This window comes from Dioscorea cayenensis, unplaced genomic scaffold, assembly GCF_009730915.1.
Source record: "Dioscorea cayenensis subsp. rotundata cultivar TDr96_F1 unplaced genomic scaffold, TDr96_F1_v2_PseudoChromosome.rev07_lg8_w22 25.fasta BLBR01001796.1, whole genome shotgun sequence".
In the NCBI taxonomy this organism is placed as follows: Eukaryota; Viridiplantae; Streptophyta; class Magnoliopsida; order Dioscoreales; family Dioscoreaceae; genus Dioscorea; species Dioscorea cayenensis.
Window position 1 is genome coordinate 1 of NW_024088187.1, and position 72,089 is coordinate 72,089.

The 72,089-nt window shown below is 33.6% G+C and overlaps 3 protein-coding genes, 1 long non-coding RNA gene and 4 pseudogenes across 4 annotated transcripts; 2 read left to right on the forward strand and 6 right to left on the reverse strand.

Moving 5' to 3' along the window:
- Nucleotides 1–815: 815 nt before the first annotated feature.
- Nucleotides 816–2,337, reverse strand: LOC120257011. The gene is made up of 3 exons (XR_005535479.1): nucleotides 2,303–2,337; nucleotides 1,297–1,527; nucleotides 816–906 (listed from the first exon to the last, which is right to left on the reverse strand). It is a non-coding gene; the product is annotated as an uncharacterized LOC120257011 (long non-coding RNA).
- Nucleotides 2,338–4,088: 1,751 nt separating this feature from the next.
- On the forward strand, nucleotides 4,089–7,646 carry LOC120257004 (annotated as a pseudogene).
- Nucleotides 7,647–9,913: 2,267 nt separating this feature from the next.
- On the reverse strand, nucleotides 9,914–13,968 carry LOC120257006. Its single transcript, XM_039264642.1, has 11 exons — nucleotides 13,913–13,968; nucleotides 12,898–13,160; nucleotides 12,247–12,456; nucleotides 11,970–12,050; nucleotides 11,792–11,878; nucleotides 11,589–11,684; nucleotides 11,443–11,496; nucleotides 10,507–11,366; nucleotides 10,389–10,437; nucleotides 10,272–10,311; nucleotides 9,914–10,197 (listed from the first exon to the last, which is right to left on the reverse strand). Exons 2-11 carry the CDS (start codon nucleotides 13,129–13,131, stop codon nucleotides 10,049–10,051), a joined length of 1,860 nt encoding a protein of 619 aa, XP_039120576.1. The 5' UTR covers nucleotides 13,132–13,160; nucleotides 13,913–13,968; the 3' UTR covers nucleotides 9,914–10,048.
- A 7,021-nt stretch (nucleotides 13,969–20,989) lies between these two features.
- Nucleotides 20,990–24,618, forward strand: LOC120257005 (annotated as a pseudogene).
- Nucleotides 24,619–27,407: 2,789 nt separating this feature from the next.
- LOC120257003 lies at nucleotides 27,408–32,248 on the reverse strand (annotated as a pseudogene).
- A 1,956-nt stretch (nucleotides 32,249–34,204) lies between these two features.
- LOC120257007 (aspartyl protease family protein At5g10770-like) lies at nucleotides 34,205–35,206 on the reverse strand. The gene has a single exon (XM_039264643.1). It carries the CDS (start codon nucleotides 35,204–35,206, stop codon nucleotides 34,205–34,207), a length of 1,002 nt encoding a protein of 333 aa, XP_039120577.1.
- Nucleotides 35,207–49,944: 14,738 nt separating this feature from the next.
- LOC120257008 lies at nucleotides 49,945–53,584 on the reverse strand (annotated as a pseudogene).
- A 14,467-nt stretch (nucleotides 53,585–68,051) lies between these two features.
- Nucleotides 68,052–71,817, reverse strand: LOC120257010 (aspartyl protease family protein At5g10770-like). The gene is made up of 2 exons (XM_039264644.1): nucleotides 71,694–71,817; nucleotides 68,052–69,462 (listed from the first exon to the last, which is right to left on the reverse strand). The coding sequence occupies exons 1-2, from the start codon at nucleotides 71,815–71,817 to the stop codon at nucleotides 68,216–68,218; spliced, it is 1,371 nt and encodes a 456-aa protein (XP_039120578.1). The 3' UTR covers nucleotides 68,052–68,215.
- Between the last annotated feature and the right edge of the window lie 272 nt (nucleotides 71,818–72,089).

The window sequence follows — 72,089 nt, forward strand, 5'->3', positions numbered from 1 at the left end:
TTTATGTGAGCCTGAAAAAAACAGAAAAAAAAGAAGATAAATTATGAGAAATAATTCAATATTAGAAAGTAAGCCAACAATACTCAGTTTGAAAATGCATACAAAGTTCATGTAAGAGAGTCTTCTTATGCTTTCTATATTTCCTGAATTGAGAATCCTCCTTATGTCTGAAGGCAGCAAAGGATATCCTCCTCTTCAGAAAACAAAAACCACGATATTCAATCCCTCTCTCTATCTCTACTAGTCACCCATCCATCTCTAGTTCTCATTTTACATATAGAACAAGAATACTTTTAAGGGCCGATGCCAACATGTATCCTTCAGGTGCCATTTTCTGTCACCCAGTTCCACCCTCAATGGTGCTGATAAAACAAAGTGAAAATTAACATGGAGCAAAAGGATTCTGGGATAGACATTATGGACATTCTCATTACCTTGGTGTGATGTTGTTCACAGATAACAGGCAACATGTGCATTCTTTTCAAGCTTCTGGTGGTGGATTCAGCTGAAGAGAAACCAAGAATTAAATAACACATGGGGATGTTAGAGAGAGCAAGTCCTTTTTTTTTTGGTTAACCATTTTTATGGTTCTCTGGTAGAGCTACTCACAAAGAAACTGAGAGCTTCTGCATCTAAAATATATCAACAACAATAGATATGTGATATCAGAATTAGAAAACCAACAACTGACCTCTCCAATCCCCTGTGGATATCAAGTGTCCGAAAGTGCCAAAAGATGTATGGCCCTAGCCAGGTAATTTTTCAGAAAAACTATAGGTCTACCGATTCATTGTCTCATTCGAATTCTCCTCCTCCAAAACCAGCTATTCTTTAATCAGGCTTTGAACTATTTTCTGATACCTTAATTTCATTGTCAAACATACCCATCATTCTTATGGGTTTACCCTACAACAGAATGAAAAATAAACCAGATAATCATTTCAACATGTTTGGAACTTTCGACATAAAATAAGCACCATATATAAGGTATCTATCACATCCAATAAGAATCAATACGTAAATATGACCTGGTTGTATAGTAGATGAATATGGGAAAAGTACATACTTGCTTCTGAACTCCAAACACACCAAACAAAAAACCTCATTGGTTAAGACAAAATACATCTTCAAATAAAACAAAGACATTTACTGCAGATATTTATGAAAAAGAAAAATAACATTTGGTCTCATAAATTATTGTGTTAAGATGATTCAAGGGTTGATTGTCAAAAACCCATTCTTAACTCAACAAGTCATAATGTAGTTTTGAACCGAAAGGAGTAGCTAGATTAATACCTCCAGAATAGGAAATCCCTTGCAAGGTTGAATTTGAATGGCTGTCAGAGAAAGGAATAATCATTTTTGAAGTCTTCAATTGTGGAACAAGAAGACGCAGAGTATCAGCTTTTCTGTTAGTCAGCTTCTGTAGCATCAGACCAAAATCTTTTAACATTAGAGTCAGCATCAACCTCCACATTCAGCTGTCTACCCTTCCATATGACCACTATATTAGCTATGCAAATTATCCTGCCAGAAACACAACAAATTTTCCAGTAAATATTGTAACATTATGCATGATAGGAATGAGACAATGCAGCTGAACACTACTTCCTTGAGAAAGAAAAACTCTGAACCAATAAGTCATCAAATTAACGGGGCCTATTCAAAGATATCCATCACCAAAACAATGAATAAATACAATACTGGAACAAGAAATATGAAACAACACCATGGTGATACAAAAAATGCCATTTAGTCCAAAAATGAATAAGCTACTGTGAGCTCTGAGACTCACTTCAATCAATATATGGCATATTTCAGTTCCAAGGAGCATAGATAAACATGACAGAACTATTCATACCATCAAACCACTTCTACAACACCACTCAAATAACAAAAAGCTTAAGGAATGTTCGTGATCCATTATTCCAATGAACTCAAAAATATAAATTCATGAGAAAAGGTCTCTCATCTCACCCATAGCCACAGATTCAAAGCAACTCGAGTGAGAAGTCATATAAAAAGGAGGGCGCCTTTCCTCTGCTTGATTGCATCTCCAAACAATCCCAAACTGAGATTTTCCAGGATAATCTCCAACAAAACAAGACACTCAGCAATTAGGGCACAATCAAACAAACCAACAACGTAAATTGATGAATAAACTCGAGGAAACATTGCAAAAATAATAACTTTTTTGTCCGTAGAACATGCAATCGGTGAGAATTCAACCAAACTACAACAATTCACACATGGTCATTGAAAATTAGGGTTTCAATTGGGGAAAAAAAAATCGTAAACTCACCTCCGGCCAAGACTTTCCAGCAGCGCAAGTGAAACGAGGGAAAAAAATGGGATTTTTTTTACGAGTAATATATATATATATATATATACACAAGATATGGTCACCGCCGGTGGGCATAGTTATGCTGTTTTCATCAGAATAATCTCTTTAGAAATATAAAATCAAAATTATTTGAATATATATTTTTTTTTAAGGAAAATGGATATTTTTAAAATTTATAATCATTCATGTGATTTTATCAAAAAGAACAGTTTGGGAATATACAAATAAATTAACAAATTATTTTTTTTTAAATCATTATTACAACTATGTCATGTAAAATCTGAAACTATAGTTGGCTCTTGTATATATCACATCTATCATCTATTTGCAAAATTAATCACTTATTAGTTGGATTAATGTAACTCCTATGATTAAAAGACTTAAATTTGAAGAATTATTAACCTCAATTTTATAAAGTCCAAACGATGTTTCACAAAAACCCATTATTATAGTGCTGCTCTAAATCTTAGTAGCTTTTGAATAAGGCTAGAGTTGTTGAGGGGGTGTTGTTTGGTTGAGGGAGTGAAGGGGGGTGAGAGGAGGGGTGAGGAGCACCCCTCCTCACCCCTCATAATCCACTCCCACAAATCGGGATGCTTTGTGAGTGGATGTTTATTGCTATTTTTAAATAATGCAAAATATCATTAATCGCCTTCACCCTATATCGTAGAATCCTATCAGATCCTGGTGATTGTTGTGTTTGGGATCGTGAATACGCTTTATCATGAGCATAATTTTATTAAATACTGATAGAGTATGCTTTCCAAGTATGTTTTTCACCATTTTTAAGTTTCATGAATAAATATGACAAAAATAGGGTATGTCTTGAATGATCATCGAGTGTCACATTTTAACCAATATTTATCAATTATAATCGAGATGTTATGACTCCTCATAATTTTTCAAATAAATATTTTTCCCTAATTATTGTGTGTTTTATAATGTTTATCATATATTATATATTGTGTTATTATTATTATTCTACAATTGATTATTATATATATTATTACCTATTTTTATTATAGCAAGTGAAATAGTCGAAATACAGCATTACATCTTTCTCTCTCCTCCCCACTCTTTTTCAACTAAACATAAACTACTCCTCCACACCCCTCCATGAACCAAACACGATATTTTTCTCAAACCCTCCATACTCCTCCCTCACTCCCCTCACCCCCTCCTCCCTCCCTCCAGAACCAAACATGGGGTAAAAGACTGTCAATTTACTATTATGCCTTTTTTATTAGTTTATTTGAAGCTATCTTCCCTGGTTCTAAAACTAGGGTATTTTCTGATTCCAACCTATTAAAACCTAACATGTGTCATCAAATCATAATAGAATAAAAAATTAATATCATATAAAACACGTTTTCAAAATATGATAGGTTAAAAACCACTAGTATTTCGCTCCAAAATCAGGGAGATGTTTTTAGCTTATAGCATTCTTAATTGTCATGTTGTTTATTGGTATAATTTTTATTAAACAAAATTCAGTGGGTTTAGCTATTTTTTTATATTAAAAATTATTGTTAAAGTTGCTTTAAATAATTAATTGAGATATTTTAAAAATTAATTTTGATAAATTATTTATATTTTTATTAATCACTATAAATTATAAAAAGAGAAATTTACAAAAATGCCCATGGTCCAAAGCCCAAGTCAAGTATCCAGAACCTTCTTTAAAAAAATTAAAAGCAAGCCAAAGAGAAGTCTCTGGAAACATACCCTTCTATAAATAAAAATAACCCTCAAACCCTAGATCCATCTCGTTCGCCTCTCTTTGCTTTTATCGTTCCCAAATTTTCTCTTCAAACCCTAGCTCTAGATCACAGCAATGGCCGACACTGAGACGTTTGCTTTCCAGGCGGAGATCAACCAGCTTCTCAGCCTCATCATCAACACCTTCTACTCTAACAAGGAGATTTTTTTCTCCGTGAACTCATCTCCAACTCTTCCGATGTGAGTCTTTTGTGTTTTTTATTATGTGATTATTGTTGATTTTTCTTGGATTTATCGGGGATGTGTCAGCATGATTAACTTTTGATGAGTTTGATGATCGTTTGTGTGACAATGGCTTTTCTTTTTCCATAGTTTCTGATTTTATTTCGATTTTATTGAGGTTTTTTTATTAGAGCTTGGTGTATTGATTTATGAGCATGAATTATTGTTATTTTTCTATGTTTTTTTAGAATTTATATTAGGGTTCGGTGTATTAGCTAATGTTTATGAATTATTCGCTCTTGTTTTTGATAAGTTATTCTTAGATTGTGCGGATTGATAGGAAACTGATTTATGAGCATTGATGTATCATTGATGGATTTCAATGTCGTTGCAAGAAGCATCTTTTAGTTTTAAGCCTGAAAGAAATTCTTTCTGTTTTACTATAATGTTAATGCTGATGATATGAGGATGTTATCTGAAAACAGGCACTGGACAAGATCAGGTTTGAGAGTTTGACAGATAAGAGCAAGCTTGATGCGCAGCCGGAGCTCTTTATCCACATTGTCCCTGACAAGGCCACCAATACTTTAAGCATCATTGACAGCGGTATTGGAATGACAAAGTCTGACCTTGTCAACAACCTTGGTACCATTGCGAGGTCAGGCACGAAAGAGTTCATGGAGGCACTTGCTGCTGGTGCGGATGTGAGCATGATCGGTCAGTTTGGTGTCGGATTTTATTCAGCCTACCTTGTTGCTGAGAGGGTGGTTGTGACTACCAAGCACAATGATGATGAGCAGTATGTGTGGGAGTCCCAGGCTGGTGGATCTTTCACTGTGACCAGAGATACATCCGGGGAGAATCTGGGAAGGGGCACCAAGATCACTCTCTTCCTCAAAGAGGATCAGGTATAGAATGAGAATAATTGATTTGTGTTCTACTAGTTATTCAAGTTTCTGTTTGTTGATTGGATGGTATTGCTGCATTTAGTTTTGCTGGACTAGCTCTATGTCTGTTGTTAAAGCAATATTACTGAATTAGGGGCATTTAGTGATTGTGTTTGTGGACTGCTTGTAATTGTATGCCTCTCTAGGTGTGTTTAATTCTTATTAATTGACAGTGAGGTACTGCAGTATTCGATTAAATTATTCTAAAATAGTGTTGGTATTGGTATTATTTTAAATAAGTATTGATTAATTAACTGTTGGATTATATGAACTAGCCCTAAGAAGTATTGAGTATGATGTGTGTTTGATCACTAATCATATGCCTTTGTTGTATTAGGTATTGGTTGAAAGGTTAGTACTTGTTTATGATGCATGGGGAGTTTGCTTGTTTTGTAATTGTGTTCACTATCTACTGTTTTGGGGCCTTCAAAAGTCATGTTATTCTCAAAATCATTATTGATAGAAGATGCATGTGGTCATATCTCTTCTTTTATAGATGAGACTTTAGAATATTGAACTTCGCCCATTCACAGTATCAACCTGCAAGTAGAGCAAATTTTTTGTACTCTTATTGTCAGTCATGTCTTGATGCTTATAGAGGTGATTTTCCTTTAGATTTATTCCACCATAAACTCTTGGAATGTGTTCTACTGGCGTGTCTGACTTAATTTGTTGGATGTGAAACCGTAGCTGGAGTATCTTGAAGAACGCCGCCTGAAGGATCTCGTCAAGAAACACTCTGAATTTATCAGCTACCCCATCTCCTTGTGGATTGAGAAGACCACTGAGAAGGAGATCTCTGACGATGAAGATGAGGAGGACAAGAAAGACGAGGAAGGGAAGGTGGAGGATGTTGATGAGGAGAAGGAGGAGAAGGAAAAGAAAACGAAGAAGATCAAAGAAGTGTCACATGAATGGTCCTTGGTGAACAAGCAAAAGCCAATCTGGATGAGGAAACCAGAAGAAATCACCAAGGAGGAGTATGGCGCATTCTACAAGAGCCTCACCAATGACTGGGAGGAGCACCTTGCAGTGAAGCACTTCTCTGTGGAGGGGCCAGCTTGAGTTCAAGGCAGTCCTGTTTTGTCCCCAAAAAGGGCGCCATTTGATTTGTTTGATACAAGGAAGAAGCCCAACAACATCAAGCTGTATGTGCGTCGGGTTTTCATCTATGGATAACTGTGAGGAACTGATGCCGGAGTACTTGAGTTTTTGTAAAGGGAATTGTGGACTCTGAGGACCTTCCCCTCAACATCTCTAGAGAGATGCTTCAGCAGAACAAGATCCTCAAAGTTATCCGCAAGAACCTTGTGAAGAAGTGCATTGAGCTCTTCTTTGAGATTGCAGAGAACAAGGAAGATTACAATAAGTTTTATGATTCTTTCTCCAAGAATCTCAAGCTTGGCATCCATGAGGATTCACAGAACAAGGCGAAGCTGGCAGAGTTGCTGAGGTACCACTCCACCAAGAGCGGGGAGGAGATGACAAGCCTCAAGGATTATGTGACAAGGATGAAGGATGGACAGAATGACATCTACTACATCACCGGTGAGAGCAAGAAAGCCGTTGAGAACTCTCCATTCCTGGAGAAGCTGAAAAGGAAGGGCTACGAGGTGCTGTACATGGTTGATGCCATTGATGAGTATGCTGTTGGGCAGTTGAAGGAGTTTGAGGGAAAGAAGCTTGTTTCAGCAACCAAGGAAGGTTTGAAGCTGGATGAAAGCGAGGATGAGAAGAAAAAGAAGGAAACACTTGCCCAGAAGTTTGAAAGTTTGTGCAAGGTCATCAAGGATGTGCTTGGTGACAAAGTAGAGAAGGTTGTAGTTTCTGACCGTGTCGTGGACTCACCATGCTGCTTGGTGACTGGTGAGTATGGCTGGACAGCAAATATGGAGAGGATTATGAAGGCACAAGCTCTCAGGGACTCAAGCATGGCTGGGTACATGTCAAGCAAGAAGACAATGGAGATCAACCCGGAGAACCCGATCATGGAAGAGCTGAGGAAGCGGGCGGATGCTGACAAGAATGACAAGTCTGTCAAGGACCTTGTCCTGCTGTTATTCGAAACCTCTCTTTTGACCTCCGGCTTCAGCCTTGATGATCCAAACACCTTTGGCAACAGGATTCACAGGATGCTTAAGCTCGGTTTGAGCATCGATGAAGATGATTCGACTGCTGATGCTGACACTGACATGCCTCCTCTTGAAGAAGCTGAAGCTGAGGAGAGCAAGATGGAAGAGGTAGATTAAAATCAGTAATTGATCTTTTATCCTTTAAACTTGTTACTTAAGCTTCCTATTTTTGTCTAATTAGTTCAGTCTTCTCAGTTCCATGTTTGGTTAACTTCTTTTGTTTTTAGAAGACTTGGTTTGGTTTTTTTATGAGAATGTCGTTGTGAACTAGTTTCATTGTGTTCTGTTGTGGTGTGTTGTGTTGCGGTATTATAAATCTTGAATTTGTTGAAGTTTTAAAATTTTAATACATTGTTAAGTAATATACATTCTAAAATTTTTTTAAAAAAAAAAACTATTTGGTTAATATATAAATGATTTTTAAATAAAAGAGACAAGCCTCTTTGTCTCTGAATTGAAGTAACTAGTGGTGCATCAAAAAGTAAAAAGCAAAAAGATAAAGAAGAAAAAGATATTCCGATTCTTTTCTCTACAATTGTGACCAAGTTATTCTCACTGCTCCTTACAAATGGGAGCCTCTCTTTTCTCTTCTATTTTCAGATCTTGTTTTATGGTTGTACTTGTAACCTGAAAAATAAATAAATAAATAAATGAATTGGTTCACTAATTTTGATCAATTGGTATTTAAGTGTTAACTCTACATTAAGTTTTTATAAGAAATAAAATAAAAAAATAAGAAGAAAAAAAAAAAACTGTTAATTTTGATAGTTTGAATTAGCAGTGAAATGGCTGTGTTGGAGAGAGGGCCATGATGGCAGGAAGCAAGAGGTTGAGAGGTTGGTGCTGATGGGAGGAAGCTTTGATGCTTTCTTGTTATTGTTTTTTACTCCCTCCGTTCCTTTTTATTCGTTATAAATTTATGTTTTTTTATTTATATTTTTTGAACATCAAGAAACATTTGTTATTTTTTTCCCCAAAATTATCCTAACACTCTATTCAATTTTTTTCTTAAAATTTAATATGAGAAAGAAATGTGAAAAATATAAATTAAGGGTAATTTTGAAAAAATAACTAATTTTTTATTAAATTATGTGAAATAACCAAATATGTGAGATTCGACTGATAAAAAAGAATGGAAAGAGTAATTTTTAAGAATCTTAAAAATATAAGTGAATTAATATATTGTTTATTAAATTAATTAATATTTTTTTTATAAAATTAATTGTTATAAAAAAATATTAAATAAATAATACTAATATAAATTAATAAGTCTCATCATCCCATTTACACACTGTTTTTTTAACTTACATCAAATTAAATAATAAAAAGTTAAATGCATTATTTTTCAATTACACATAAATTACACCATCATTTTAATTTATAGGTGATTACACAAATGCTTGATGCATATCCAAATACAATTGGGAAAAAAATAAGAATCAATACCAATATTCATAATTAAAAAAATATTATTTAAATCGTTTATTCCTTGATATTAAAATTAATTGGATTTTTTTTTTTTTGACAATTGAATCAGGCAAAATTTATTTTGTGTAATTTTCGAGATATACTATTTGTTAGAATTCTATATTTTGAGAAATTTTTGAATATTATTTGATAATTTCTATTTGTTTATGAAAATAAGATACATAATATATATATTTTTAATAAAATGGATAAATTACAAATTTATTGAAAAAAAAAAATAAACAGAATAGACGTAGGAAAAAAAATAATCACTAAAAAAAACAAACGACTAAAATCCTCACCATAAGTGAGAAACACAAAGAATAGAACAAATAAAATAAATCACAGAAAGGAGGAAGTTGAGCCGATTTAATACATAAATATCAAATTCCCTGAATTTAGCAAAATTTCAGCAAAATTTGTATATGCAACCTTATGAATAAGAACATTTACATATTAACTTCCATAAAAATCATACCTATATAATCAACCTTATTTTCTGAACAAAAAAAATACATAAATCATTTTACTCTTTACATATGCAATGATCAACTTTCAATAATCATGACACATACAACCATAGAATATATCTAAATTGTTGCTATTATTGATACAAGTTGCAAAGGAATGTAAGAGTGTAATCGATCGAGTTCGAGCCGAGGACTCCTCGAGCTCTATTGAAAACTCGCTGCTCAATACTCGGCTTGAATTCGATCGAGTTTTATTTTTATAGCCCGAGCTCAACTCAATACATAAATCAAGCTATTCGAGCTCGCTCGATTAAGCTCGATAAAAACTAACAAACTATATTTTATCATAGATAATTTTATACTTAAATTCGAATTCAGGCTCAAACTCAATTATATATAAAACAAACTAACATATAATATATATACACATAAATACAACTACTCGATTAAGCTCGCTAACATTCATGTCAAGTATTAAGATGCTCGAACTCGATTCGCTCGACTACTTGAGCTCGAACTCGACCCTAAGTGAGTCGAGTTCGAGCTTTACCCGAATCGAACTCGAGTAACTTGCAAATAGTAGTGGATCATTTACACCCCTAAATATAAGACTTTTTTTTCACATCAAACAAACATCCCAGTGACTTTTAATTATAATAATATAGTATATATAATACATTCAATTTGTTCTATACAAGCAATCACAAATGTTTTAGCATCAAATGCGATACTCGATTAAGCCATGCATTAAGCAATGGAGATCTCTAACGAAGATTTGGCGAGCCACAGCAATCCGGGATCATTCCTCTTCAACACTAAGTAAGCTTCCGCTCTCCCAACCTCGTCGGATATAATATCCTCGGCAAAACCAATCAATGCAAGAACCTCCATCGCCGCTGTTTGACACAAATATCACGTCAACACAAAGTATAACACACAGAAAATGAAATATGTAAAGCTCAGGATTCACCTTTGTAATTTGCAACATTCCTTTGAAACATAGGATTGGACTGCATTTTTGAAGAACAAATTGATAAGAACATGAAAACACAAACTTAGAAAGTAAAATGTAAAAGATCAAACATACCTTCCGCAGTCTTCTGAATTTCATATTATCTGGATGATCAATCACATTCCTGCAAGAGAGTATAAATTGGCTCAAGTATGTCCTAAGAATGATTTAACAATGATTAGGGAAGTCAAACCTGATAATTTTTGATAGGGTCTGAAGGACAGATGCTGCCTCTGCCGGAGGTGCTTCAGACCTTAACCACGCTATAGCTTTCTGGAGACGTGCACATATAGCAGCTACTGGTTCTTCAATTATTCTTAGTTCTTCATTATCCAAAGTGATTGTACTGTCATCAGGATCAGGCTCATCTATTTCCATCTGTTTACCGTCCATTAAAGTATCGCTTTTCAGAGAGTCATCAGGATCTGGTTCATCGCAGTTCCTTCCAGGAAGCACATGTTTAATTGGTGAACCATTGTCAATTAGTATACTAGCTTCAGCCTCATCAGTAGCAGACTCAAGAATGACTTTGTGATTTAAATCAGTGCCATTAGGAATGGAATCATCTGGATCTGGTTCAACAATTAATGAATCATCAGGGTCGGGTTTGCTGATCGTCTGACAATGTTCCTGTGTGTTTTCATGGTCCAAGCAATCATCAGGATCAGGTTCATCGTTCACATCTGATTCTCTTATGATGCTGATATGTGTTCTGTCTTCCCTGATATCCACTATGTCATCAGGGTCAGGCTCGGCATATATCTTTTCCTGATCAATTCTCAGCTCATTGTCATCAGGATCAGGTTCAGTTGCATGATTGTCTTCTGTGGTAATTAGATTTGTAGAAGCTTTCAAGGAACGGTAGTAAGCAGCAGCAACGGAGGAAGCACGAGCAGTGGCTAGAGCATTTGAGCTTCCCCCAAGTTTCTGACCTTCATAACCTGTCACTGTTTCATAAGCAATATCGTCTTCATAGTAATCTGAGACCTTCCGACGACTCAAAGTATGGCCTTTTGATTTTGTCCAATCCAAGCTTTCTGCTTCTCGGTTTAACTGTGTTTATAGCAGAATTAGAAGAAGCGATATAGTAAAACTTGGTTGTATAAGCTACTTGATAAAGAATGAACACCTGTTTATCCAGAGCATAAAAGTTGGCATCATGTTCAGAGTACACCATGTGAGCCTGAAAAAGAAAAAAAAAAAAAGACAAATTATGAAATAATTAAAGAGAAAGTAAGCAAAGCAAGCAAGCATACTCAGTTTGAATATTCATACGAGTTCATGCAAGAGAGTCTTCTTAATGTTGTCATATTTCCTGAATCCCTTAAGATCATCTGTCCGAAGACGCAAGGATATCTCCTCCCCATGATTCTAGAAAAATAAAAAGAACCATCCTCAGAAAAAAGAAAAAAAGAAAACCCACAGAATGTCACACCCTCTCTCTCTGCTAGTCATCATCTGTCTAAATTCTCATTTACCTTGTTGAACCCAAGAATACATTTAGGGCTGATGCCAACATATCCTTCAGGTGCCATTTCCGTCATAATTCCCACCCTCCAACGATGCTGATAAGAAAATAAGAAATGTAAATTAACATGGTGGCAAAAAGACTCGCAGGATAGACATTATGGACATTCTCATTCTCATTGCCATTACCTTGTTCATGATAGCGATAATTCCCGGATCACAGGCAAGCATGTGCATTCTTTTCAATGCTTCTAAAGGTGGTGGATTCAGCTGAAGAGAAACCAAGAATTAATAACATGGAGATGTTAGAAAAGGCAAGCTTCCCTTTTTTTTTCTTTCTTTTTTTTATTAAACTTATTTATGGTTCTCTGGTAGAGCTACTCACAAAGAACCCGAGAACTTCTACACCTAAAATATATCAGCAAATAATGAGTGTGATATCAGAATAAGAAAACCAATAACTGACCTCAATCCCTGGGATATCAAGTGTCTGGAAATTGCCAAAGATGTAAGGCCCTGTGGGCAATTTCAGAGAAACTACAGGTCTACCCATTCGTTGTCTCATTCGCTTCTCCTCCTCATCAAAACCAGCTATTCTCAAATCAGGATTTGAACTATTTTGTGATACCTCCTCAATTTCATTGTCAAACACACCCATCATTCTTATGGGTTTACCCTTCAACACAGTGGAAAAAACCAGATAAGCATTTCAACAAGTTTGTAACTTTCAACATAAAATAAGCACCAATATCCAAGCAACCTATCACATCCAATAAAAATCACTATGTAAATATGGTCTGGCCCTATGGTGGATGAATATGGGAAAAATTAAAACTTGCTTCTGAACCCCGGACACACCAAACAAAAAAAGCTTCATTGGTTAAGACAAATACATTTACAAATGAAATGAACAAACGATATTTACTGCAGATATGCATGAGTATAGCAGAACAATAAAATGGCTCTTCACGGAAAGAAAAAAAACAATTGATTCATAAATGATTGCGTTAAGATAATTCATATACTCTGGATCTGAAAAGCTGCAACCACTATCATTTATGATAATTAATTGCCTTCGTCATTTGAAGCTATGAACCAAAATGAAGTATATGAATACCTCCAGAATAGAAACCTCGCGCAAGGTTAAATTTGAATGGCTATCAGAGAAAGGAATAATCATTTTTGAAGCCTTCGATTGTGGAACAAGAAGACGCAGAGTATCAGCTTTTATGTCAGTCAGCTTCTGTAGCATCAGACCGAAATCTTTAACTTTAGAGTCAGCATTGACCTCCACATTCAGCTGTCTACCCCTCCATATGACCACTATATTAGCTATATCTTGTCCTTCCATCTTGTTTAGAAAGAATTCTACAAATTATCCTGCCCAAAAACACAACAAATGTTCCGGTAAATATCGCAGCATTATGCATGATACAATGAGAAAATGAAACTGAACTTCATCGACAAGGAAAAACTCTGAACAAATAAATCATCTCATTCACAGAACCTATTCAGAGATATCCACCTGCACAATGGATGAATACAATACGGGAAACATGAAAGTGATAACAAAAAGATGCCATTTAGTCCAAAAATGCAGCAAGTACTATGAGTTCTGAGACTCACTAATCAATCCATGCCATATTTCAGTCCCAAGGAGCATAAATAAACATAATTGAACTATTCATACAATTAAACCAATTCTATAGCACTACTAAATAACAAAAAACTTCGGACAAAGTTCATAACCACTAATTCCAATGGACTTCCACGCCTTCATGTCATCAAATTAGACGATTTTAAATCAAATCAAAAGAGAAGCGCATAAAAAGGATGCCCCTTTCCTGTTTGATTGCATCCTAAACAATCCCCAAACCACAGATTTTCCAGCATAATCTCCAATTAACAAGAAACTACCTATCCGGGACAATCAAACAAACCAAAAAAACGAAAAATTGATGAATAAATCCGATGAAAAAAATTGCAGAAAAAAATAACTTCTTTTGGCCGTAAACACGCAATCGGTGAGAATTCAACAAAACTACAACAATTTACACATGATCATCGAAAATAAAGGAATCTGAGTATTCGAAACTAGGGTTTCAATGACAAAACGAAGATCGCAAGCTCACCTCTCGCCGGAGACTCGCCGACAACGTCGTCGGTGAAACGAGGGAAAGATAGCTCTTTTTCCGAGGAGGTACCTTTATATATATATAGAGAGAGAGAGAGAGGATATGATCACCACCGGTGAGCATAGTTTTGCTGTTTTTCTCACAATAATAAAACTAGGAGTGAAGTTGAAATTAACCAAACCAAACCGGTTTGGTTTGGAACTAAACCTGAGCCGAGTCCAATGATTTAATTTTGGCTTTAAAAATAATCACATCCATCTATTATTATTATTATTATTATTATTATTATTATTATAGAAAAACAAAAGGGTCATGTTTGTTTTTAAGACTATAATCAAATTATAATAATAATAAAAGGGTCATGTTTGTTTTTAAGACTATAATCAAATATAATTTTAGTCTTTGTGGGCTCCTTTCTTTCCACCCGGCTTTTAATTAGGATTGACCGGTTAAAAAGCATGGATCACAAATTAAATTTTAATATTTTGTAGACATCAAGAGATTGTGGGTTCATGACTTCCATTAGGGGCAAGGCCCTAGTGTTAATTACCCTGGACATTGTCACAGAAACCTCCGATTAAGAAAATAAGTGTGAAGAAAGAAACAGATTCCGACAAATAAATTTTATTCATGCATTCATAGACTTCATTGAAAATATAAGAAGTTCGGAATTTAATCATCTTGACGCAACAATAATTGTAGCCTTTTATCTCCTTCCGACCATTTTGCCGAAAATCGCGCTTTGACTTTTGCTGACTTTTGGTCTTCGTCAATGGTCGAAATATGCATCTTGAACATGACTTAAAAAAATGGTGAAGTTGTGTCTTAGATATTTGAATTTGCATCTTGGACTTGATTTGGAACTGGATTTGAATTCTTCATAAGCTTTCGGCCTTCAGCCTTGTGAAAATTTTTGCAACTTGTGAACTCTCCAACGCTTTATCCTTAATGTTGTTGAGCTCATTTGTTGATTTGTTTGAACTTAGAACTTGGACTTTGAACTTGCATCTTGGATTTGATTTGAAACTTGATTTGATTTTTTTATAAGCTTCGGCCTTCATGCTTGTGAAGCTTTTTTACAACTTGTGAACTCTCCAACGCTTTATCCTTGAGGTTGTTGAGCTCATTTGTTGATTCATTTGAAACTTGAAACTTGGACATTTGAACTTGCATTCTTAGATTTTTGATTTGGAACTTGATTTGATTTTTTTCATAAGCTTGGCTTTCATGCTTGTGAAAGCTCTTTTACAACTTGTGAACTCTCTAATGCTTTATCCTTGAGGTTGTTGAGCTCATTTGTTGACTTGTTTGAAACTTGAAACTTGGACATTTGAATTTGCATTCTTAGATTTTTGATTTTTGAACTTGATTTGATTTTTCATAAGATTCGGCTTTCATGCTTGTGAAGCTCTTTACAACTTGTGAGCTCTCCAACGCTTTATTCTTGAGGTTGTTGAGCTCATTTGTTGACTTGTTTGAAACTTGAATCTTTGATTTTTGCATCTTAGATTTAATTTGGATTTCAAAGTTTGTGAATTCCCTATGTCGATGAATCACAAACTTGGTTTGACCTTCCATAAGCTTTCGTCGTCATGCTTGTGAAAGCTTTTTGTAACTATGAACTCTTCGACACTTTAATTTTGAGGTTGTTGAGCTCGTTTGTTGACTTGTTTGAAATTTGTGTCTTGGACTTTGAACTTGCATCTTGAATTTGATTTGGAACTTGATTTGGAACTTGATTTGATTTTTTTTTTTATAAGCTTCGGCTTTCATGCTTGTTAAGCTTTTTGCAACTTGTGAACTCTTCAACACTTTAACTTTCTGCTGTTGAGCTCATTTGTTGATATGTTTGAAACTTGGAACTTGGACTTTGAAATTGTATTTTGGATTTGATTTGAAACTTGATTTGATTTTTTTTTTATAAGCTTCGGCCTTCAGGCTTGTGAGGCTTTTGCAACTTGTGAACTCTTCAACGCTTTAACTCTGAGGTTGTTGAGCTCATTTGTTGATATGTTTAAAACTTGGAAGTTGGACTTTTCAGTCATCATCTTGAATTTGATTTGGAACTTGATTTGATTTTTTTTATAAGCTTCGCCTTGAGGGCTTGTGAGGCTTTTGTAACTTATGAACTCTTGACTCTTCATCCTTGAGGTTGTTGGGTTTCATTTGTTGAATTTGAATTATTTGATTTGATTTGGAACTTCATTTGACTTTTTTTATAAGCTCGACCTTTGAGGCTGTGAAACTTTTGCAACTTTTGAACTCTTCGACACTTCGACTTTGAGGGTTGTTGAGCTCATTTGTTGATTTGTTTGAAACTTGAAACTTGGGTCTTAGACTTTGAACTTGCTCCTTGGGAATTTGATTCTGCATCTTAAACTTTGATTTGGATTTTCAAGTTGTGGATTCTTTGTATTGATGAATCACAAACTTGGTTTTGACTTTTCATGAGCTTGAGCTTTTTATGCTTGTGAAGCTTTTTTTACAACTTGTGAACTCTTGACTCTTCATCCTTGAGGTCGTTGAGCTCATTTGTTGATTTATTTGAAACTTGGATCTTTGATTTTTGCATCTTTGATTTTTGATTTGGATTTGAAGTCATGGATTCCCTATGTTGATGAATCACAAACTTGGTTTGACTTTCATGAGCTTCGGCTTTTATGCTTGTGAAGTTTTTTACAACTTGTGAACTCTTCAACAATTTAACTTTGAAGTTGTTGAGCTCATCTGTTGATTCATCATTTTTTTTAATGCCTTGATTTTGATTTGATTTTTTTCCTCTCTTTTTTTTGTTTTAGAATGCTTGGCTTTTGAAGATCTTGAAATTTCTTCTCTCTTAAGAGAGTCAATGGCCTCAAACAGGGTCCATGAGCTCAAAAAGAGTTTTATGGGTTTTGGAATTTTTCACCACTCCTAAGTGAGTCAATGACCTCAAATAGGGTCCATGAGCTCAAAGAGAGTTTTATGGGTTTTTGGAATTTTTTTCATCACTCCTAATAGAAGCGATGAGCTCGAAATAGGGTCCATGAGTTCAAAAAAAGAGTTTTATGGGTTTTTGGAATTTTTTTCATCACTCGAAAGAGAGTCGATGACCTCAAACAAGGTCCATGAGCTCAAAGAGAGTTTCATGGGTTTTGGAATTTTTTTCATCACTCGAAGAGAGTCGATGGCCTCAAGCAGGGGTCCAGTGAGCTCGAAAGAGTTTTATGGGTTTTAGAATTTTTTTCAGTCACTCGAAAGAGAATCGATGGCCTCAAACAGGGTCCATCATCTCGAAAGAGAGTTTTAAGGGTTTTTAGAATTTTTTTATCACTCCTAAGAGAGTTAATGGCCTCAAACAAGGTCCATCATTTCGAAAGAGATTTGTCATCAGCTGCAAAGAGAGTCGATGGCCTCAAAGCCGGGTCCAAGAGCTCAAAGAGAGTTTTAAAAAGATCTTGATAGCCCATCAGCTTAGTGATTTGTTAAGAGCGATGAAGAGGCCCTCCAAAAGAAGGCGATCGACATCGTTAGACATCACGTGTAAGCTTAAAGGGGTCTTGTGAAATTACCAAAATACCCCTCCTCTTCGCTAAAAATCCTTTTTTTTCTTCTTTTCTTTTTTTCTCTTTTTTTTTGCATTTAGATCCTCTAACTTTTCATTTTTTTTCACGTTTTATCAAATTTTGCAAATAAACCCCCAAACTTTCACATTTTCATATTTTTTCATATTTATTATTTTTTTGCAGTTAAACCCTCGAGCTTTCGTATTTTCACACATTTTCACATTTTTTGCATATATGTCCTCAATTGTTTCATCATTTTTTTCCCATGGATTTTGCATAAAAGCCCAACTTTCTACAAATGTATTTTTTTACCATGACAGAGCTCTTTTTTTCTTCTCTCTCTGAACAATTACATTTCTACGCATGTTTGAACTCAGCATGTTAAAAGTTCAACTAACTAGAGGAAAATCTACAAGCCAAGGCATGAGATGGAGATTTTTGATTGAGAAAACATGCCACCATGGATACATAAAAAGCATGTTGCCACATATACAATTCATTGCTCACTTAATCAAGGAGTGCATGGTTAGTAAAAACAATCAAAGTTCACGGATCACCGCCATGGCATGGATTGACATGGGAGTGAATGAAGATTTTTTTGTTTTGTAAAATAAAAATCCAAACATTTTTTTCTTTTATAGCATAGATGCAACGGAACATGTATAAGCATATATATTTTTGGATGAAACTCTATAAGAGCATCTGCTTCTTTCAAGCTATAAGCATTTGACGAGCTTCTCAAGCATGCCTCGAGATTTGTGCTAGGGTTATGACGGCGGCAGAAGCAATATACATCGTCACCACCACCACTAAGATGTCCTTTGTCTTCGTGGTAGTGTTTGGAGAAAAGAAAGAGAGAGTGGGAGAGGAACTAATAGTAGAAGGACCGATTGTCGGGACTCAAGCGATGTTTGGATTCTCAAGTTCCTCTTCACAAGAATCGGTCGTTGATCTCCTCAGCGCTTTGGAATGAAAATCGGAACACGGAATCGGAGAAAAGAGATAAAGGCGAGGAGGAGCAAGGTCTCGAGCCTTGCCCGAGCATCACCACGTCAATTCTCTTCGTCTTCTTCTCTTTTTTTCTCTTCTTTTTCTTTTCTCTTCTCTTCCTTCTTCTCTTTTTTTTCTTTTCTCTTTCTCTGTCTCTTTCTTTTTTCTGTTCTCCCCATTTTTTTCTTTTTCTCTTCTTTTTCTTCACAAATCTTGACTTCTCCCTAAAATCCTCGACCTCCGAGAGATTTTTTATTCCCTTTTTTAATTTCAAATTTTTATTTCAAAATCCCTTCTTATCCATTTCTTTTTATTTCTTTTTTTTATTCTCACTCATTTTTTTAAAATTTTGATTTTAATTTATTTTATTATTTTTTTCACGTGACAATTTGTGGCGCACGTTTTTTTTTTTTTTCATTTTAGCCCTCATATATCTTTTTTTATTTGATTTTTTCTAATCTATTTCTTCTTTCTTTTCTTATCCAACAGTCTTTAAACTCAAAAAAATATTATTCTAGTGATTAACTATATAAAAATATTCAGTTGATATTTTTTTATCTCGTACTAGATGTTGGTTTTGTGTGTAGATTATTATTTAATTTTTTTAAATTAGTTAAAATTGTGAAAAAAAATTTATCTAAATGAGCATATGTTTGTAGTTTTTAGATAATTTATTTTTTAGGGTTAAATAATAAAAAAACAAAAACTTATGAAATAATTGGGATGAATTGCGTTGTCTTATCTTTTCAAGCCTAAAGTAAAAATATCTTAAATTATTTAATATTTATATTTAATAAACTAAATATATATTATTTAAATAAAATTAAAAAAAAATTGATCATTTTAATTATACTACAATTTAGTTCAATTCAGCAAAATGCACACATATTTAATTGTATATTTGTTTGTCGTATTTCATTAAAAAAAATTCAGTCCAACAAAATATATTTAGTTGCATAGCTTTATTATAATTTATCTCAATTTGGATCGAATCATATTAAATATCATAAAATCATTTGATTTAATTTGTTAAATATTATTAAATTGAGTTTGAACTAATTTATTTATAAAATTTAATTTGAACCAAACCCTTCTATGAAAAGATAAAAACCGAATAAAACTCGAGCCAAAACCCGAAGGAGGCGGTAATCTTACCGATTTGCAGAGTATTCCAGAAAGATGTAGGTACATTTTAGTGGTCGTTGTGCATTTATGCTAAAACACGCTTCAATAAAAGTGGGATATTTTGAGCTAGCGGTGGTGTCATTGCTTATGGCTTAAATTTTATATCATTGTAAAAAAAATTTAATTTTACTATTAAATTTATTGGGTAAATTTTTCATGTGGTCTCTATGTTATGGCTGATTTCTATTTCGGTCATTATGTTTTAATTTATTTTTTTTGGTCATTAGATATTAATTTATTTTCATTGGTTAGTCACTTGGAATTTTTTGATCAAATTTAGATGATGTGGCGGCCAAAAATGTCACATTACTCTTTTTTTTAATATTTCTCTTATCCCGTGGAGAGAAATGCTTTCGGATAAGCTCAGCTTAGTGGCGTGGTATTCCAATCTTCTACGTCATCTAAATTTAGCTGAAAATCTCAAGTGATAGCCGATAACAAATTAATATCTAATGATAAAAAAGAAACAAATTGAAATACAATGATCAAAATAGAAATCAGCCATAACACAGTGACCGCATGAAAAATTTACCTAATAAATTCAATATCAAAATTATTTCAAAATATTAAATCAAAACTATTTGGGTGAAATATATATATATATATATATATATACACCAGTAGTTTGGTATTAATTTACTACAAAATACACAAAAGGTTTAAAATTTTACTGTCACAATGCTGTTAATCAACGATGTTCATGCACTGTGCATCAGAAATTTAATACTATTTATTAATATTATTTACTAGTGTAAGCCTTCTTTCGAAAATTTTTTTTTCCTCTTTATGATTACATAATAAGTGAATTTATCCTTTAAAAATTATTAAGCCATCATAGTCCATATGTTCATACCTACATGTTTTATTTAAGGCGCTTGTTTCTTTTATTATATAACAAACAACACAAACAAATGTGAATTCGTTTAATTTTTAAAATTTATGAAAAAGTTTAAGAAAATATAAATTAATTAGAAATTATTTTATGAAAATCCAAAATGTTAAAGTTATTTTAAATAATTAGTTAATTGAGATATTTACTCCGTTCTTTTTACTATACATTTAAAAAAATATATGAAACATTAAATATTATTTTTTAAATTTATATCTAGTTAAAAGGACCAGATTGGATTGGGTATTTTTCAAAATATATTATGATAAGTATTTTTTATTTATTAATTTTGAATTATGAATATAATCTCATTTTTAAAAAAGAAAAAAGAAAAAAAAGGTAAATTTACAAAAATACCCATCTCCCAAGTCTTTTGAGTCAAGTAATCCAGAACCTTCTTTCCAAGCCGGCCCAAGAGAAGCCTCTAGAACCCGAGTCCTTCTATAAATAATCCCATTCTCTCTAAATCTCAAAACCCTAGATCCATCTCGTTCGCCACTCTCGATCCCAATTTCTCTATTCGAACCCTAGCTCTAGATCGTCATCCATCCTTGATCACAGCAATGGCTGACACTGAGACGTTTGCTTTCCAGGCGGAGATCAACCAGCTTCTCAGCCTCATCATCAACACCTTCTACTCCAACAAGGAGATTTTTTTCTCCGTGAACTCATCTCCAACTCTTCCGATGTGAGTCTTCGTGTTTTTTTATTGTGCGATTATTGTTGATTTTTCTTAGATTTATTGGGGGTTTGTCAGCATGATTCGCTGTTGATGAGTTATCTGTGATTTTTTCATATTAGTTTGGTCGCTTGTGTGACAATGTCTTTTCTTTTTCCATAATTCCTGATTTTATCTGTGATTTTTTCATATTAGTTTGATCATTTATTGGAGGATTTTTTCCATGTTTTGTAGAATTTATATTAGGGTTTGGTGTATTGGCTAATGTTCATGAATCATTTGCTCTTGTTTTAGATAGATTGTTTCTTAGATTGTGCGAATAGATAGGTAATGGATAAAAAAAAAAACTCATTTTGTTGTTAATTCCGTGAATCATGACCCTAGTTTGATGTATTATTGACAGATTTCAATTTTATTGCAAGAAGTTTCTATTAATTTCAAGCCCGGAAGAAATTCTTTTTTGTTTTATTACAAAGTGTATACCGATGACATATGGGGTTTGGATCTGAAAACAGGCACTGGACAAGATCAGGTTTGAGAGTTTGACAGATAAGAGCAAGCTTGATGCGCAGCCGGAGCTCTTTATCCACATTGTCCCTGACAAGGCCACCAATACTTTAAGCATCATTGACAGCGGTATTGGAATGACAAAGTCTGACCTTGTCAACAACCTTGGTACCATTGCGAGGTCAGGCACGAAAGAGTTCATGGAGGCACTTGCTGCTGGTGCGGATGTGAGCATGATCGGTCAGTTTGGTGTCGGATTTTTATTCAGCCTACCTTGTTGCTGAGAGGGTGGTTGTGACTACCAAGCACAATGATGATGAGCAGTATGTGTGGGAGTCCCAGGCTGGTGGATCTTTCACTGTGACCAGAGATACATCCGGGGAGAATCTGGGAAGGGCACCAAGATCACTCTCTTCCTCAAAGAGGATCAGGTATAGAATGAGAATAATTGATTTGTGTTCTACTAGTTATTCAAGTTTCTGTTTTTGTTGATTGGATGGTATTGCTGCATTTAGTTTTTGCTGGACTAGCTCTATGTCTGTTGTTAAAAGCAATATTACTGAATTAGGGGCATTTAGTGATTGTGTTTGTGGACTGCTTGTAATTGTATGCCTCTCTAGGTGTGTTTAATTCTTATTAATTGACAGTGAGGTACTGCAGTATTCGATTAAATTATTCTAAAATAGTGTTGGTATTGGTATTATTTTTAAATAAGTATTGATTAATTAACTGTTGGATTATATGAACTAGCCCTAAGAAGTATTGAGTATGATGTGTGTTTGATCACTAATCATATGCCTTTGTTGTATTAGGTATTGGTTGAAAGGTTAGTACTTGTTTATGATGCATGGGGAGTTTGCTTGTTTTGTAATTGTGTTCACTATCTACTGTTTTGGGGCCTTCAAAAGTCATGTTATTCTCAAAATCATTATTGATAGAAGATGCCTGTGGTCATATCTCTTCTTTTATAGATGAGACTTTAGAATATTGAACTTCGCCCATTCACAGTATCAACCTGCAAGTAGAGCAAATTTTTTGTACTCTTATTGTCAGTCATGTCTTGATGCTTATAGAGGTGATTTTCCTTTAGATTTATTCCACCATAAACTCTTGGAATGTGTTCTACTGAGCGTGTCTGACTTAATTTGTTGGATGTGAAACCGTAGCTGGAGTATCTTGAAGAACGCCGCCTGAAGGATCTCGTCAAGAAACACTCTGAATTTATCAGCTACCCCATCTCCTTGTGGATTGAGAAGACCACTGAGAAGGAGATCTCTGACGATGAAGATGAGGGAGGACAAGAAAGAGCGAGGAAGGGAAGGTGGAGGATGTTGATGAGGAGAAGGAGGAGAAGGAAAAGAAAACGAAGAAGATCAAAGAAGTGTCACATGAATGGTCCTTGGTGAACAAGCAAAAAGCCAATCTGGATGAGGAAACCAGAAGAAATCACCAAGGAGGAGTATGGCGCATTCTACAAGAGCCTCACCAATGACTGGGAGGAGCACCTTGCAGTGAAGCACTTCTCTGTGGAGGGCCAGCTTGAGTTCAAGGCAGTCCTGTTTGTCCCCAAAAGGGCACCATTTGATTTGTTTGATACAAGGAAGAAGCCCAACAACATCAAGCTGTATGTGCGTCGGGTTTTCATCATGGATAACTGTGAGGAACTGATGCCGGAGTATTTGAGCTTTGTAAAGGGAATTGTGGACTCTGAGGACCTTCCCCTCAACATCTCTAGGGAGACACTTCAGCAGAACAAGATCCTTAAAGTTATCCGTCAAAGAACCTCGTGAAGAAGTGTGTCGAGCTCTTCTTTGAGATTGCAGAGAACAAGGAAGATTACAATAAGTTCTACGAGGCTTTCTCCAAGAATCTCAAGTTGGGCATTCATGAGGATTCACAAAACAAGGCGAAGCTGGCGGAGTTGCTGAGGTACCACTCGACAAAGAGCGGGAGGAGATGACAAGCCTCAAGGATTATGTGACAAGGATGAAGGATGGACAGAATGACATCTACTACATCACCGGTGAGAGTAAGAAAGCTGTTGAGAACTCTCCATTCCTTGAGAAGCTGAAAAGGAAGGGCTATGAGGTGCTGTACATGGTTGATGCCATTGACGAGTATGCTGTTGGGCAATTGAAGGAGTTCGAGGGGAAGAAGCTTGTTTCAGCAACCAAGGAAGGACTGAAGCTGGATGAAAGTGAGGATGAGAAGAAAAAGAAGGAAACACTTGTCCAGAAGTTTGAAGGGTTGTGCAAGGTAATCAAGGATGTGCTTGGTGACAAAGTCGAGAAGGTTGTAGTTTCTGACCGTGTTGTGGACTCACCGTGCTGCCTGGTGACTGGTGAGTATGGCTGGACTGCAAACATGGAGAGGATTATGAAGGCACAAGCTCTGAGGGACTCGAGCATGGCTGGGTACATGTCAAGCAAGAAGACAATGGAGATCAACCCGGAGAATCCAATCATGGAGGAGCTGAGGAAACGGGCGGATGCTGACAAGAACGACAAGTCTGTCAAGGACCTCGTCCTGCTGTTATTCGAAACCTCTTTTTGACCTCCGGCTTCAGCCTGGATGATCCAAATACCTTTGGCAACAGGATTCATGGGATGCTTAAGCTCGGTTTGAGCATCGATGATGATGATTCTACTGCTGATGCTGACACTGACATGCCTCCTCTTGAGGAAGCTGAAGCTGAGGAGAGCAAGATGGAAGAGGTTGATTAAATTGGTTACTGATCTTTCATCCAAATTATAGAACTTTTTACTCTTGCTACATGTTTTTGTCTTGAATTATTTAAGAGTAATCAGACAATTATCTAATTAGTTCCTTGTTTGCTGGCTTCTTCTGTTTTAAGAAGACTTGTTTTGTTATTTATGAGAATGTCTTTGTGAACTATTAGTTTCATCGATGTTCCAGTGTGGTATGTTCTATTACTGTGTTTTAGCTCTTGAAATTGAAGGTTTAAATAATTTATAATATATTTTTTAGTACCTTGTTATTATGTATGGTATACTATGTTATATGGGTTAATTTTTTTTTAAAGTAAATTATTGAAATTTCGGTTAAATATTATTTTAATTACTGAATTTTAATTTGATTCAAAATATTTACGAAAATGATTGTTAGCGCACTGTTAAAGATTTATTATGGTCATATATCTTAACTAATGAAGATGTTAATTCATTGGATTGGATGACGGTAATGATTAAATTGATATTTGATCAAATTTTTTTTATTTATAAAAAAAAAACCATATTATATGAAGTATATATTAACCAATGCAATATTTATAATTTCCTTTTGTGATTGTCATTAACAAGACAAGCAGAGTTAAATGCTGTGTCATGTCTCCACCAAAATTCTGGTCAATTGTATTGCAAAGTAGTAAAAGTTTAGGTCTATCGTTTTGAATGAAGTGTTTCACCAACTTGGACATCCATATACATTCCTAACACTAAGGTTGTGTTTGGATGAAGGGATTGGGCACTATTGGCATGGGATTGATTGTTAATAGGGATATATGCCCATGTTTGGGTATTTTCTTATTAAACTTAGTAATGAAAGTATTGTAGAGTAATTCATGGTGCGTAGTAAAGGCGTTTTGATTACTCCCCGAAAATTGGGAGGGCATGGAGGAATAAACACTATTGATAGTAAAATAACGTTTTTGCCCCTACTTAAGATTTAAATAAATAATAATTATTAATTTAAATAACTAATTATAATAATTAAAGTAAATAATAATTAATATAAATTGAGTCATTTAAATATTATAATAATTAAAGTGAAATGATGCAGTTTTTGCCCCTACATAGATTTAATTAAATAAATAATTAATAAAAAGTATTTAATTATGATAAGGAAAGTGAAATAGACAGGTTTTGCCCCTACATAGATTTAATTATATAAATAATTAATAAAAGTATTTAATTATGATAAGGAAAATGAAATGACATTTTTTTGCCCCTACTTAAGATTTAATTAAATAATAATTATTAATTTAAATAACTAATTATAATAATTAAAAGTAAATAATAATTAATATAAATTGAGCCATTTAAATATTATAATAATTAAAAAGTGAAATGACGAGTTTTGCCCCTACTGCAGTTTAATTAAATAAAATAATTAATAAAAACTATTTAATTATGATAAGTAAAAGTGAAATGACATTTTTTTGCCCCTACTTAAGACTTAATTAAATAATAATAATAAATATAAATTAAGTCATTATAATAATTAAATTAAATTATAATAAACATAAATTAAGTAATTTAAATATTATAATTAAATTAAATTGGTTAATGATAAAAAAATTATTTATTCTAAATATTTAATTATAATAATTATAGAGACTAAATATTTATTTATATGTAATTATTTTATATATTAGTTTATCATTACTTTATATTAAGGGTATTAAAATAATTTACATACGATTTCTACTGTCACTTTTTCATTCCCGATATTTATTCCTTTCAACCAAACACTTTTTTCATTATCATTACCATTACTTTTCCCATTACCATTACCATTACTTTTCCCATTCCTATTACCATTATCATTCCTATTCCGTGATCCAAACGGACCCTAATATTGGTATCAAGATAAGAATTATTGGAGGACCCATAAACATTTTTGCTATTTTTATTGCATCTGAGAGATTCATAAAACTAACAATATCTTTATAACATATATATATATATATATATATATATATATATATATATATTATATAATATCTTTACAAAAGTGGTGATTTATTATATCCTTTGAAAAGAGAAGCCATTAATAAAAAAATAGATGGGTGGTTGGCAATTGCTTTCACAGTTTCACAGCATGCTCACCTCGTTCCTTGAGGAATCCATCCCATCCCATCCCAATAAGCAACACACTTGCAAGCACTAGTGCATTCATTTTGTTACATTGTGACTGTGACGTCACCTATGATGTCATCTTCATTAAATTTTCTTTCCATTATTCCTCCACTACTTCTTTCATCATATTTTGCTTTGTCATATTTCTTTTCAGGGTCTAAGTTTTAAGGTATGCCAATGGTTTTTATATAAAGTGTTCTTATTTTTATTGAAAAAATAAGGTGATCATGGAGTGTTTATATATTTATGGAAATAAATAAATTTAGAATTTGGGTCATGTTCTTTTTATATAATGTGTTTGTGAAGTTTTTATTAAAAAAAAGTAAGTTTAAGTTTTCGGTCATGTCATTTATGATGTCTAATGTTTGTCATATGTTCATATTTTTTTTTAAAAAATTAAATTTAAATTTTAGTTCATGTTCTAATCTAAGGTGTTCATCAAGTGGTCGTATTTTTGTTTTAAAAAAATAAATTTTAATTTTAGGTCATGTTTCTTAATATAAAATGTTTATATTTTTATTAAAAAATTAAAATTAAATTTTAGTTTATGTTTCTTCTGTAAATGTTCATATTTTGTTGAAAAAATAAATTTAAATTTTAAATCATGTAACATTCATCGGAACTTATCCATTTTGTTCAAAATAAAATAAAATAAAAATTAAATTATATACATTTGTATAATATGATTACTTTGCTCTTACTCTGGCCGAAAATAAGTGCTAAAAAATAATAATAAATAAATAAATTAAAAGATCATTTGCTTTCTTTCCTTCACTCAATGTTGTGATGATTATTAATTAACCACTACAATCCCATTCAATACCACAAATATCATTTCAAATCAAATATTATTCTTCAAATATATTCCAAGATAACAATTCTCAGTTCTTATTATAACAAAAGCATAACTCCACAATTAATCCCTTATTCATTAACCACTAATCCCCTTTATTAATCCAAACATCCACCTCTTAATCATCTAATCATAATCTAATTACACCCTCCTTTTCCAAACCCAATGACTTGCTTACCCACATTATAAACTACATTAAGCTTATGCTGCTGAATATTCCCAAAGATTCCGACATCGCCGGCGTCACTATTTCCGGCGAAGGCCAAGCAAGCTTGAGACAAACTTGCCACATAAAGTATCCCAGAAAAATCCAAATCCACCACCACGCCGCCGGCGAACTCCAGCGCCACCGTCGGCACCGACACCGTGCTATAGTTTGAGAAGTCATAGCAAGTATCTAGTATGAGACAGTGCCGGTGCCGTCGGATACTTGCCCATCTTTTTGCTTGAACGCTTGCCTGAGAGACGAGTACGCTGCCGGGGGCAGCCGGCTTATGACCGTGCCGGAGTCTATTAAAGTTCCAGCATTAGAGAATACTGTCGGAGAAATAGAGAGCTTGATTCCGGCCACTCTAATGGATAGAAGATTAAGGAAGTAGAATGTGGGCATAGATGAATCAGTAAGCATTGAAGTATATTTGATGTTCGCCGGAGCTCCGCCGCCGAAGGTGAGGTAGCCGGCGGAGGAGGAGGTGGAAGGGAGGCAGTAGGAGAAAAACTCCATTGTATTTGGTTTTTGGATTGAGAGATTAATGATGTCGAGCCTCGGCCGAGGCCGAGGAGGCCGGCGGCTTTGCCGAATAGGCCTCTATTTTTTTCACCGCAGCCGAAGAAGAAGCCGGGGAGGATGTCGGAGGAAGAAAGAGTAAGAGTGTCTTTAGAGAAAAAACCGACGGTGTAAGAATTGTCACCATATTGTACGGCATAAAGACAAGTTGTGCCGGAGCAGCTGGATGTGTCTAGCTCCGAGCAAGCGGACTCGGAGCAAGACACATTGGAGTAAGTCGATGATTGAGTTGGCTCGAAGATTGGCTCTTGTTGAGCATAGCAAGAGGAGATGCAAGGTTGGCATTGGATCCATGTGACATCGCTTCCGGTGTCGAAGATTAGGGAGAGATCGCGTTTTGGAGTGCCAAAACCTACCGTGACTATAAAGTTTGCGGTCGAGAAAGATTTTCCGGTGTAAGCCGGGATTTTTTTGTTCCGGCTAATGGTGATTGATGAATTTTTGTTTGGTTCGATTTTTGATAGTAGTGGTGGTGGATGAGTGGTGACGGCGGTGTTGAATTGAGTCGACTCGGGATTGGTCTTGTGCTAGGATTTGCTTGTGATCGGGCTTTTTTGAGTTCTTGATCGGTGAACACGGTCCGTGTCGATGTGTGAGTTTTAGTCGATTGTTGTCAGTGAAGTCTGTAATGGATTCGATTTAGTATAAAAACTTAATGAAAAGTATATTAATTTCAAGACTAAATTTACCTTCAGTAGTTGAACAAATGGTCTCCGGCAATAATGAGCTAACCGCGATAGTATGTTCGAGTCTGCCGGAGATTATTCCGGCGACATATGAGTATTGAATGAGTAAAGAAAAACATAGAAGCAAGAAGGCAAAGAAATGAGAAGCCATTACACACACAGAGAAGATAACAAGAGTAGTGCACCCAAATGGTTGCTTATATAGATTTGCTATTTTTTCTTGCAAGCACAATTGGTCTTTGGGAAGGTTCCTTAGTGAACATGTTTGGTCACATATCATGACAATAACAGCAATAAGAAATAGAGAGAAGAGTGTAAGAGTGGAAATGGTCCCATTGGAAGACATTATGGAGTCCAAGAAGAATTTTGATGAGTTGGATGGCACCAAACTTGAACATAATTTCAGGCTTGACTTGTGGTGTTGTGTTTCCAATTTTAAACGCTTCAGAGAGACTTTGAAGAACTTGGGATGTTCACCAACTAAGAGAAAAAAGAGAGAGAGGACTTGTGTGTTGACTTAGCCATTCTGTTCATTTGGTTTAACATGTGTTCATCTCAATAATATTTAAGGTTTAAGCAGTATATATATATATATATATATGTGGGATGAAATAATCGAATACTCCACTCTTTAATTTGACAAAGAAACTATCAATGGGTGATCTTTTGACTAATTATTTCATGGAAACTTTATTTTGTTTGTCCACTTACTTTTCTTTTTAAGTGGAGTTAATTAATTATCTTTTGTGATTATGCATGTATTCAACTCTTGTGAATTATATGTTTTGTTTTTAACCATGCACTTGAACTCCTTGTATATCTATTCTGTATATGATTTGTAGTATATTTTGTACTATATTTGTAACCACTTTCTTTTCTCGTGGGTATTTTAGTATGCTTATTTATTTGGTTTGGTAATATTCGTCTAATATATATTTTTAATAAATATAAATAAATCACAATTAAAGTTGGGCTTTCACTCTCTCATTTGAAAAAAAAACATGAGTTATATATTTATCTTTAATATTTAGAAAAGAAAAATGATTACTCATTGTCATTGACTCATTGTCCTGTGAGTTATAAAAATATTATGTCTTGAAATGGTTTTTTAATTTTTAAATTTACTATGTTCCCACTCTATTTTTCTTAAAAAAAAGAAAAAAAAAAAAGGAAAACTACTTAGCCATTAATAGTTTGATGATCCCCAAAATAAGTTCAACAACTTTTTTACATGTGTTATTTGATAGCCACTTGACAACTACTCCCATTTAAAAAACTCATTAGGAGTCAAATTATTTATATTTTGATTCCCTAAGCATTCAATAAACTTTTTATTTTCAATTATTTATTTATTAACTATTTGAGTGGTGTTCACATTATGTTCATGTTTCTATGGTAAAATAGTTTATTGTATAAATTTTCTATGATGCCATGCTACTACATTTACAATTAAAAGATATCACGTATCATTTGATAATAGTTTATTGTTGTCTCTTATGGTAATCTACTCTTAATGCTTATCTGAATACTATTCAAACAAGAATCAACATCAATATCCATAATTAAAAAAAAACACACACACAAATATATTTTAAGAAGGAAGATGATTATTATATCCTTTACAAATTTAGAATTTTTTTTTCATGTATGTTATAAAATTTGTACTCATTAAAACAACATTTTTAAGATAATATATATATAATTCGAATGTTTAAATGTATAATTTCTATAATTATTTAGATTAGGTTTCCTAATTTCTAAAATTTTAGAAGTTTATATAATGGTGAAATTTCGATATTATCAAATAAATAAATAAACAACATAACATAATTTAATTTATTAATATAATAATTCACATATTATGTGTGTTCATGTGTATAAGTATGGAACTATTAATAATTGAGATAAAATTTGATAGTTCGATTTTGTGCTTCTTCACACTTTTATCAATAATAATAATAATAATAATAATTGAGGGATAAAATAATCATCATTGATCCCCTAAACTTACGTGAATATATATATATACACACACGCATTTTTTTTCCTTTCAATATGTTTTTGTTTGTTTATTTGTCTCTTTAGGACAAAACAAATTAGCATAAATAAAATAAAAAAAATTCTTTGTTTATACTATCAATTTTTTTTTGCAAATGATAAGAAAATTAGATAAAAGTTAGTTATATAGCAAATGATTGCCACTAACAAGCACAAATCAATTTTTTTTTAAAAGATTGTCATGTTTTTACTATCAATTTTTTGCAATAATTGGTAATTGAAATGTCATTTCATGGCATAGTTTTGGTCCCCCAAATTGTTTGCTTGCACTTCTCTTTATCTTGGAAGTTTGTTTCTCAATTATTCTTGGTCAATAATTTAATTTATATCCTTAATTTTAATTCATCCAACTATCTCTAAAATTATGCACCAATGGGAACCATTGGTTACAAAAGAGGGAAGTAATCAAATCAGTTCCAAGGCCTTAATCGGGCGGGTTTTCTAAATGTGTTTTATTATTTGTTTTAATATTTTTATTATTATTAGATTATAAATTGGTGAGGAGCTAACCTTGGGCGCTTTAAACACCTATCAATTACTTTTGCCATCCGCCCCACACTTTTTGTATTGCTATTTTAAAAAAATATAATAAAAAAACCTTAAACTGAGTTTTTAGAAAAAAATTAATTTAAAAAAATAAAATAATTTAAAATAATTTTTAATAAACAAAAAAATTGAGACAACTCAATTTAAAATAACTAAAAAAAAAAAGATAGGTTTGTACTTAATTCATTTACTAATCGAATTAAGTTCTCTATACATTCTCTTGGGTCTGAGAGCAATCAGAGCTCACATAATATTTTTACTTTACATCAGAATTATTACTTATTTACTTAATAGTCACCATTAAGATTTGCTTAGGTCTTAGCTTCATTTTCGAACTCTCAAGGTCAGGGGTAATTATTTTTTTGCTCATCGTGTTATAAATGAAGTAGAATTCACCAGCTTCTGGGCTTCCTATCTCTACTATTTGTGCATGTTAGATTGAGGTTAAGATCAATTTGACTCCATGAGAGGTAAAATTGTATTTTTAATAAATTTTATCTTAAAAATTAAAAAAACCCAACTAGCCGAGTTGACCGGGTTTAACCTGGCGGGTGTATCAAGTTAGGCGATTAGGTGGATTAAAAACTTGTTGGGTCACCAAGTTGGAAAAATTTAACCCGTAACAAGACTCACTACAATATGGGCTGGGTTGGGTCAAATGTTAGCTTGTGCCCGCCTCTAATTCAAAGACAGACCAAGATGAATCTGAGCTTGTATCTAAGCCGGTCCATGTACACACCAACCTTGACCCATTGATAAATATGTCGGGTGGCAAAAAAATTGAAGACCACCTATACGAGGAAGGACCATTAGGAAGGTAATGATGCATTGTTGATGAATCAACTGAGTTAGAGGAGCAATTGGCCTAGGATCTCAATTCATTCACTGATTAGTTGAAGGAGTAATATTTGATTCGGACCTTTAGAACAGGAGGGTTCAATATCTAAGGACTTAGATTCATGAGACTTTGAGGAGAAAATAGGTGCCTTATTGTTGGGTCCAGCCCATTTGTTAGGTTGGCCCATGGTTAATAATAATAATAATAAAAAAAAAGAAGCTAGGTCAATAGTGGAGAAGATGGAGGGCAAGAAGGTAACTTCACAAGGTGAAATTATTTCTCATTCTTTGGGAATGAGGATGGGTTCCTTTTTGATGGAGAAGGGGTAGAGAGAGATAGAAGAGAAGAAGAGGGAAAAAGAAGAAGAGAGGGCTAGGGCAAGGAGATCGGAAGGCCAATCCTCGCCGGATTTCACTCAAACTTCGGGAGAAGACTCCTTGCAAGAAGCACTACCTATTGATTAGGTTTGATCCTTCTATTTTCCCTTACTTGTTGTTTGTTAGCCATCTTGATGATGATGATGATGATGTTTGTCAATGAGAATTCTTCTCTCATGAATGCCTTTGCCCTTGTGCATGTAAACCTCTAGTTAGCTAGAGAAGATCTATTGTAATTCATTATTGACCTAGTGGATTCATGTTTAAGAGGCTCTAAGGAGTCCCGTGGTTTTTCTCTCGATTTCTAGGGTTTCCACGCTAAAAATCGTTGTCTTGAATCTTTGTATGTTTGTTCATTTCGTAATAACAAGATTTGAGGGTTTGATGGTGTTTTTGAGCTTGTGTTGAAGCCTTGAAGATTTGTAGAACATTTGGGAAGATTTTGAAGCCTCAAAGGATCTTGTTCAAGGTGTTTCCAGTTCATGCGGGCTGCACGTGGGCCGCGCAAACTTGTTAGTGAAGTGTGACGATCGCCAGTGAAGTGCGCGGGCTGCACGCGGGCCGCGCAAGCTTATTTGTGAACCACAGCGGATTGCCAGTGAACCGCGCGGGCCGCGTAGAATTGCCAGTCAAGTTTGCGGGCCGCACACCGTCCGCGCGTGAACAGTAACAGTGCTACAGGTACAGTAAACAGTAACATTGCTACAGTAATTTCTGCAGTTTTTCACTGTTTCAAAATATCGTCCAAACCCCAACACTTATGAATGTTGATAGCAACCTTGCTCATTAGAGTTCACTTTTTACTGATGAACAACAGGGTGCTGGGAGGAACGGAGGATGGAAAAATCCATTATCAAGATCGAATGAAGAAGCTGGCAAGGTTTGGTAAAAATGAACACATAATATTGAAGATAGTTTAAGGTCCAAATTAGAGAGTGTGCAGCTTCAATAATAATTGGCTCATGGATGCTAAGACATTTATTAGTTACAACAACAAATAAAAAGTAACAATAATTAATAAAGAAGAAAACAAGAACAAACAAGTATAAAATGAGAGGGGGAGAAGCCGAAACAAAGGCAAACATCATCCTTCAAAGTAAAAGTGACACTAGAAATTAAACAATCTTCAAGATGTATCATCCACCTTAAAGTTCATAGTAACCGCGTGAGATGGCAAATACTATGAATCTTTATTATTATATATTATATAGTAATCACATACCCAATAACATATATATCGGTTTCTTTTAGCTTGAACATCATAAAAATAAAAATATATAAATAAAAAATAAACAACAAGAGGCAATATTTCTTCAGTTGATCATCACTTGATAATGATTTGAAGATGAAACCTTAATTCCATTTATTTAAGTAATTAAACACCCTTAAAATATAATTTTAGACATCTTCAATTACAAGCGCCTTGACCAAACCCAATAACTTTGTTTCCCACATCATAAACCACACTAAGTTTACGTTCTTTGAACATTCCCAATGATCCCTTTGTCGCTGGCGTCACCATTTCCGTGAGACCCAAGCAAACTTGAGACAAACTCACAACGTACACTATTGCAAAAGAAATCCAAATCCACGATCATCTGCAGGCTGAACTCCAATGCCACCGTCGGAATCTCCACCGTCTCATAGCTTGATAAGTTATAGCATGTGTCAAAAATTCCAATCCCCGGTGCCGCAGGATACTTTGCCATCTTTTGCCGGAATGCTTGCCGGAGAGAAGAGTATGCTGCAGGTGGCAACCGGCTAATGACCGTGCCAGAGTCTATTATAGTTCCGGCATTGGAGAACACAGTCGGAGAAATAGAGAGCTTTGTTCCGGCCACACTGATGGATTGAAGATCAAGGAAGTAGAAGCTAGGCATTGATGAATCAGTGAGCATTGGAGTATACTTGAGATTCACCGGAGCTTTACCGCTTAAGGTGAGGTAGCCGGCGGAGGAGGTGGTGGAAGGGAGGCAATAGGAGAAAACACCATTATATTTGGTTTTGGATTGAGAGATTAAAGACGTCAGGCCTCGCCCGAGACCGAGGATACCGGCGGTTTCTCCGAAGAGGCCTTTGTTATTCTCTCCGCAACCAAAGAAGAAGCCGGGGAGAATGTCGGAGGAGGAAAGAGTGAGAGTGTCTTTGGCATAAAAACCTATAATAGTAGAATTGTCGCCGTAAAGAACACCATAAAGACAAGTGGTATCAGAGCACCCGGATACTTGTAGCTGTGAGCAAGCTGGTGCGGAGCAAGAGACATTAGAGTAAGTCGAAGATTTAGTTGGGTCGAAGATCGGCTCTTGTTGGTGGTAACAATAGCCGGCACAAGGTTGGCACTGGATCCAGGTGACATCACTTCCGGTGTCAAATGAGACGGTTAAGTCATGTTTTGGAGTTCCAAAACCAATGGTCACAACGTAGTTTAGAGTTGAGAAAGAGGAGCCTTGGTAAGCCGGGATTTTTGTTACCATTCTCGGGAGATTTGGGTCTTTATTGAGTTAATGCTAGTAACAGAGGCACGAGGATGATAATTGTGGATGAAGTTTACATGATATTGGTCTTGTGCGAGCAGGGTGGAACTGGGGAGGCTAGGGCTGAACCCCCTCGGCGTTAGAGGAAATACTTTTTAAACAATATAAGATTTTGTGGTTTTTGATTTTTCTATACTTAATTTTATGTAAAATACAATATTTGGACACATAAGAGTGTGAAATGTGGGTGTGCTTGAGTGGTTAGTGGGTTCATTTATAAGGTTTGGGATTTTTTGATCCACCCAAGTTCAAATCCCACTTGGTGCATTTTTTTCACATTTTATTTTTTAATTTAAAAATTACTATTATTTCAAAATTTTAATAAAATAAATCTTATATACAAATTTTAGTAATTTAAAAAAAGTTTGAATTGATAATGAGACCTAACATATATACATATATATTATAATGTACCATATATGCTACAGTGAAACAACAAAAAAAATTTCATAAACAATAGTTTGGTTGTTTGTAGTGAGAAGGATCAATTTTACCATATTTTTTAAAAAATATAAAATTGAGATATATTCGTATTAGTTGAATTATTGAAAATCTCATATATTTGCTATCGGTAATAACAAAATTTTAAATTATACTTTATATTTTTTTAATGTGTGTATTCAAATTTTGGTTATATTAGCACATTATTCTTCAATTAAAATAATTATTTTGTTAGATTATTTTTTTACTTTTTATTTTTTTTGTTTTGCCTTTTAGCCTTCAGTTCAGCCCCCCTACCATCAAGTTCTGGTTCCGTCCCTGTGTGCGAGGATTTGCTTGTGGTTTAATTTCTTTGTGTGTTTCAGTGGTGAGCATGCGCCGTGCTGATGGACAAGCTTCAGTCGTGTGCCAACAATTTTAGAATCTAACCAAAATACAAAGATTAATAGAAAATAAATTCAACAACAACAATAAGATGAGAAAAGAGGAGAGTCATGGTGTAAGATAGCTAACAGGTAGCCGTTAAACTTTTATGAGAATCTTATAAATATGAATTTTATCTGATCAGTATAAAGTTTATTAATGTCGTTCTTACATTAAAAAAAAAAAAATCAGCTAAAAATATTACCTTCGGTTGACAAACAGATTGGCCCCGGTAACAAAGAGATGAGTTTGACTATATGTTGGAAGTCACCGGAGATTTCTCCGGAAACATATGAGTAGTGAATGAATGAAGGAGAAGCTAGAAAGAAGGCAAAGCCATAGAAGAAGAAGATAGTGAAGGGGTGAGAAGCCATAGTGCAAGATTAGAATGGTAGTAACATACTCAAATGGTGGTTTATATAACTTTTGCAGCATTCTTGCATTTGGCTGGTTCCCTAATCAACTAGTCAACTTGTGTATAGGTGTCCATTTTCTATTTTTTGTTTTTGATATAATAAATAAACAAGGGAATAGTGTTTGATAGGGGGAAAAAATCTTTTGTTAAAACTAAAATTGTAAAGAGATTAAACTATCTAATTTATCGGTACTAAATTCTCCTAACAAAATACAAATTAGAATTTATTTTATATACATATAGTCTATTTGTAATAAACACAATAAAAATAGTGAAATCGACATAATTATTTTTATTAAAAAAATAAATAAAATATCTTTGCAGTAAGGTGGTAGGTCTTTTATTTTCTTTTTTACTTAAAAATCAGGTGTCAGGTCTTTTATTTTTATTTTTTACTTAAAAATCAAGAGTTTAAATTTTACTAATGATTTGTCTATAATTTTTTTAAAATTTAAATTAGGTTTTAAATCTCATCCAAAATTAAATTAGGTAAAATGGCATTCAATTTAGTTAAGGTGAGGTACCGACAATTAATTTAGAATTTTAAATGTTTATATGAATAAATCTCTTATCCTCCACCATGGAACTTGCATTAATATATATACACACATATCTTTGTTCCAAATTTACTTGGCTTCTTATTTATTTATTTTTTTAAAATAAATCATAATTTATCCAAAAAAAACTACATGCTTCTCATTTTTAATAAACAAAAATATAAATTATATTGACATAAAACATTATTTGTCCTCTCAAAATTTCTCTCCGGTTAGTTGGGAAATAAAATATGTCATTTCAAGTATTAATTTGATTCCAACTGGGTACATTTCAAGTATTAATTTGATTCCAATTGGTACCCAATCGGGTCATGTTTGCTTGCAATCTGTTTTAAATAACTATCAAGTCTGTCTTATTTGATTTTTATTTTAGTTGAAAAATATAACTAAATTATCGTGGAGAAAAGTTGATTTATATCCTTAATTCTAATTTATTACTCTCACTTGTCTTTTCATTTGTCCTTTTTTTAAAAGTCTTTTATTTTTTTATATATATATATATATATATATTTATTTATTTAAAAAATTTATGGAGTATTAAATTATGTTTAACTATACTTTTATATTTTTTTAATAAATATTTTCACTTTTTTAATAGTGGTTGCTACACCGGTATTACTAGTAACCTATTCAAGTGTTCTTTATTTCCAATAAATCAATTAATGATACATATTTACTAGTCATTTTCAGAAAAAAAAGAAAAAAATAATTAAAATGGAGAGAGAAATTAATGGACTTTATGATGAATTTTTTAATAAGTTAATTTTAAAAAATTGATAAATATTTTATTAATTGAAATCTATCAACTAATTTTAATTGATTTGCTCATTTGTTGGAGTTTTGTTGACATATAAATAAGAACAGGGAAATAGTTTATTAATTATCTACTAACATTGAGAATTAAAATGTTTCTAGGATTAACTGTAACATATTATTTCAAAAGGTTGCTTCGGGATGTAACATGGATTTTTATTTTTATTATTTATTATTATTTTTTATGTATGTGCTATGAGGTTCACAGGCTGTTATTTGATCAATAATTCATAGAACATAAAATTAAAATTATGAAAAATTTTAATACCACCCAAAGGGTTCCTGGCCCAATAATGTTAGTTATACTACAAAAAGTGTGGTTTACGATTTTTAAGTGTTTTGAATTTAAGTCCCATCAGATACTTGTAATAGTGATAGGTCCCAAATGTGAATACTGGTTTGTATTTCAAAACCCTGTATTAATTATTAGGTAAGAGTACACGAATTCGATGATCAATTTCTGATTTTTGTGCACATCTTTGATTAACTGTGCTTGTCGCATTCGTACACAAAACAAAAACAAAAATTCACTCAAATATTAATGAATTAAGTTTCTATTGGCATTTGCTAAATTTAACTAAGTTTGTCTCCTATTTGATTGGAACCATATACTTTTATGAAATATAGTCGGAAAATATAAAATTTATATATAAATCAGCCTATACTAATCTTATGAATATAAAACCAAATAAGATATAGCTTTCTTTCAGAGTATGTTTTTATAATTAATTTCTTCATGATATTCTACGTATTTGAAATCATATATACATATTAACTACTAATTCCATTTATTTCACTAAATATGGGTCATTCTTCCTTTAGTCCTCAAAATATAAAAATATAGCATTCTTTCTACCACTTAAATATATATATATATATATATATATAGCATTCTTTCTACCACTTAAATATATATATATATATATATATCAAAATATAAAAATATAGCATTATATAGCATTCTTTCTACCACTTAAATATATATATATATATATATATATCAAAATATAAAAATATAGCATTCTTTCTACCACTTAAATATATATTTAAGTGGTAGAAAGAATGCTATATTTTTATATTTTGAGGACTAAAGGAAGAATGACCCATATTTAGTGAAATAAATGGAATTAGTAGTTAATATGTATATATGATTTCAAATACGTAGAATATCATGAAGAAATTAATTAATTATATATATATATATATATATTTTGAGAAAGACGACAAGCACCAGAACCCAGGGACGTGCACGTGTAGGGAGCAAAGCTCAACACCGACCCACATGCCCTCATCTTGAGTAGGCTATGAGGTTCGATCTCGGGTCCTCCCCGAAACGAACATCTTACGCAAGGGACCTGATGTCAATTGACCCAAAGGCCGTTGGCAAATCTATATATTTACTAGTCAAAATAAATATTTTAATATTTTAAAGATAAAAAATAAAAAATAACCAAAATTCTGGAGCCAGTTATGCCTTGTGACTTTAATCCTACTTAAAAGTGAATTTTGGGATGGTTATTTAACATTGTTCGTGTTTAACAGCTTGAATATTGACAAGTGTACATTTATTTATTATTTAATATCATTTTGTATATACCTAAATTAGAGTATTATTATAGAATTTGATGCTAAACATGGTGAATATTGTATCTTCCGGTTTCGTATAGTGGTTAAAGATGAGAGAAAACTAAAAGAAACATTCTAGAGGCAAAATGAGGAAGATGGAGCTTTAATGGCATTAACCATTGAAAAACAGGCCATACAGATCTACTTACGGGCATCTTATGACCATGCATACGGCCATAAGTCTCATCCAGAGAACTTTACAGGTATACTTATGCCTAAAGGGAAGAACATAAAGACAAAAATAGGGGCTTACGGGTAAGTCTTACGCCCGTAAGTCAGACCGTGAAGATTATCTAAAGGAACTAAGAGAAGCAACATACGCTCGTATAGGTAGTTGCTAGAGCTATACGGTCGAGCGTGTACGATCGTAAGCTGGATCGTAACACCATACAAAAAACCTTTTGGACAGGATTTATGGCCGTAAGTGATTTCGTAAAGTTCACAACCCATCTTCTCTAGCTCTTTATAATCGCTTTCTTACGCCAAATTAAGCAGCATGTAATATATATTAATATTTCTGAATAAGGTTTTGAGAAGAAACTTTTGTTTTTTTGGTGGCGAAGCTTGAGAATAGAAAAGGGAGATTCTCTAGAGTTTTGGAGGCGAATTGAGAGTTTTATGGCTTAAATTTATTTAAAATTTTAACAAAATAACTAATTCATTAGTTTAAAATAAGTCTCTTTTTGCAAAAATAACTAAAATTTCAACAAAATAACTAATTCATATTATGCATAGTATTTTAAAACTGATTAGTTCTAAATAATTGCTGGAGACAATTGCTGAAAAAAAAATACAATTTAATAAACCATCAATTTAATTAATAAAATAATATATACATATTATCATTGAAATTATATTTCGAATTAATGGTTTATGTTTGTTAATATATTTATTATAAATTATTTATTAAATGTAATTAATAAATAATTTTTTTAATATAAAATTCATCATTATCGCGTTGTTAGTGGAGATTTTAAGAGGATAACCCTAGTTAGGAAAATGCCCTTGGATTTGTCTTTAATTACGAGAATACCAAAGTAATGCCACTTTTATAGGTGTATGTCCAGTGCGATGTATTTTGGCAATTTTAGGAGAAGGGTATTTTGGATTTATATTTTTTTTTAGTGTAAAGTTAAATATTTATTAATTGCGCATTAGTAATTAGTTATTACATAATGGTTTTAAGTTTTTTTTTTTAACTATTTTTGGTAATTTTTATGATTTAAAATTAAGTGAGCTGTTAGGAACTTAGGGTAAGAAAGGGAGTAGTTTGATGAATGATTTAATCTTTGTAATTTATTTTAGTATATTTAGTTTTTTAATTGGGTTTAGCAGAATTATTTGATTTTCATTGGCAAAAAGTGGGAACTCATGGAACTCTAATGCATGAATTGGACTTGGACTCTTATGAACCCATAATCAACAAAAAAAAATGTTCATTTTAACTATTTATAAAAAAAGATTAAATTACAATTTTTTATAAATATTTAATTTATTTCTTTATTTGATATATATATATATATATATTAAAATTAAGTATTTAAAATGACAAAAATACATTAAATAAATTTTAAAAAAAACCGCTGCATATCATAACATATACGTAACGATTATTAAAAACCGCTGCATATCATAACCTATGCGCAGCGGTTATTATTAAGAACCGCTGCAATACAATTCATATGCAGCGGTTATGAACCGCTGCTATTTTTAACATTTGTAACCCTTGCATAAGTGACATAACCGCTGCATATCTATCCTAATATGCAGCGGTTTTTGCAACGGATTGAGTCAAATGTAATACTTACTTGGAAAATTGTCTGTAATAATATAAAATCGCTACAAAATCGCTGCAATAAATAACCTATTGTAACAGTTTTATAACCGCTGCAAAGTAATCGCTGCATAAGTGCAGTTATGTAGTTTTGCTTCCTTGCGGAGTATGTTTTTTTAATTAATTTCTTCGTGATATTCTACGGATTTGAAATCATATATACATATTAATTGCCAATTCCATTTATTTCACTAAATTTGGATCATTCTTTGTTTAGTCCTTAAAATATAAAATATAACTTTGTTAATAAAAATACACCATAAAAAATAAGTTTAGTAAACTTTTGTCAATAAGCACACTGTAAGATTTGGACCACTTGAATTCTTTTCCTTTAGTATCAATTTCAAATCTTTTGGGACCTCAGTTCAAGAGCTATCTTGTAGAATATTTGGCTAGAACGAAGCAATCACATATTTCAATTTTTTCCGTTACCTTCTTATACTATAATGATTAAAATTACTAATATGCTTCTTTTTTGGTTCTCAACAGCGGCAGACAATCATCAACACTCACTCAATGAGGCATCCCAAAAGATAAAACACTCTCTCAACTTTATCAGTACAAGGGTTTCGAACTAAACTAGCGATTCAAATCAAAATCAAGCACTATAATAGGTCACTCCTCCTTTCAGCCTGTGTAGACCTATGCTTCCAGACGATGGCTTTTGTCAACTAGGATGTTATCTTCTTTCTCTGCTTTTGCAAACATTTCTTGCATTAAAAATAAAGTATTATTAAAAAGAGAGATTAAGTACAAATATAAAACAAAACCAAAGCATGCCCCAAAACTTTATTTTTATTTAAAAGATGCAAAACAACATTAAGCACATACTTGACGATCAAGCATGCATATAATTAAGTACTAATCCCATTTGTTTAACTAAATAATCTCTCACTTAATCATCTTATGATCATATATCATCATCATCATCATCATCATTAATCACATCCTCCTCAATGATTCACTCACCATATAGTGTCCCGGAGGCTTCCAAATCCAAGACCTCGCCGCCGGATACTGTGATGCCTTTTGCCGGAACATGACTATGTTGGAGAAAAGCATGCATCCATATATTGATTGGGCGGTCTCGGGTTTGAGCCTCTTAATTCACATTAAACTAAGTCCTATGTGAAAGTTCTATATGAAGAATATCTGTCGTCTTCCCCTCCAAGATTACATATATAACAGGGGAATTTATCTTTAGGAGATTATTCAAGCTACCGTAACTAGTGCATTTCTGTACATACTTGTTCTTGTAAAAAAAAAAGTTCAAGCCAATTACATACCTTGACCTTACAATTTTTTTGGACAAATCAGATTAAGCCTTTATAAATACATTTCAATAAAAAAATTTAAATAAACCACACCCGGAGTACAAAGTGCACATCATAAAAACTGGATTTGGATTAGTTATTTGAGTGGTGTATACATTACGTTCATGTTTCTATGTTAAAGTAGTTTATTGTATAAATTTTCTATGATGCCAGGTTACTATATTAACAATTAAAGGATATCATGTATCATTTGATAATAGTTTATTGTTATCCCTTATGCTAATCTACTTTTAATGCTTATCCGAATACAATTCAAACATAAATCAATATCAATATCCATAATTCACAAAAACAAAATAAACAAAATAAAAAGAAAAAAATATATATCAAATAGGAAGATGATTATATATCTTTTTTTAAAAAAATTGATTTTTTTTCATATATGTTATAAATCTGTACTCATTAAAATAATATTTTTAAGATTATATATAGGGAAAATTACTGTTCACCCCTCGTAATTTTCAAAACTTCCCAAAAACCCCCTCCAACTTTTGCACACCCCGGACAGCCCTCCGTTATATTTTACATTCCTTTTAACCCCCCGCCGGTAAGTTGAAGTGGGTCCACGATATGAAATTTCTTTTTTGCCCTTGCAAAAGGTGGGAAAAATGGCGCCCAATCATAACTTTCTTTTATCGATAGTTTTTTCAATGCCTCCTCGCTTGCTTTTTTTCTCAAACAAAGTTTAGAAGGCTCATATCTTGTTTTTTTCTTGTTCTTGTTCTTCTTCTTCTTCTTCTTCTTCTTTTTTCTTCTTCTCATTTGGTGTATTCAATTTTAGCTCTTCCGATTAAATTATGGAGAGTTTTTGTGCTATCACTAGATACAACGGGGAGGGGACGAGTGCTAATGTTTGTGTTCTACGTCATGCAGGTCCAAGTTGATGCGCATATTATGCAACGGCGTGAGCATTCGAAGGTAGAGATACTTGTTGAGGAACGGACGAAATCGCAGGGACGAGAAGGCAACCCGGGCGTCCCTAGGCGAAAGAGGATCGAGTCGTAGAATGTCCGGGGTCCGCGAGGGTGCGTTGTAGCCATTGCCACGCCTCTAGTCACAATCGTAGATCGTGTGATCGAATATGTTGTCGAGTAGGGCATTGTGTATTGTGTATATAGTTCCATTTATTATGTAACTATGGAACTTAATGTTTAACTTTTATATATTACCGTTTAACTATATTAGTCTCTGCTTTAACTTTTTTTATGTTTTCCGTTTAAACTACATTAGAATCCGTTTTAACATATACACCGTGATCGTGGCGACGGTTCCCCAGCGTAATTAATACACACTCGGATCCCCAAGCGTTTCTCGTTTAACTTTCTATGTTTCCGCTTTAAACTACATTAGTATCTGCTTTAACATATACACAATATCATCCAACAAGAACGGAACCCTCAAAACGAAGCAGAATGAATTTAATTGAATTTTAGATACATGTACATTTACATTGACAAAATTTGTCATGTTCTTTCGGGAAAAATGAATTGAATTTAAAGCTGGTTTACATTTGAAACTATTACACCTATACAGATGACTATGACCCCGCTTACGTACACTCCTCCTCCGGTTCGTTTTTACGATAGAAAAGCGGAGTTTAAACAATTACATTGATATTTACACAATGAACTATATACTTAAACAATGAAAGTGTATGTTAAACAATGAATCGGATTATTAAAGAAAGAATCGTGTATACAAATATAGAAAGAATGACTAAGAACCCGCTTGCGAAGACTCCCTCCGGGTCGTGATGCCTACTGCCCTCCCTCCCTAAGTATCGCGGAAAACATACCTTAATCGCGAGATAAGGGACGTCGATCTCGCGGTACCGTAGCTTCTCACCGGCGAGTAACTGCTCGATAAACCGCATGACATAGACGCCTGCGATCGACACTTCCTTTTTTTCCGTCGTGGGGCTTCGATTAGCCGTGAACAAGCGGGTACTTTGTGGTCGCCGACTCGCCCAACTCCATGTCGATACAGAGGTCGAATAGGTTCCGCTGTCGAGATATACAAGTTCATATTGGAATGCCGATTATTTACCGAACACTATTACACAAACACAAATTATTAAAGCACTTACCATTTCTAGCGCGTTTTTATCGTATTCTTCGCTTTGGCATGAAGAATAATGCTTGTATTCTTGTTTTTCATTGTCAAGGACGACGACATGGAAGTGGCCACTCATAATTATCGGGAGGATGACGATGTCCACTTCATGCAAGTTGCGCGCGGCATCTCCAATCATAGCCATCGTGGATTCATGTGCGTCGTCGCCCTGCTTTGACATGAACAAGGCCAGTGGCGGTGTGATGGAGGCGCGCCTCTTATAACGATATGGCACTACGCTCATCGTCTTTTGCAAGATACATCACGACGCGTCCCATCACATCGCTCGCTGACCATCTCCTTCCCCTCGAGCGTGTCGAATAGATTGGCCCGTGTGGTCGATGCAGTCGTTCTTCCACACGACAGTCTTTGTCGGGTTGAACGGAACAAAGACATGTAAACAATGTTGTAAGTATAAAATTAAAGCGTTAAAGTATAAACTTTAAATTCTATATTGAATGTTTAAACGATAACGGTAATATTTAAAGGGTATCACTTATAAGTTAAATGTTATCTCAGAATTTTAAACGTTAACGCTCCCTACTTAAATGGTAACTAAAAAAGCAGTTTTAAACAATATCATAAAAACTTCAAACTTACTTGTCCATAGAGGCGGTTGAGGAAGATCCTTATCAACTCCTCGCTCAGTACTTATTGAGTAGCCGATTGGCAACGTATTTTTTTCTTCGAATGAAGACTTTCCAAGTTCTTCTACTTTTTATTGGCTTCCTTTAATGGGGAACGCAGCGGCAGATCAACGGAGACACTTCCTTACATGCTTCTTGTTCTTGTGGGATTGTATCGCCTTCGATGCGGCACGGTCGACCGTTGGTTCCACCGTGAATTCCACAGCAGCGACGATCAATCGCGAGACACAACGTTGTCTGGTTGTTCTTCTTCATGGATTGTGTCCATCTTTGATGCCGTGATCGTCAGCGCCGGCTCCACCAGTATGCATGATGTCGTCAACAACGAGTCGACGATCTTTTCCACCGCTGGCAAACTCGAGCGCCATCTTCAATCTCCTCCACCGTGATGGGCATGTCATCAACGCTAACAACATCGACCGCCGATGGTGCTGCTGCCGATGGTCGTCTGCTATTATTTCATCGTCGGTCCCAGACGCGTGGAGACGGAGGCATTATTGTTTTCCTCTTTTTTGCAAGCTTCTTCGAATGAGGCCGTCTTCGAAGGGTCACCCCGATGATGTCCTCGTCGTCGAACTCCGACGGCGTATCCGTCCCGGGTGCTTCATTTGTTTGAAGGGAAGGCGCAGTCGATTGTGACTGTGACCGGCCTTCCAATGCCTCCACCCGAGCGACAAGCCGAGGGAACTCGGTCATCAAAATCTGGCAAGCCTGCATGAGAGTTGCAGTGACATCCTCGCCTAGTCCCGCGAGGGGAGCTGCCACGTTCGGGGGCCGACAGCGGTCGGGGAAGCCACGCGTCGGGCGGGGGTGGGGAGGGCTTCTCGGCCTCGACGAATGCGTTTTGGCTCGAAAGGCGGAGAACGGCGTCCCAGCAAGGCAAGGAAGAGGTTGCCCTTTTCATCTTGCCTTTGAGCAAGCGGTTCCGGAGCAATAGCATCCGGATCGACGGTTGCGCCCGAACAAATACTTCTCATCGAAGATTCGACGGAACCAGCTCAAGAAACTAGCATGTGTAAAGCAAACAATCTTAGCGAAATTATTTAGTTTAAACAATTAAAACTATATTTACACATGTAACTTCGTATATTTAAACGTTATAACCTATTGTGTTAAACATAAAGAACAAACAAATTAAACATTAAACTAAAAGTTTAAAGCGAGTAGTTGAACAAAGTTAAGCGGTAAGTTATAATGTTAAATGATAGATGAATAAAGTTAAAGCGGTAAATGATATGGTTAAACGTTAACGCCTACGGTTAAACAAAATATTTTTGAATTATTACCTCTTTTCCTTCGAGAGATGACAAACTCGTCTCTATCGTCGCTTACTTCCAGTAAGTATTTTTCACCGTAGCAGCACAGATCCTTGGGATCTGCAGAACGGACTTTCTTTCCTGGCTCCTAAGCACTCATAAAACCGGATGTTAAGCGCTCACGTGCAACCCCTTAACATACCCGGTGTTGGTCTTCTTCCCCAGCGATCTAGATTGCGACTCGGGTAGCGGCTGTGGTATGTCCTCCATAAGCCACTGCGTGCCGTCGCTTGCGCCCCATGCGTAGCGCCCCCATTCCGGTAGATCATCGACATAATCAACGATCCGAGTTAGGAACCGAGCAGGGAGGTATTTGGGAAGAGGATTGTACCTGGGGAGGTACACCATCGATGGTTTGGCAAAAATTCTCCTCTTCTCCCTCTCGTCCAACGAGTCTTGAAGAGTGCTCTGATGGAGTCTGCTGTCTCTCGATCGCCTTCGATAAATACCTCTCTTCGAAAGTCGACCGTGTTTTTCTTCTTCGAAAACACGATCGCCTCCCCATCGCAACGCGAGCCAAGAACGATCGCCACATCTTCGAGCTCGAAAGTCGGCATGCTTTCCCCGATCCCGAATTTATTAGTGCGGTTATCGTATCTCGCAACGAGAGTCAAGAAGGGCCCGCTCTTGGTATACGACTTCCAACTCAAGAATGTCGTGAACGGTGTCCTTCGGATGATCTCCCAGATGTCGAGGGATCATGTGAACTTTCAATTCGACCCACGGTCTCCACTCACGGGGCTGTCGAGTAGCATCGCCCATTAACTAGATCGACCGCCATAATCACAAGCCTGCGACATTAACGAAAGACATTGTTAAGCGGAAATGTAATTTGTTAAAGCAGTTAACACTCGGTTCCTAAACACCGATATCATTTTTTAAGCGATGACGTACACTATTAAACGAGATACAAATAATTAAACGGAGACGAACTAACTTAAACGGTAGAAAGCTCATTGTTTAAACGGAGACCTCATTTTTTTACAATCGCAACCATATCAACCGAAAGGGTAAACGTAGATTATAAACATTACACAAAAGCACAACAATCAGAAAACCATTTCGATCGTATACACGGATCGAAAAATGTAAAAACAAAAACAAAAACCCTAGCTGAGACATCTCCCTGCAGACTAACAAAAACCCCAGTCGATTAATCCCCTCGAAAGCTTCAATGTCTTCCAACAAAAACAAAATTACAAACCAAAAACCGAAAAAAATGTCTCTTCAGTAATGTAATAGTTAACAAAAAAACCATAATGAATACCTTAGATCGCAAAGTCGACGAAATGCCGAATACTTGCACGGGACTTCTTCTTCGAGACGCCGGGTGGAAAGGGAAGAGTCTGCGGTGGGAAGAGAAGAGCTGAGACGCGAGTTGAGCTGGAGTCGCGAGTTGAGAGAAGACAAGCAAATGTAATGCCTAAGAAAAAAACCCACCCACTTCCTCTCACACGCGAAATGGAGTGCAGCACGACTTCCCGGCAAGAGGCATTTTCGTCCATAAAATTTTAAATACACTCCGTTTAATGCCGTTACGTACTTTTGGGGTTTCAAAATCATGGAGTTGAAAAGGAAGGGGTTTTTGGGCATTCAAACTATGGGGTTTGTTTGCGATTTAAGCAAAAGTTTGTAGGGTTTTTTTGGCAATTTCCACTTATATATATATATTTTAAATCGTCTACTATGATTTAAAGCTCGTATATGATATTATTTTAATATATATTATAGTCCGAATGTTTAAATGTGTAATTTTTATAATTATTTTGATTACGTTTCCCAATTTCTAAAATTTTAGAAGTTTATATAATGATGAAATTTAAATATTATAACATAAATAAATAAAAACATAACATAATTTATTTATACAATAATTCACGTGTTATGTGTATATAAATATATATGGAGCTATTAATAATTAAGAGATAAAAGTTGAGACTTCTAGTTCGTGGCTTCTTCACACATTTATCATAATAATAATAATAATAATAATAATAATAATAATAATTGAGAGATAACATAATCATCATGGACCCTAAACTTACATGAATTACATGCATTTTGTTAATTTTCTTTTTTCCTTCATTATGTTTTTGTTTGGTCATTTCCCTGTTTAAAACAGAATTATAAATAAAAAAAATATTCCTCAAAAAAGAATATGACCTCTCAAAATAATTATTTTTTAATGATCTAATAAAAAAATTAGATAAAAGTTAGTTATATAGAAAATGATTGCCACTAATAAGCACAAATTAAAATAATAAAAAAACAAGATTGTTATCTTTTTACTATCAATTTCTTGCAATAATTGGTAATTGAAATGTCATTTCATAGCATATTTGGTCCCCTAAATTGTTTGCTTGCACTTTTCCTCTGTTTTGGAAGTTTGTTTCTCACTTATTATTCGCTAATAATTTTATACCCGTAATTTTAATTCACCCAACTATCTCAAGAATTAAATATTACACACTATCAGAATTTAATATAAATTGATAAATATTAAAAGAAATAAATACATCAAATTGAAGATGAGGTTAAGGTCCAAATTAGAGTGCGTGTGTATACATATATTTCGGCAGATAATGAAAAGTGCATGTGTAGAGGATCATGTTTTGATTTTGATTGGCTCGTGGATGCTAAGAATTTTGCCATCAATCCTTATTTATTTATTTATTTTCATTAAAAAAAAATAAATTTAGTAAAACTAGTCACAAGCCATCAAATAATTACAATGGTTGATAAAACAAAAAAAAAGACAACAAGAACAAACAAATATTAAATAAAAGAGGACCACATTCCAAAAAAACAAAGAGGAGCGAAAGATAAACAAAACAACATAAGTTTCTAAAGTAAAAGTGATATTCAGAAAATAATCTTTAAAATAGATCATTTATCCTAAATTTCAAAAATGAATAGAAGCCGAAGTAAAATCAAAATAAATATATATAAAATAAAAGTGACACCCAAAAAAACAATTTTGAAGATGAATAATCCATCCTAGATTTCAAAGAAGCACTAGCGAGGGATATCAAATCATATGAATCTTTATCATTATTATCATTTAGTAATCACTTAATAACATATTGGTTTCTTTTAGCTTGTACATCATAAAAATAAAAAAATATATAAATATATATATATATATATAATGAAAGGGGGAATATTTCTTCAATCGATGATCACTTGATAACGATTTGAAGAAGAAACCTTAATTAATCCCATTTATTCCAGTAATTAAACACACTTAAATATAATTAGACATGATCAATCACAAGCTCCTGAACCAAACCCAATGACTTTGTTTCCCACATCATAAAAACACACCAATTTTACGTTGCTGAACATTCCCAATGATCCCAACATCGCCGGCGTCACTATTTCCGGCGAAGGCCAAGCAAACTTGAGACAAACTCACAACGAACACTATTCCGAAGAGATCCAAATCCACCACCACGTCGCCGGTGAACTCCAACGACACCGTCGGAATGTCCACCGTCTCATAGCTTGATAAGTCATAGCAGGTATCAAGTAATTGGAATGCTGGCGCCATGGGATACTTTTGCCATCTGTTTCCGGAATGCATCCCGGAGAAGAGTATGCCGCCGGCGGCAGCTGGCTAATGACAGTGCCGGAGTCTATTAAAGTTCCGGGGTTGGAGAACACGGTCGGAGAAATGGAGAGCTTTGTTCCGGCCACACTGATGGATTGAAGACCAAGGAAGTAGAAGGTGGGCATTGATGAATTAGTGAGCATTTGAGTGCAGTTGAAGTTCGCCGGAGCTTCGCCGCCGAAGGTGAGGTAGCCGGCGGAGGAGGTGGTAGCAGGGAGGCAGTAAGAGAAGACGCCATTATATTTGGTTATAGATTGAGAGATTAAAGACGTCGGGCCTCGCCCGAGGCCGAGGATACCGGCAGTTTCTCCGAAGAGGCCTGTGTTATTCTCTCCGCAACCAAAGAAGAAGCCGGGGAGAATGTCGGAGGAGGAAAGAGTGAGAGTGTCTTTGGCATAAAAACCTATAGTAGTAGAATTGTCCCCGTAAAGAACACCGTAAAGACAAGTGGTACCAGAGCAACCAGATACGTCTAGCTCCGCACAGGCGGGTGCGGAGCAAGACACATTAGAATAAGTTGATGATTGAGTTGGGTCGAAAATTGGCTCTTGTTGGTGATAACAATGGACGGCACAAGGTTGGCATTGGATCCAGGTAACATCGCTTCCGGTGTCGAAGACGACGGTGAAGTCGTGTGTTGGAGTGCCGAAACTAATGTTTACAATGTAGTTTGAGGTTGAGAAAGAATAGCCTTTGTAAGCTGGGATTTTTTTGTTTCCGTGATAGGGAAATTTGGGTTTTATTTAAATAAATAGTGGTGGTAGATGAACGACGATGATTTTTGGATGAAATTTTACACGATATTGATCTTGTGTGAGGATTTGCTTGTGGTTTAGTTTTTTAGTTTGTTTCAATGGTGAGCATGCACCGTGTTGGTGGACAAGCTTTAGCCGCGTGCCAGTAGCCATTGAATCTGACCAGAAGATTAACATCATAGAAAACAAATTCAACAAGACAAATGAGATAAGAAGTGTTGTTGTATAAAGTCAGTTGACAGTTAGCTGTTAAACTTTTATAAAAATACTAACAACATAAATATTATAAAAATAAATTAGAATGTATGTATTTAAATTCTAATTACACAAATATGAATATAAAGTTTATTTTGTTTCTTGGTCACACAATATGAACACAAAGAAAGTCGGCTAAAATTACCTTTGGTTGACACACACATTGGCGCAGGCAACAACGAGGTGAGTTTGACGACATGTCGGAAAATCGCCGGAGATTTCTCCGGTGACAAATGAGTAGTGAATGAATGAAGGAGATGATAGAAACAAGAAGGCAAAGCCATAGAAGAAGCTGATAGTGAAGGGATGAGAAGCCATAGTACAAGATAAAGAATGGTGGTAGCAGCGTACACAAATGGTGGTTTATATAAATTTGTTAGCTTTCTTGCTTTTGGATGTTTGCCAAGTCAACTAGTCAACCAGCCCACATGTGCATGGGTACCCATTATATATATATTTTAATTATTTTTTATATAAATAAATAAACAAGTAAATAAGTATGTAAAACTTTACCTTGTTATGTTTATTTTCCTAAACTCTCTCACAAAAAGATTTACTTAGTGTTTAATAAGAAAAAAATTTTATTTGTAAAATAAAAATTGAAGGAGATGAGATTTTATATTACATAATAATAGTCCATTTTTAATATTTATCAAAACACAATAAAAATAATGAAATCAACCTAAACATCTTTATTAAAAATTTATATCTAGATTAGGTTTCAAATCTCAATCTCAATTAATTGCACAATTATTTTTGACAGATAAAATAGTATTCAAATGAATTGAGGTAGGGTTCTAAAAATTAATTAAAAATTTTAAATGTTTGTAGAGATGAACCATACTTATCCTCATGCACTACTCAACTTGTATTAATATAGCCAAAAACCTCTTGGTCTATTGGTATCAGAGTGTCTACCTAGGGTATGCTGAAAAAGTATGTTTAAACCATAGCTCATGTAGTATGAGAGCATATGTGTATTGAGGGATTAACTTTGCATTTGTGATTTCTATCCACATTTTGTAAAAAAAAAAAGCAACACTTGCATATATATATATATATATATATATATATATATATATATATATATATTTGGCTCTTCATTTTTAATCAATAAGCAAAAATATAAATTATATTAACATTAAACATTGTAGGCCATTTCAATTATTAATTTGGTCCCCAATTGATCCCAAGTAGGCTTTGTTTGCTTGCAATCTTTTAACAACTATCAAGCCTTTGTTGTTTGTTCTTTTATAATAGATGAAGAGTACCTAAATTATTTTGTTGTAAAGTCAATTTTAATCCTTAAGTATAATTCACTAATTTATTAATTATCTACTAATACTGAGAATGAATTATTAACATTTCCAGAATTAAATGTAAAAATATTATTTAAGTACATGCATGCATGCATGTGACAGTTTGAGACAAAATTTGTCTTGTATGTGATGATGTAACATGGAATCTCGATCATAAACCATCTAGATTTTTTTTGGAATTGTATTTATTTATTTATTTATTTATGTATTTATTTGGTGTATGTGCAATGAGGTTCATAAGTAGAGACTAGGGACTTGATCAATAATTCAGAGAACATAATATTTAAATTATAAAAAAATTTAATACTATAGTTGACATGTCAATGGATATATTAAGTTTTTGTTAATATTATTAAATTTGACTCAAGCTCTATTCCTAATTAATTTGAGTCATATATTTTTATGAATATAGATGAAAACATATTAATTTGTAAGATTAGTACAAGCTTATTCATTCGATATCAAACGGTGCAATTTATAAAATATTTGTCAAATATATAAAACCAAATATGATATAGTCGACTTCCACAATATGTATAATGTATCACCTTGGATAGAGGTGTAGAAAACTAATTTTTTTAAAAAAAATGATATTTAGCTTTATTTTATATTTTTAAAAAATATGAATAAATAACAGTACTAAACAATAAAAACTGAAATATGAAATTAATAGATAAAAAATAAGTTTAATAAACCTTTGGGTAATGAGCACATTGTTTTTGGTAACAATGAGCTAACCTTGATTGTACTTCGTTGACTGCCACTAATGTCTCCGATGACAAATGAGTAGTGAATGAAGATTGAAGAACGTAACATGAATGTAAAATCATAGACAAGAAGAGAGAAGGTATGAAAAGCCATATATAATAAAAGATGAGAAAACTAGCGTGATAAAATGGGTATTTAAATATACTTTGGAACAGTCTATAAAATTAGGGTTCCATGTGAACATGTCACTTTTTCTTATTGCTGGAATTCTAGATGAAGAAAGACCTAACTATTGACCTAGTCAGCAGTCATATATGTCACAATTCATGTTTCCAGATACCATATTTACTTAATTATTTTTATAAATTAATTTTATTTTCTTGCTTATATCTTTGACCTGAGATTAACTAAAATAATTTTATAAAATGACTAATCTAACACTCACTTTCTTCTATTCGATTATATATATATATATATATAAAATTAAAAATAAATCTTCTATTTAGTAGGATTGTTTTTTTTTTATTTAAATTTTTTGAAGAAGATAAAAAACTACTTTACAAGGGGTTGCCATATTTTATTATAAGTTTAATTAATATCAATTAATTATATTTAAAAAACCTACGTAAGTCCTTAATGTGTTCTACATGGATTGAGATGTTTATTGTCCAGTGGCCATGTGAAGCGATGTGACCTGTCTATTTTTATAAAAAAAAATCATAAAAATAATGTGATTATATAGGAGTGCAATTCATAGGCAATTAATTGAGTCTTTGAGTGCATTAATCATCATTACAACAAACACAAAACACAAGCAATGTGTGGACCATTTTTTATTTTCTAATTTCTAAACATAGATATAAATTATATCAACGAATAGAACCTTGGAGGTCTTCCCCCACATTTAAAGCGTCAATTTGGTCCGCGATTGATGCCCAACATATGTCTTGTTTGCTAGCAATTTTTCCAATATCAAGTCTTTCTTGCTTGTTTTTGTATTACAGACATATGAAGAATATACTTAAATTATTTGGTGGATATCAGTTTGTTTCCCTAATTCTAATGTTCTAGTTTTAATCTACTAATTACTAAGAATTAATTATAAAATATTGGGCTGGAGTCCACCTTATACGGTGGGCAGATGACCCACAATTAATCAAATTAATTAGATTTTAAGAAAAAAAAAGAAAAAAAATTTCTTTCTGTTAATGAGTAAGAAAATCAGAAAGAAAAATTAGAGAATAAAAAATAAAAAGTTTTATATATATCTACCCATTTTGATTTTCAAAGCTGTTCTTTGTTAGTAATTCTTGAACCGACTTCCTCTTATGTTGTAGATTTTTGGATATTATATATCGGTGATGTTAATGCTACTGTTAACATCTGGATCTGGATCTGTGCAAAACAGAACTTTGTATTAATTTCAATTATTTCCTCATATGGAACAAGTCATTTGGTTTTTTTCTCAATAAATTTTTTTCACATTAATTAAAAAAATTTTTAGTGCTCTGTAATTAGGTTCATTATTAATTATTGACATTATTGTTTGATTTTCACATGGAGTACATAGGAAAAATTAGTCTCGATTGTTTAATACAAATCTATTGGGTTATAAGTTGCAATACATATGTTGCTTAAGAAAAAGAGAGCACCACAATCATCTTGATTTTTGTTATTGTGGACCTTCTGGAAAATTTTCTGTAATTCATTGATGTTGTCTTTGGGAATATTTTAGCTTACGCTTGTTTATTGTGACTTATACGTTGCTATCTGCGTGTTCCTTAGGACAAAAAGAATATCATGATCATTTTGATTCTTTCACCTCCTTAGCTATGCGCAGAGGTTATGGCAGCAAAATCAATTGAATATGGTTGCACAATAACACATTAAAAAGAAAGGGAACATCAAACAAGCAATCAACAAGAAAGATACAAGGATTTAACATGATTTAGCTTTAAAGCCCACCCTTCATGGGCAGAGGCGTATCAAAGATGAAGAATACAAGCTTACACAAAGTTTCAACCACCAAAGGTTTTTACAAAACAAGATGAGAATTTAGCCAAATGGCTTAAAAGGCTTAGATCCAAAGCTAAAACCTTCCTTTCTTCAATGATTTGAAAGATCTATTGATGAGTGTACAATTGTTTATCATTTTATATTATTTTTGTACACTCATTAGCCATGTATCAAAAGTATATTATGGAATTTAATGTTAAACATATTGTATTTTGCATTCTCATGCTTCGGGCAACACTTAAAAGATGAGAGAGAGAGCCAAAAACAAGAAAAATGTTGTAGACTTAAAATGAAGAAGATGGAGCTTTCTCGGCATTGATCGAATAAGGACAAACCAACATGATGACTTACAGGTAGCTTACGGCCTGACTTATGGTGGTGAGCCTCTTTCTATAGAACTTTATGGGCATGCTTATACTCGTGAAAGAGGGAGTATAAAGCTAAATCAAAGGACCTTACGTGCAAGATTTACGTCCGTAAGTGTGACAAGAAAGACTATCTAGAGGAGTTTACGAGCACAACTCACGCCGTAGAAACTTATGGTCTAGTGCTTAAGGTAGTAAGCTAGACTCGTAACACAAGATAGAAGGTCTTTATTGATGAGACTTACGGCCATAAGTGATCTCGTAAGGCTCATGACCCATCATCTCCAGCTCTTTACGGCCACGTCTTTATGACCGTAAGCAACCCGTAGGTGGTACAATATAAATAGATATGATGAAGATTTTTAGGGCAATCTTGATTCTATTCTTGGGGTGAGGCTAGAGAAGAAGAGAGATGAATCTCCGTGGATTTTATGGGGGATTTTTAAGGAGATTCGATTCTATCATCGAGGAGAGGAAGATTGTAGCCGCTAAGCTTACCTTGGTAGTGTTTCATGAAAGTCCCATGCTCTCCGGCGATCAACCTCCCGACACGATTGAGAAGGGGTTTTTTGATACTTTGTTTTACTCTCTTTGTGTCTTTTATTTGAATGCTTTCCTCCATTAATGGAGGGCTAATTTTTTGTAGATGTTTGGGCATAGCTAAACTCTAGGGTTTTATCTTTTGATATTGGTTGCATATTCTTATGATTTAGTTGTTTTCTAATTACAATCTATATTATTTGAATCTAATTGTGTGTTTGTATTGTTTGATTGCTATCGTAGGAAAGCCCTAGTTATCATATTTGATGTGCTTTGACGAGTAGAAATACCCACCCAGCATAGACATACCATGATTAGAGGGGATTGCGAGTAAGCCTAGCAATAGGTACTTTGGAGAATTCTTTTCCCCTCAATCCTCCCGAGAGTTTGACAAGTTATTTTTCGCTCTTTGCAATCATGTGAATAGATTTTTAGAAGAAATCACATATCTATTATGTATCTCGATTAGGGTAATCTCTTTACAAGAAGAATTACCTATTTAAGGAATTCTTGTTAATTCACATTGAGATTTTTACAAAGTGTAAAAGCAATTATGTGGTGATCTGCATCAACACCTGACCGATTTAGTTACTATTTACCCCTTGCAAAAGGGGTTTAGTATAATTTAGAAAAATTTTTCGCGTTCAAATAGGGATTAAATGTTTAGACAACTTTTGTCCTATACTTAACAAAAACCCAGAGGGATGCTATGTCCCGAACATTGCCTCTTCTCCCGATTTGTCTACCTCTTTATTTCTTATTTCCTGTTTTTGTTTTCTAATTCTTTTGCACAACATCACAATTTCGATTAGGCTAATTTTTGGGATTGGGGGTTAGTACTAATAATCTCAATCTCCCTTGTGGATTAGTACCCTATTTTCACTTACATTTTACTAATTGATTAGTGCGTACACTTGCGTCCCCTATCATCTATCCAAGCTCCTTAAAGTTTGGAGGCTGATCTCAAGGTTTACCGCAAGGTTGTTCTCACCTCTTTCTCAAAAATCGAGCACTTCCTCAAGTCTTTCCCTGTGATTAACTTTAAATCCCCCAATTACTGGGTCAAAGCATACCATGCGTGGTCGTGTTTGGGGGTACTTCTCCAAAAATCTGACTCCAAAGATTAGCATGAGGCACTTCCTCAAGTCTTTCCTGTGATTAACTTTAAATCCCCAATTACTGGGTCAAAGCATACCATGCGTGGCCGTGTTTGGGGTACTTCTCCAAAAAAATCTGACTCCAGAGATTAGCATGAGGATAAGCATGCATGTGCTCAAGAGCACATCCAAGCACTTCGCTGGGAGATCATGTTCACCCAAAACTCAAAGGTCTAGTATTAGCAAAGGCTAAGCACTGTTGTGCTCTTCCATATCTCAAATTCTTGAGATTTATACTGTTTTGAACATGCCCATGTACATATGGACAATAATCTGCTACTTGACACACTAATTTGCTACAATGCTATCTTTAAAAATTTCTCAAGCCACATTCACAACACTCTGAACCTTAAGTATAAATTTCTTCATAATTCCTTAATGTTGTTTTCTAGAATAATTTTTCTTATCCTTGTATATCGTAGACCATTGTGGCTTGTCACTTGTGGAGATCTTGGAGCTGAGCTACCAATTGAGGAAGTTCATTTATTGCTAGTAATCAATGAAGGACTCATCCTCCTCTCTTTTGTTAATGTTTAATATATATTAATATAGTAAGTAAGGATGACATAGTGGTTACCACTTGTTTCCTTGCACCATGTTGAGGTACATGATGTGATTTCTTTTTCTTTGGAAGCTCCAAGTTAAGGTTTATTGTTGAACATCCATTAATTACTAATTTGGCCATTAGTTGAAACCCCTTTTTATCCTATCTTTTTCACGGGAATATATTATTAGAAAATACCACATTATAGAAAAACAGGTGATTGTGGCAGCACTCATTATTAGGAAATGGCTTCACATACAACCACCATGGCCAATGCAATTCAAACACCTATAGTTATTTTCACAAGAACTGGTTCTATGGCTATACTTGTGAACCATCACCATCCTTATGCTACCATCTTTGACCTTACGGATCAGTAAGCTCCTTGACTATTAGCATGGTGAACAAAGTTTTTTGCTTTCACGAGTTTTTATTATTCTTTTTTGGTCCTTACGGATTACCAACATAATTTAATTACCGAATCACAACTTCTTGTAATATTAACCACATTGCTTAATACTTGTTCGAGAGAGAATTAAGTAGAGGCTAGCATTTTATCATGAAGTGCATCCGATGTAGATACAGTTTTGGTTTATTGTCAAAATAAACGTTTAATTCTTTATAATTAAGGATAAATAAGTAAGCATTGGTTTAAAAGTAATGATCTAGGAACCAAAGAATAGCCTAGTGGTTTCCTATCTTATTTGTGTTTGAGAGGTCTCGAGTTCAAAATCTCTCAATGACAAATGTAAAAATAAAAAAATAAAAAAAGTCATTTGTCACTAGATTTATCTAAAAGATAAAAAGTAATGATCTAACAACATAAAAATGACATATAAATATATAGTAATGAGAAAGTAATTAAGTGTGAGATTAAGAATGATAAGAGGGTTTTGAGATAATTAAACACGATGATCTTCACCCACATCTCTCGACTGCGTGTCCTCAAATAAAGTAATGGTTCCGCGTGTGTTCAAATAAGCGAATGGCTCCACGTGTATGTGTTCAAATAAGCGAATGGCTCCACGTGTGCTCAAATGAAGGGAGGGAGACAAACGTGCTGTGCTGGCTTATCAGAAGAAGACAATATACATGGTACCTAAAAGAAACCATCACATCCTTGCCTCTGTATAGAGGCAAAGCCCCTTTAGGGGTATCAAGGTAGTGCGAGTGAAGAGCAAGAGGAGAACGAAGCTAGAGCGATGGAAAATCAAGAAGGTGGTTCATCATCAACAAATGATAATGATAGTGGACAGATTTGGAGGCCAGTGGTTGAGCAAGATTCCACCAACAAAATTAATTTGGGATCTGCAACAGACATAGACCTAACATTACGATTAGGTCCTCCAGGCACAAAAACTACTCAACAAATAATTAGGAGACCTTCAAATCCTCCACCAGAAGATAAAGCACAGCTCACTCTCGGTTTTGGAGACACCAAGCTTTCCATAAAAGACCCTCAACCAGTCATTGACAAAGGTAAGATGATTGATGAAAGTGATTCTTATATCATTATTTAGAAAAAAAAAATCTTTTGAATAAGTTATTTTTTCTATATTCTTTTGCTAAAATTTAAATGATCTTATTTGTGTTTCCATGGAAATCGTGAAAATTAATAATTGAGGATGGATGATAAGTTATTTATTTTGGTAAAAATTCATCTCTTATATAAGAATATTATTTAATCAAAATTTTGATGATCATGATTATTTTTACTATTTTGATAATGGAATTAATAATATTGATTAGAAAAGCAATAACTTAATGTGATATGCATTATGGTTTTAGTGATTTTTTATGTAATTAAACAAAAAGTGCATCAATGACACTTGGATTTTTTAGACTTGCAGACAAACATTAATTTACGATAAAAATTGAATGCAACACACTTGTTTCTAGAGGTGGGCACGGTCAGGTATCGAGACCCAGCGAGGCCCTGATCCTGCCGGGTCTGGTTCACTGGCCCACTGACCCTGACCCGGCCCGGCTGGGTCTAGAACCCGGGTCGGGCCCGGGTTAGTCTGTCGGACCCGCCGGGTCCGGGTCACATGAAGTCGGGCCCAACCGCCTGCCCCAAGTTGCCGCGGCCGGGTTAAACTGGCGGGCCAACCCAGCCGGGTTGGGACCGGGTCGGCCCGTAGCTGGGGCCCGGCGGGCCGGGTCGTGGCTCACCTCAATATTTAAAAATTACAGAAAAATTCATGAGAAAAATTTTGTGAAAATTCAGAGAAAAAAATTCGAAAAATTTCATATAAAAACGAATTAATTAAGACCCCAAAAATAAAAGACCACTGAGTTTCAAGAATAAGAGACGTCCCATCGATATCACTAAATTTCACTAAAATCGAAAATTACACTAAATTTGGAAATAAAGCTGGACTTGAATTGCTTATATGCCGAATTAATGCTTTCACGATCCTCCTCACAGCGTGTGATGAATCAAATCCCACGTGAGCTTCCATTACTACATTATAATCACACCCACTTACTTAATCCAGTACCATCCCAGGTCTCTGGCCTGACTCAACTGATCGTCGGTAGCCGATGTGCTCATCATGTTATCCTCAGTGTAAGAAATCACTAGGATCCTGGACTTCCTTCATCCGCTTCTTGTTGCCGAACTCGAGCACGCTTCGATCATCATGCTAAACTTGAATTTTCAATATTTTGTAGGGGTCAATCGCGAACGTGTCGAATCCAACATGTTTCCACTGCTGCTAAAAGTCCGCATAAGCTCATCGTAGACATAGGACATGCAAAAAATATACTTTACCATTAGCGAAAGAATGGGAGTACGGATTTTCATTACCTGCCACCAGTTGAGGACGTTGAAAGTCAGTCTGCTGTTGATTTCTTCGAGAACCGAAAGTTGTGTTTAAGTACAAGTCGAGCTCTAGTATATCGTGATCCCATTGGTTTCTTCTTTGCTTGTCTCTGCTCGGAATGATTCTCCTCCACCACTACTAGATCGTCTCTATCGCTCTCTCTGACAACCCGCGAACTATATGACCATATCTAATACTATAGCTATCATATAATTCAACAAAGTTCGACTCCTAGTATCAACAACAATTTCATTGACATCCACAATGCCAGTCGAGTCCGAGCTCGATTCTTGAGTATCCACGCCGCTTTCATGCGGAGCTCATTGGGAATCTTGTCCTCCATCGAATCCCTAAGAATTTGTAATATGCGATCCGAAATATTCCTCAGAAACCTTTCTAGCCTTTTGTATCAAGAACAAAATGTAACTAAAAAGCAATAGGAGGTATATTTTTATAATAAGACAACCATTTCATTTTCATAGTGATTAACTGCACAAAAACAATTATGGATCTAATCTAAACTTCCAAAATTGTTTTCACCCTACGCCAACATCACCATATAGAAATAAATGGGAAGTAGGAAAATAAAACTTGGGAAAAACAAATTAGTACATATGTTAAAAACCACAAAGCAAATCAATAATACGAAAGCGATAATTACCCGATTATACTCATATAAAGAAAAACCAACTAAGGAATCATTAACAAACTTAGTCAATAACGTCCCCATAGGGAAATGTTGCACTAAGAAGCCGATAAGTTCGAGTTCCATCTTGTTTTGACATCTTTAGGAATTTTTCGACCCTCGTATGTATACGCTTTTACAATAGCGAGCCCATTGTTTCATGAGGTCATGCTTTTCCCATATAAAGTTACGACCTTCCTAACGGGAGTACAAATTCTTTTAAGCTCTTCCAAACCACTTTGCACACATAAGTTTTAAAACGTGACAAACACATCTTATATGAAAAAATATTTGCCACCACACTGAAGGCCTCAAAAAAATCTTCTAGAGCTGTAATTGAGAGCCGTATTAAGCGAGGCATTATCAAAAAGAAATCGAAAAATTTTTAAACATTAAACCAAATTCTTCGATAACTCCAGCATGAGTCTATAGAATATTATCAGCACTACTGAGACTCGTTGAACACCCTAAAAGCGAGAACACGCTTTTTGGATGTTCCACTTGTCATCAACCCAATGTCGTCAGTAATACCCATAAAAGAATTTTCATGAAAAACATCGGTCCAAACATCGAACATAAAGAAACCAAAGAGTTGAAAGTACGAAAATACTCACAAAGTTGTTCTCTACCAAACTTGTATTGTTTGAATATTGTTCTTTGAATTGTCCTTCGTGAAACCTTCTTGCACGGCGTTGTAGTGTGTCAGTTTGATCGCATTCTTGAACTTGACAGCGTCGTCAAAGTTGAGCAGCATAGCGCTCGACGAAATTGTCTCCGCAATTTTATCCCCGTATTTTTGCTTGCAGAAAAATGTAAATAGAGATGATCGAGAACTGCATCCTTCATCCACGTTGAATCGAATTTGTGATCGTGATCGGGCGTGTCCGAAAGCTTGTCCGAGTGCTTCTTCTCAAGTATACATTGAATGTGCCATATCCTCCACCCTTACAATGTTTAAATTTGAACCACAATAGTTACATTTACCATGTATTACTGATACGCATCATTATTATACAATTTTGTAAAATGAGTTTTTAAAAATGTTAGATTTGAGGGTAATTTACGTGGAGTTGGTTGCTTATCGGTTTAGTGAGAGTACATCAACCGGGTGCCGATTGTTCTATCGGGCTCTCAAAATCTTGAAATGGATTGCTTTCTTGAGTAGGTGGTGTAGTGAGTGGAAGCCCGATCCAACAACGCTTTTTTCCTCGAGAGGATCCACTCCTGTGAAGCCATGTTTTTAATATCTAAGAATACAACAACTAATTTCATTCAAGTTTTTACAACAAATAATATCTAACAAGTATTTACCACAAGTCTAAAACTAATAATTGAATTAAATATCTAACAATATTACAAATAATTTCATTCAAGTCAACAAAAATAATTTTTATGCAAAATATTAAAAATGCATACACAAGTCTAAAAACTAATAATGAAATTAAATATCTAAGAATACTACAAATAATTTCATTCAAATCCATAAAAAAATACATTCATGCAAATCCAAGTCTACAAAAAGCTGAAATATTAATTTCACGTATTTCTTTTAAAAACTCCCACAAGTTAAAAATAATTTTCATACAAATACATAAAAATACATTCATGCATTTTTAAAAACCACAACTCTAAACTAAGTAATAAAAATTAATATCATAAATGATCATTCACAAAAAAATAATTTCACGCAAATATTAAAAGAAAACCAAGTCTACTTTTTTTAACACTCCCCACAAGGTAAAAAAATAATTTCATACAAATCCATAAAAATACGTTCATGCATTTTTTAATAAAAACACAATTCTAAACTAATAATAAAAATTAATATCATAAATGCAAAGAACATTCATTCACAAAATAATTTCATGCAAATATTAAAAGAAAACAAGTCTCACTTTTTAAAAACTCCATAAGTTAAAAATAATTTCATACTGAGTCCATAAAAAAATACATTCATGCATTTTTAAAAAACCACAACTCTAAACTAATAATAAAAATTAATATTATAAATGAAAAATCATTCAATTCTACAAAAATAATTTCATGCAAATATTAAAGAAAACCAAGTCTACAAAAACTAGAAATATTAATTTCATGTACTTTTTAAAACTCCCACAAGTTAAAAAAATAATTTTACATACAGTCCATAAAAAAATACATTCATGCGATAAAAAACCACAACTCTAAACTAATAATAAAAATTAATATCATAAATGCGAAAAGAACATTCATCACAAAAATAATTTCATGTAAATATTAAAGAAAACCAAGTCTACTTTTTAAAAACTCCCACGAGTTAAAAAAATAATTTTCATACTAGTCCATAAAAAAATACATTCATGCATTTTTAAAACCACAACTCTAAACTAATAATAAAAATTAATATCATAAATGCAAAAATCATTCAATTCTACTTAAAATAATTTCATGCAAATATTAAAAAAGACCAAGTCCTACTAAAAACTAGAAATATTAATTTCATGTACTTTTTTAAAAAAAACACATATCCATTCTAATAATAAAAATAAATATGAAGAATATAACTAATAATTTTGTTCAAGTCTACAAAAATCATTCATACAATTATTTAAAAAACAACTCTATAGAAACTACAAATAATAATTTCATGCATTTCTTATATGTCCACAAGTCTGAAAATAATAATTAAAATAAATATCAACAATTTCAACAAATACTTTTATTCATGTCTACAATAATAATTTCGTCCAAATATTTATAAAAAAATCAACCAAAGGTCCAAAAACTACAAATAATAATTTCATGCATTTTTAATATGTCCACAAGTCTAAACTAATAATTAAAAATAAACATATAAAGAATACAACTAATACTTGCATGATTAAAATTAAGACAAGCCTAGGAAACTATAACTAAACATAAAAAAATAAATAAATCATCACCAACCTTGTTAATTGGGAACTTCGAAATCTTAAAAAAATAAGAGAAAAACCAAAAGTTGAACCACTCCAAGTCTCCAAGATTCCAACTTGTAATATTAAGCGCTTGATAATTAAACTCCAAGAATCCAAATAATAAAGCCTCGAGAGAGTGAGATTATGAGATAATGAAAGTAGGAGATTAAGAGAGCATGAGAGTAGAGGTTGGGAAAAGAGTAATAATTGGTAAAAAGTAAATAATAGTCGGGTGGGGGTATATATAGAAATTTATAAGAATTTAAAAAAAATAAATAAATTTCAGAAAATTTAAAATTTGAAATTATAGCCAACGGCTATGAATTCAAAAATTCATAGCAGTTGAAACTGAGCTTCATGCAACCCGCCGAGTTGACTCGGCGGGGTTAGGGAAACTCGAGTTACAACCCCGGTTTTAGTTAGAGCTGGGCCCGTCGGTTTGGCGCCAAGCGCTGACGGCCACTGGGTCGACGAGTTTGGACAGAAGCCCGACTCTGCTCAGACACGTACTGGGCAGATCGATGAGCGACTGCCCTAGGGTCGATGACCGTGCGGCGGTTCTGGCCGGGACGCGCCGGGCCGGGTTGCCCTGGGACGGCCCGTGCCCACTACTTGTTTCCTCTCACTATTTTTATAAGTTTGATATCATTTGGAAACATCCTTTTATGGTAATAATCAATAATAAAATCAATGGTCAACCCTTATTTTTAAAATTTTCTTTTGACAATTGATGTTATTTAGGATAAAGTTAATTTATCTTTTTATTATTAATTAAATGATTTTGTTCAAAGTTGATTATGGTTTTATTCATTCTAATATATATATATATAACAATACTTAAATTTTTTTTAATCACAATATAATGTTTATCCATCCTCAATTTTTATTACTTTTTAAATATTTAATAAAATTTAAGATAACACTATTTTGACCAATCAATCAATAATAATACTTATAGCACGCCTTAATTATACACATTGGTTACAATTTTACTCTCATCATGCTTTCGCTCTGATACCAATTTAATTTTTTGTGAATGAAAACATATGAATATTACTTTTTAATTGTTACTTTGTTTTGCTTCTATATATTTGAATTTAAATAATTATATTATTTTTGTTTGTTTGTTGACTCGATAGCCAAAAAGATTATATAAGCACATATTGTTTAAAAATTATATTTGTTCTAAATAGTTAGATGGTAGTGATTTTGGATATATGCACATATGCTCGATTTTTTAAATTTGAAAATGCTTAGTTATATGCTTTTCATGATATATTTTTTTAGTAAAAGGTCAATTGGTGTTTAATTATGATTTAAATATAAATTAATTTAATTTTTTTAATTCAATATCTCATTTTTTTACTTTAAAATGTATGTATTACAAGGAGCAGGAAGTGAGCCCCATCAAGAACCAAAGTCAACATGATTCTGAGAGCAAAACTGTGTTTAATAAGAGCTTTTAGCAGAAAAATATATATATATATATATATATATATTATTGTTAAATTTTATGAGAGCATTAAGTTTTATATAGTGTCTTATCTTAATTGACTATAATGGAGTTAAATTTCTTGTTAAATTTTTAGATGATAATTTATATTAGGTGAGAATCATATGTCTCATGATCATTATAATTATTGAGCTCTACAATAATGGTTTGTATGTATTTGATCCTGAGATTCAGTTTGAGATTATCAATGGATATAGGTACATATAACATGTCAGTTTATTTCTCCCATTATAAGAACCACCCTCAAGGGAAAGAAGTCTTCAAATCTTCGGACAGGTGAATCAAAGCTACATGGAGACACCATCTTTTTCAATTAGGGTTAAAGTAAAATGATGGGGATAATCATTGTATCATTCGTTAGCAAAAAAATACATTAATCATATATAAGCAAGCTATTTTTCCTTGTCTTTTTGTAGTAGTTGATTGTTTTGATACATTGCTTTTTTGTGTTTTGTTTTAAGTTTTTATAGTGTGAAGTTGATTTTTAGATAGTTTGAATGACCTTCATTTTATAGAATATGGAAAATTGACAATTGAGAATGACTGATAAAAGACTGGATTTGGTAGATGGTTGGTTTTTATTTAATTTTTTGAGAAACATTTTTACTTTTACAACCGGGATACCATTATCGATTATAGAATTAGCAATTTAAATTAGACTAACAACAATATGGTATGGATTAGTGGATCATTGATTGAATAAGATTTAATTAGCGAAATTTGTTGTAAACTTACAACAAACATATACAAGATATTGAAATTAGGTCCTCCTAGCATGAAAACAAGCTAACAAATGTATAGGCCTTCAACCCCTTTATATCAGTGCAAGATGAACCAAGGCTTACCGTTGGTAGAGACTTATAATTCCCTCAACCGTCCATGGCCAATTGAGATGAACATTATATTATTAGTTAGAGAAAATAGATCCTAAATAATTTCTTGTTCCTCTTCTTCTTTACCAAGTGTTGATGGCTTCGATATATATAATTTCCTTTTTCTCTTTCCATTAGTATTACTTTTCGAGGTTAATTACATAATTTGAATAATCTTATTTGTGTTTGAATTTAGGGGAATTGATGATGGAGGATGGGTGGTTAAGTGACTTGATTTAGAAAATTTGGTCATTTACGAGTAATATCAAATAAAATTTTTGAGGATCATACTTATTTTAACTATTGCGGTATTATTACTAATTATAAAATTATCAATCTAGATCACGCAAAAAAAAATTGATGTGGTAGGCATTATAATTTTAACAATTTTCATCTAATTATGTAACTAAATCAATGACTGCGAAGTTTTTCTAAATTTATAAAGAAAACATAAGTTAAAATTTGACACATTCTCCTACCGATGTAATCTATATTTGTCTGTCTTAGCTGTAGTTTACCCTTGTCTATTCTTTCCCAAAACACAAACATATTTACCATTGAAATTAAATATGAAGTTCACTCGTGCATGTTACATTGTAGACAAAATTATGAACTTACTATCAAAATACAAAACAAAACCAAAGCATGTCTCCCAAACTTTATTTTATTTATGTTGGGTTGTGGACCACATATTATATAGGGATATAAGGATTTATGTGCATAAGTTGTGTAGACATACATAACTAATGTTTATAATTGTGTATATCTTATCATATTTAATTTTGAATAGATCCAATTGTGTGATCTAATTAAATTTTGAATAGGGTCCTAATAATCTAATTTTAAATGTTTGGATTTACATATTAATAATATGATGTGCAAAGCTCATGGGGCAAAATCATCAAGCCTATAATGGACATATTTATAATTAGCCATATAAAGATTTCTTATAAATGGGGTGTGATCCTTGACTGAACACGTAACGATTTGAGATTCAGAATTATGGTTTTCTGAATTAGGGTTCCATATCTTCTCTCTGCATGTGATCAATTAGAAGAATCACAACGCCCAATCATCATCATCATTATCAATGGATTCAAGTGCAAATACACTTTTATAATTTATTATTTGTTCCAAAATAATTTTCAATCAAAAAGATCATGGCTGTTCATAGGGATTATTCTCATTGTGAAATCCATAAAGTTCTATGGAATCAAGTTCTATCAATTTAAAGATGCAAAACAAAAACACACATTTGATGGTCATAAGTATCAAGTACTAATCCCATTTATTTAAGTAAATAAACACTCCCTTAATCATCATCATCATCATCATTAATCACATCCTCCTTGTCCAAACCCAATGACTTGATTTGGCACATCATAAACCACACTGAACTTACGCTGTTGAGTATTCCCAATTATACCCACATCACTAGCGTCTTTATTTCCGGCGAAGCCTAAGCAAGCTTGAGACGGACCATTCACAAGGAAGAGTATTTGGGAAGCATCCAAATCCAAGGCCATGCCGTCTTCGAACTCCAACGACACCGTCGGTATCTCCACTGTGTCATAGCTTGATAAGTCATAACATGTATCAAGTAAATTCGTTGCCTGTGCCTCTGAATAATTTGACATCTTTTGCCGGAATGCATCCCGGAGAGAAGAGTATGCCTCTGGTGGCAGCCGGCTTATGACCGTGCCGGAGTCTATGATAGTTCCGACGTTAGAAAACACAGTTGGAGGAATATCAAGCTGTGTTCCATCCACACTTATTCCCTGGAGACCAAGGAAGTAGAAGCTGGGCATTGATGAATTAGTGAGCATTTGAGTGCTATTCAGATTGGTTGGAGCTTCGCCACCGAAGGTGAGGTAACCAGTTGAGGAGGAGGTGGAAGGGAGGCAGTACGAGAAAAAACTGTTGTATTTGGTATTGGACTGAGAGATTAAAGATGCCGGGCCTCGACCGAGGCCGAGGAGACCAACGACTTTGCCAAAACCATCACTGTTGTTCACTCCACAACCAAAGAAGAAGCTAGTGAGGGTATCGGTGGGAGAGAGTGTGAGAGTGTCTTCAGAGTAGAAGCCATTGGTATAAGACTTGTCGCCGTATGTGACAGTGTAGACACAAGTGTTGTTGGAGCAATCAGGCGAGTTGAGCTGGGAGCAAGCAGGGTCGGAGCATGACACAGAGGAGAAGGTTGTGGACTGAGCTGGGGCGAAGAGGGGCTCTTGTTGGGAGTAACAAGAGGTTAAGCAAGGTTGGCATTGGATCCAAGTGACATCGCTGCCGGTGTCGAAGATGACAGTGAGTTCTTGCTCGGGCGTGCCAAAATTGATGGTGATTATATAGTTTCCAGTTGAGAATGAGTTTCCAGTGTAAGCAGGGATTTTGGAGGTGGTGCTGGTGCTGGTGCTGGTGATGGTGCTGTGGCGGCGGTGCTGGTTGATGAAATTTACACGGGATTGGTCTTGTGTGAGAATTTGATTGTGAGTTAACTTGTTTGAGTGGTTGAAGGGTGAGCAAGGGCCGTGTTGGTGGATGAGCTTTAGCCGTGTGCCAGCACCATTGATTGCTGTGGCTATGCAGTAGTCCATAATTTCAGTTGGTTTTGAAATGACCCCAAATTTTATGTGTGTATTTTTTTATTTTTGTGAATTGCATCAACAATGAATATAGCGTATGTCAATATTATGATTTTCTTGTGTTGCGTATTAACTGTTCATATGTTTTATTATCAGTTCGGTTAGAGTCATTAAATGAATAAGTAAAATCTATTAAACTCATTAGGTTACACTGAGCCAGGTTAGCAACCCCCTTAATTTGTGGTTAACCTGTTAGATATATTACCTCATATAAAGCCACTAGTAAATCAGTGGTCTATTAATTGATAGTTACTTTGTTAGATTTATTACTTGTTATAGAACCAGTAGCAGACTATGAGTCCACTAGTAGACTGGTGATCTTAGTTTATAGTTAATTTGTTAGACCCATATTAGCTTATATAGAGTTACTAGCCGGTCATTTTAACAACCGAAGGAGAAATAAAAGAAATAAATATTTTAAAAAAATAAACAGAGGAGTAGGATGAAATAAAAAGGAATAGAACATTAGTGGAATAACAGCACTTTTAATATTACGTAATTAAAAATTAATTTAATGTTGCAAGCTAAAGAAATTATAAGTAAAAGTAAAGACCTGATAATTATAGTAAAAGTCAAAAAGATCTTCGGTCAATAAACAAAGACTAATGGATCTCTAAATTATTTTTTTTCTAAACAACCAGCTTTATTAGTTTTTGTCCCTGAAATATAAAAAATATAACTTTGTTTACAATAATATATATACTTATACCTCTTCTTTCACAGCACTGCTGCTGTCATGTTGAATAGAAGATCTATGAAAAAAAATAGATTTAATGATTCATGGGATTAAAACACAAACGAATTTATATTGTTTACTAGTTAAAATAAATATTTTAATAACTTAAAGACAAAAAAAATAAAATAAAAAACAATAACCAATATCTGAGAACCTAGTTATGACATTAACCCTCAGTGGCGGAACCGGAACTTACAAGTAGGGAGGCTGAAGTGAAAGTGTAAAAAAATTATCAAATAAAATAATTATCTATAGTAAAAATAGTTCGATAATATAACTATAATTTGAATATATATAGAGTGAAAAAAAGAACATTAACTATAATTTGAACTACTATTGTTGTCATGATGTATCTGACTAAAAAAATAACTATGTTCAATTAGACAACTAAACAATCATTTATTCACTTTAACATTTATATTATTATATTATAACAATTAATTTATATTTGCCATGTCACATTATCAACTTAAATTTTTTTGAAAATTATTAAATTGTTTTTATAAATGTTATTAATATTATTCAGAAACTTTTATTGAAAATTTGAAATTTGAATGCCACATTATCAACTTTATTATTTTCCTTAAATTTTTATAAAATTTAAAATTTTAGCAACTTTTTGAAAACAAGAAAACTTGTTAATTAGTAAAAGTATCAAAAACTTAACACTGCAACCCATTATCAACTTTTTTTTTAATTATTAAATTATTTTATAAATTTTATTAACATTATTAATAAATTTTTATTGAAAATTTTGAATTTCAATGCCACATTATCAATTTAATTTTTTCCTTAATTTTTTTTTAAATTTAAAATTTAAGCAACTTGTTGAAAATTAGTAAAAGTATAAACAACTTAATATTGCAACCCATTATCAACTTAATTTTTTAATTATTAATTTATTTTTATAAATTGTATTAATATTATTCGTAAATTTTTATTGAAAATTTGAAATTTCAATAAACTTGATTTTAATTAGTAAAAATATCAAAAACCGAAGATTGCAACCCATGGGATTTGAACCAGGGTGGCTCTAATCATCAAATTCTCACCAACCACTGAAGCACATGGACATTACATGATGATTGAATACAAACAAAATCTTATCTAACATTAATATATATATATATATATAACCAAAACTTCATGGGTGCCGGCAAGTAACCTCACCGGAGTCGAGGGAGGGCTGAAGCCCCCCGCTCGTTCCCCATTGGTTCCGCCCTTGTTAACCCTAATTAGAAATGAATTTCAAAATGCATGGATTATGTATGATTTATATTGGGTTTAATAGCTCGAATACAAGAATGAAAAACCAACTTAAATGGTATTTAATTTTATTTTATATCTTGAAATATATGAATGAATAACAATGGGTGATTATTAATGATACGTAAGATTCATAAATAAAACAGATAAATTAACTTAATAAACCTTTGGCCAAGGAGCACACTGTTTGTGGTAACAGTGAGCTAATGTCGATGATATTTTGCCCACTTTGAGTGACGTCTTCGGCGACAAATGAACTGTGAATCAAAACAGAACAACATAATAACATGAGCGCAAAAATCATAAAAAAACATGAGAGAAGGTATGAGAAGCCATAACCAAAGATGAGAAGACTAGTGTCATTAAATGACTAGTTTAAATAGAATATGAAACAATATATGGAAGTAAGGTTTACTTTTTGAAAATATCACATCCTTGTCATACCTTCCACGAGTACCTATTCCCTCCACCCAAATGACCCCTTAGTTTTTAGAAAGCCATTTGACGATTTCTATATGGTGAAAGTTTTTTTATATTGGTTAGACTTTTTAATACTAATGA

Coding starts and splice junctions, on each gene's coding strand:
- LOC120257007 (XM_039264643.1), bottom strand. CDS start 35,206: ATGGTAACAAAAATCCCGGCTTACCAAGGCTCCTCTTTCTCAACTCTA.
- LOC120257010 (XM_039264644.1), bottom strand. CDS start 71,817: ATGTTATTATGTTGTTCTGTTTTGATTCACAGTTCATTTGTCGCCGAA. Junction 69,463..71,693: donor AGTGTGCTCCTTGGCCAAAG/GTTTATTAAGTT, acceptor ACTACTGCATAG/CCACAGCAATCAATGGTGCT.
- LOC120257006 (XM_039264642.1), bottom strand. CDS start 13,131: ATGGAAGGACAAGATATAGCTAATATAGTGGTCATATGGAGGGGTAGA. Junction 12,051..12,246: donor TTGATATCCCAGGGATTGAG/GTCAGTTATTGG, acceptor GTTTCTCTTCAG/CTGAATCCACCACCTTTAGA. Junction 11,367..11,442: donor TTTATGCTCTGGATAAACAG/GTGTTCATTCTT, acceptor CTATAAACACAG/TTAAACCGAGAAGCAGAAAG.